Below are 72,089 nucleotides of genomic sequence, written 5' to 3'. Positions count from 1 at the left end.
AATAAATAAACAGTAATGGATTTGAACACATGCCGATTTTCTTAAGTAGATTTAGAAAATCATAAACATATGAAACCAAGAAATGTTTCCAATAAAGAGTACATTAAAAAGTTATATAAGTGAGGATTTCTTAATGATACATACTTAATTAGATAAACAAGATATAAAATAAAGCAAAAAATGCTCTTGAAATGTTCAATAGCAGGAGGAATCAAATCGTCTATATAAAAAGAGAAATCAGAAACAATCCAAGAGAAGGTTAAAATTATTATTAATATTAAATTAAGGTTATTATCATTCAAATAAACTGTTCATGTTTTCTGTGTAAGTTCTGCTTTCTTCCCCCTCTCCTCTGATGAAACTGGCTAACATCTCCATTGTACTCTCTGTACCCAGAACCTTTAGCCTAGCTTCAGAAATTATTTATTAGGCAGACATTTATATACCTATCTCTCAAAAAATTTAGTGTAGTCTTCCAAGGATTGAATCAAATCACATTTGCCTGTTTTCCAATACCTAGCAGAAATGACCACAACTTGACTAGTCAAAGGAATCCTCTGGGTTGTTTTCATGCTTAAAAATGCATATTTGAAACGGATGCTGACCTTCTCTGAATCTCTGTGAAGGGGGTTCAGGAATCTGTGTTTTAGTAAGCATCCTAGATAATTCTTATGTTCAGATTAATTGGGATTGATATCTTAGTATATAATACACATTTAGTGAAATATTATGCAACGCAAATTTGAGACAAGTATATTAATACTTGTCTCAATTCCGGGACCACGGATTCTTACTTCACCTGAGCATCAGCTGAAGAGGTATCGAGATGGATCGGCTTTTAGGTGAATTATAGTTTACCTCCCTGCTTTTGGGAGAAGTCATTTTGGTGGGAGAGGGCTGCCCTGCCATTTAAAATGGCTGCCTGAGGTAGTGTCTGGTGTCTATCGTCTCAGGGAGCAGAGAGATGATATATGCTTTGGGGCAACTTTTGGTGGGCTTGATGCCTCTGGGTTACATCTCTCTCTTGTTCACCAATCCTTCCTGAATGGAGTGAGTACAGAGGCTGCACCACATTCTGGCCCCCAGCTTCTGGAGTAGCATTTGGGATGGGAACGACGCTGCACTCTGATGTCGTTTGGTCCCATTCGGCAATGTATAGTAGAAAAGACAGTGATGGTGAGCCTACCTCTGAGTACATCTGAATATTTAAGGGCCTCCAAGGAAAGAGAATTCCCCACTTTGCTCCTTGAAAGGAGCAGCCTCAGTCCTACCTTCCCCCTCTTTTGTTTCGGTCAAACTACTACATTTCCTTCATTTTGCTCACTTCATTTTGGTGCATTTCCTTTATGACAGAATTCCATCCCAAAGTACTTTTTTTTTAAATTTTTTTATTTTATTATTTGTTTTAATTTCTTTTCAGCGTAATAGTAGTCATTGTTTTTGCACCACACCCAGTGCTCCATGCAATCCGTGCCCTCCCTAATACCCACCACCTGGTTCCCCCAACCTGCCACCCCCCGCCCCTTCAAAACCCTCAGGTTGTTTTTCAGAGTCCATAGTCTCTCATGGTTCACCTCCCCTTCCAATTTCCCTCAACTCCCTTCTCCTCTCCATCTTCCTGTGTCCTCCATGTTATTTGTTATGCTCCACAAATAAGTGAAACCATATGATAATTGACTCTCTCTGGTTGACTTATTTCACTCAGCATAATCTCTTCCACTCCCATCCATGTTGCTACAAAAGTTGGGTATTCATCTTTTCTGAGATACCACCTTACACCAGTTAGAATGGCCAAAATTAGCAAGACAGGAAACAACGTGTGTTGGAGAGGATGTGGAGAAAGGGGAACCCTCTTACACTGTTGGTGGGAATGCAAGTTGGTGCAGCCACTTTGGAGAACAGTGTGGAGATTCCTCAAGAAATTAAAAATAGAGCTTCCCTATGACCCTGCAATTGCACTACTGGGCATTTACCCCAAAGATACAGATGTAGTGAAAAGAAGGGCCCTCTGTACCCCAATGCTTATAGCAGCAATGGCCACGGTCGCCAAAGTACTTTTTTAGTTTATAAATTCTCCTACACTTTATAACATTTCAAGCTAATGTAACTCACTCTCACCTTTTTGTAAAACAAACAAAGAACAAAACAAAACAACAATAACAAAAAGAAAAGATAATAAAAATAAAGCACAGTGAAGTTTAGTGGCTTTCCAAGACCACATGCTTCTGAAGTGTCAATAGAGAGGAAGGTTGGGATGTACCCCCCTCCTCAGTCAGCTTCTTGCCCTTTGCTGAAATGGTCTGGACAACTAGAGAGGGATCAGAATCCTGACTTGGTGAGTTATTCGGGGAGTAACTTTCCTATGTAATAATTCGCCATCTGTTACTAAGACTGCAGCAAATTGAAACTTGTAGATTTTTTTTTTAATTTTTTTTTAATTTATTATTTGACAGAGATCACAAGTAGGCAGAGAGAGAGGAGGAAGCAGGCTCCCTGCTGAGCAGAGAGCCCGATGCGGGGCTCGATCCCAGGATCCCGGGATCACGACCTGAGCCGAAGGCAGAGGCTTTAACCCACTGAGCCACCTAGGTGCCCCGAAACTTGTAGATTTTTAAGCATTAATCTTGATTAATTTCTTAACTAAGGGACTGGAAAATAGACATTTGGATTAAATAAGACGCTACTGAAGGACAAGAAAATTACCTGTTTTGGTAAAAGTTCAGGAGGATATTGAACTAAAGAATTAGTTCTTTAATGCCTAACGTGTAATAACCAGCCCCATGTCTTTTTGTTTGTTTGTTTGTTTGTTTCACACTGTCAGGTGGCTTTATAGTTCCTATGAGTCACATGAATATCTTCTTTTTTTTTTTTTTACTAAGATGCCTTTTATTATTTTTTTTTTTGTTAAACCTCAGGGCAGAAAAAACATGCTTTCTTCAGAAAACACTTTCTTCCCCTATCAGCTTTATTATTCAACCTTTAAGGGATTATCCTGTTTTTATTTTACTTGAATGAAGAACATTACATATCAGAGTCCAGCGACTAGGAAATTTTATGTTTCAACTGTTCTTTTTTACTAAAAATCCAATATTAGGTTAGTGTTTATGTAAGAATATTTTAATTTGCCAATTGTTAATTGACTATCTTCAGTACTTAAGATCATGATTTCTGAGGTACTTTCTTCACCACCAGAATTCTGTGCACTTCCAGCCAAGATTAGCACAAGTGCATTAGTAAAAGAATGCCTTTCCCAAGTACATATTCCTGTAATTGTTGTCACTTCCACCCACTCTGCTCATCTCAGGATTAAATCAAGTTCAGATTGTGCTTCTCAACCCTCTCAGATACCATGCATCATTCTGTGGAAAAATATTTATAAAAGGAGTTAAATCAAATATTCGCACACACCCCAGTCATTACAAGTGATTAATTTTCTTTTCTCGACTCCATTAAGGGCCTTCACTGATATTCTTACCAGAGGCTGAGGTCTCTAATTTATTTCCCCCCCCCCCTCCCTGAAACCCCCTCCTTTTAATGGTCCCGGGTCGTGCTGGGATACTCATTAGTTTCCTGCTAGCTGTTCTGCCAAGCCGCCTCTGAGGCCTCAGCGTCACCTCAGAAATCATTAACGTAACCGGCGCTGCAATCTCCACCTGCCAAGTGTAATCATTTAGAGAATGAAACCTGCTCCTCCATAAATGAGCATTTGGGGGGAGAGAGAAGTAGGGAGGGAAAGCCCATGGGCTGGAGATATTTTCTCCAAACAAACGAAATCTCAATAACAGAGATGAGGAGCCAGATGTTTGCAAGCATCCCGGTCATGTTTGGGGAACAGAAACGGTGTGGCATTGAGGCAGGATGACTGACTTCTGGCCAGAGAAGGAGACACAATGATGATGTATTGAAGGGAAATGATGTCTAATCACATTTGTGATTTTTGAGAGCTGCGTTTTGCTCACACAAGGTGGTGGAATTTCTTTGCAGATGCCTTCTGAGAATGGGATGATGCTGTTTCTAGCAAGGATATGGAAAACCCATTTGCCCTTCAATCAGAGAAGAATGCCTATGCATTTATTGATATGTAGTTAATAGGATTTGGGTGGAAGATACAACTGCTGGCATTGTTCCTTATGTCATCATTCAAAGTTATGTTTTATGCACTCTGGACGGCAGACTCCATGTTTGGATTAGTGATCCTAAAATGTAGTTCTTCTCACAGAAAAAAAAAAGGGTGGGGATAGAGTCCACTAACACAGGATTACTGCCTTGTTGGACGCATAGAAAATGTAAATCTTAAAAATACATATATAAATCTTGCATGGGAAAAAATGCAGAAACTCTGCATAGAGGGGTTCCTATGGATGAAAACTCTGTCTCCCTCCCCCGACTGCAGACATCAGGAGCATTTTATCTGCTTTGTGGGTTTGCTCACTACAGAGCCTGCTTTACTTCTGCTTCTCATGGCAGCAGCATCGAGGGGCCCAGCATGGAGGGGCTAAGGATGCTCTGTGTTTGTCCAAAGCCAGGTAGGATGAAGCAGCAATGCATAGTTGTTAAAAATACAGACTATGTGATCCCATAGACCTAAGCTGAGGTTTTAGTCACCAGTGGTATGATCATAGGCATGTTGCCTTCACCTCTTCAAACCTGGATTTCTTTATTCATAAAATTTGGCTGATTACACTGTCTCAGTAATAGTATTGTGGTTGAATATTGTGAATTCATGTAGAGTACTTAGCACCAGCCCTTGGCATACACAAAGCAATCAATGAATAGTAACCGAAGTTGGCTACTTAATTTTCCAGGCCCAGTGCAAATAAAAATGTGAATTCCCTTGCTCAAACATGTCATGGTGTTTGTCATTTGCTGTTTAACCTCATGCTCTCTCAGGCACAAGGATACTCACTCAGCAAAATCCTATAGGTGCATGAGGGTTCTGTCTATGACCCAGAAGCAAAGCAAGTCTCACCACCTCCCAGGGTATCCCCTCCTGCCAGCTAACACATTGAATCTTCTCTTCCCAGAAGCCTGCTGTGCCAATCCATGGCAGGCCTCAAGAGCTTGCATTTCTGCATTGGGATGAGCATGGGGGATAGGTGGAAGAGTGGGCAAGAAGCACGTCCCAGGTTAGCCATCCATTGAATATAATATGGCTCCACCCGCCGGCCATGGAGAAGGTCACCCCCACACCCTGGCCTGAAACATGGTATGGGGTATATACATTTTTCCTTGAGCCTCCTCAAGATCCCTCTCAACCTCTTTCCAGGAGTGAAGTGGCAGGAGCAGAAAGGGGGAGGCTGTTTGGTTCTTGGGAACCCATGAGGCAGGCTGTTGGGATCTGGCCTGGAGAGGTGGGGTCAGCAGGATGAAGCAGGATGAAGCAGGATGAAGAATCACATTTGAGGCTCCAAGTCCCAGCACATGCCTCCTTGTCCCCTTGGACTTCACTTTATAAAGCACTGCTCAAAGATAAAATTGTTAAGGTTTTTAAGACATCTGTCACAGAACATTTAATCATTAAACATTAAAACATTAAAGGCCCTGAGAGCTAGGCTTCATGCACTGGTCACACACAACTGCTTTGACCACCACCCCTACTACTAGCTTCCTATCTTTCTTCACCAATAAAAGGCCAGATGAACCTGGGTATTGCACGTACCCATTCAGCTACTGGAACCACTGTCAGTAAAATGAGGGTTAGATGGAATCTAAGTTCTCATTTTTTCTTTGTTCCATTATTTTGTTTTTTTCCCAGGTTTACTGAACTATATTTGGCATACGGTGTGTAAGTTTGATTTGTACACTGTGGTGTGTACAATATGTACACATGTGTACAACATGATGATCTGATATATGTATGTATTATAGAATGACCGCCACAGTAAGGTTAGTTAACACATCCATTACCTCACACACTTTCCATTTTTATGTGTGTGGTGAGAACAATTGATATCTACTCTCAGCAAATTTTAAGTATACAAGATACAATATAATATTAACTACAGTCTCTGTGCTGCACATTAGATCCCCAGAATTTACTCATCTTATAATTGAAAGTTTGTATTTTTCTGATGGGCATTTTTCCATTTCCCTCACTCTCCAACCCCCAGGAGACACCAATCTATTCTGGTTTCTATAAGTTCAACTTTTCTAGATTCCACATATAAGTCAGCTCTTTGTCTTTCTGTGTCTGATTTATTTCACTTAGCAGAATGCCCTCAAATATGCAAATAACAGGTATTCCTTCTTTTTTTTTGCATCTGGATACAATTCCATTGTGTAATATACTGGGTTTTCATTATCTGTCTGTTGATGAGCACTTATGCTGTTTTCATGTCATAGTCACTGTGAATAATTCTGCAATGAACATGGGCATACGAATGTCTTCAAGATACCAGTTTTATTTCTTTCAGATATGCACCCAGAAATGGGATTTCTGGATCACATGGTAGTTCTATTTTTACTTTCTTAAGGAACTCCCATATTGTTTTCCATAGTGGCTGCACCAATTTTCATTTCCACCAACAGTGTATAAGAGGTCCAATTACTCCACATCCTCTCCAGCGTTTGTTACCTCCAGCAGAAGTGAGGTGATTCGGAGGTGGTGGTTTTGATTTTAAGAGGTCATCTTGAGGTGCCTGAGTGGCTCAGTCAGTTAAGTGTCGAATTCTTGATTTCAGCTCAGGTTGTGATCTCAAGGTTGTGAGATCGAACCCCATATCAGGCTTCATGCTAAGCACAGATTCTCTTAAGATTCTCCTAAATATGACTTATTTATTGAGAGAGAGAGGAAGAGAGAGGAAGCAGGATGAGGGGCACAAGGAGAGGGAAAAGGGGGGTGTGTGTACACACACACACACACACACACACACACATATACCTTTTTTAAGGGCAGGGGCCATCCTGTAGTATTTTTATAAACCTCGTAGTATGTTGTCCACAAAGGTATTCAGCAATTACATGCTGATTTATATTCAATCATAAGCTCTATTTCTGTGACAAGATCACAAATTCCTTGAGGAAGAAGCCATGTCTTAAATACCAGTTCAGGGAGGCAGCTTTATAATAACATAAAAATGGACCCTGAACCTGACCAATAGAGTTTACACCCTCGGTCTATCATCTGCTTGTTATATTATTTGGAAACAAAAACCTTCTGAGGTCCTCGGCTTCACATCTGTCAATCATGAATAAAATGCCTATGAAATAGAGCTGTTTAGGGCTTTAATATGATCATGCATATGAGGTACGTTATGTCATCAGATGAGTGTGTCATAAATGGCAGGTGTCTTATTTAAAGTGGTCACCATATGCAAATTGGCTTTATTTGAGTTAACTAACAACACAAACCTTAATATTATTGTCTCCATTATTCTATCTGTATAACCGACATAGACACTGTTCCTGTGCAAACGACTTATATGGGACCTGATCAAAGGGACTTCCCCAGTAACCTCACCGTGATGTTCCTCAAAACCATTTGGGGTTTAGCTCAGTATCGGGTTCTAAAAATGTTGTATGTCCCATTTGTGTCAAACAGCAGGAAAGGCAGAGCATTCATGTGTAGGAAGGATTGGCGTTGATACGATGAATGGTCAGCCAGCTGTGTCTGCATACCCATTCACCTGCTTTCTTACTTACTTTCCATTCTCTTTGACACACTTTTGGAAATATTATTTTTCTTTTTAGTGTTTTATTTATTTTAGTTTTTTTTTTAAACAAGCAGGGGGAAAAATATATATATATATAGAGAGAGAGACTAAACAAAAAACAGGCTCCTAATTATAAGGAACACACCCTGAAGATCTTTAGAAATCCTTACCTTTGCAGGTCACAGGGTACTATTATGCTGGTTCTCCATGGAATTCTCTTGGTCAAGGAAGAGCCAAGCCAGTAAGTGAAAGACTGCTTTCTCTGACTTCTTTTCTTCTCTTCTCATTTCTGATCAGATGCTGGCTACTTAGCAAAACAGTTATTCCCGTAGTGACATACATGACAGCAACAAAATGAACTTGTCTTGTGATGATGGATGTTGAAGCTAGATCATGATTTCCAGGTCTGCAATCAATGGTGTCTATGGAGTTCCTCTCTCACTACTCAGGCACTACTGTGTTCAGGCCACCAGAGCAGTGTGAAGTATGTCTGAAGAGCTTTATCTTAGCCTTATCAGGCCCGTCCTTTATTGTCTGGCTTTGCTCACAAGGGAAGTAGCTTGACAGCATGTTTCTTTGCAATTACATATTCATTTGTCTGTCTCTGTCATTGCATAGTAAGTGAATGGAAGTCAAGCCCTATCTATACACTTCTTTATTTATTACATTATCACGGATTGATTCAGTCCCTGGCACAGGACATTTAGGAAGGAAGAGATGAAAGGAAGGAGGGAAGAATGAAAGAGACTTTTATGAAGTTTTCAGTAATTTTTAAGGAGATTCAACTGTCATTCATATGAAGCAGTTGGACTTTGTCTAAACTGGAGTAGGTTTGAATACTTTCTCTATGTGTTGTAATAAATATGCCTTGATGCATATGAAAAAAAATATCACACAAAAAATGACCATACCGTGGTTCCAGATATCTTCTACAAATTATGACACAGCAGTGTGTGTAGATGTATTTCATCGTTTTGTACATAATCCAGGTCAAAACACTGTGTTGAAGGTATATTTGATATATAAAGCACGGTTAAAGATCACTAGGAAATTTTATTTGTTGCAGAATACCTACTTGTGGAAAATCAACTATAGCATAAATTGCTGTGTTTTACTCTTCTTCAAGTAACTTGGTAGTTAGCAAGAAAAAAAAAATACTGAGCTGGGAGAGGTACAAGAATCTGGGCTGAGCAGAAAAGGAAGATACAAAGTTAATAAAAAGAAATTTAATTGTAAGGGACTCTATCAACTATCAGTAAATAATGTTCAATGAAACAGTAAGATTTTTTTTTGTCTCTAAGAAAGGAGCAATGAGAGCTTGGATTCTTATCTCTCAGGTACGTTCCTTTTGACCACACATGCATGACACTGTGGAGTGTGTGTGTGTGTGTGTGTGTGTGTGTGTCTGTGTGTGTGTGTGTGTGTGTGATAGAAGCTATACAACCCAACTGATTAGCTTTAAAATTTCCTGGATCTTGGTATGGGCAAGTTCCAAATGACAGGAATCACTCTAAGCTGTCAATGAGCACCTCTTAATGCGAGGATATGACACAATAGCAAGAAATACGGTGCATTAAATGATGGAATGATTATCTTCTTATGAGCATTGTACATGCTGCCAGCCTCTGAGGCAGGATCCAGTGGATGGCTTTTACATTTTGCTGAGTCTGCAGGCCACCTGTGGCAGTGCGGTTATGTGGTTATGTTGTTCTTCAGTAGGCAATGACATCCTAGGTTGCCAGAAATGTGAGCATGGGAATCACATCAAAACGCTGAGACCACAAATTAGTGCCTCCTCTACATATTGTGAAAACTGCGAAGAGTAAATATCCTCACCTGCTTGCTGCTTGCTATTTTTCTGAGGGTGTTTTCTGCTGATAATTCTTTTTTCTTTTTTCTTTTTTTTTTTGTCCTGGGAGGGAAATAAATAGAGCTCCAAGAATTCGCCTCTCTCTTTTCCCTAGAATAAGACAGTGAAGAGAGCTGATATTCTGTTACTACTAAGCAGAACCCACCATGGTTAGTAGAAAGACATTCCAACTTAGTAAACATTAAAACAGGAAGTGGCATGTTGCTAAAATGCATGTTAGAATTGAAATGCTTTGGTAATACTGAATCTAGACAAGAATGTGAGATCTGAAAATAAGGGAGGGTTAACATCTTCGGGGTGAGCTGTGCGTAGGACAATGCTAATAGAACACAAAGGAATTCTAAAACTTTCTAAAAGAAAATGGGAAAATACTGCCCTGTTCAGTTTTGGATATGATGAGAAACAAACCGTTTTATCACAGACATTGGTAACTCTTTCTTTCCCTCTTTCCTTTTTCCCTTCCTTGCTTCAGGCGATCCATCATGAAATATTTATCTAATATCTATTATTCACTAGTCACTTTGTTAGGTCGTTAGGACACAAATATTAATAAATCAAGAATCCTTACCCTTGAGCATCTTCAGAGTCTACGTGCTAGATATTGTGAAATCACTGTTTTCTTTTTTCTCCGGCGTTCTTGGCTTTATGACTGAAGTGATCAAGAGGAAAGTTTTTTGTATTATTTTGTTACTCATTCATACAATCAACATTGAGTTTGGGAAAGGATCCGAAGAAAATAATTAGATCAGCCTGAGCTGACCATAAGAGTATGCTTATCTGAGAAACCTCCATTTAGAAGTTGTGTTTTTGCCTAAAGACAAGAGATGTCCTTAGTCCTTGCTCCTCTCTTCTGATCATTCATCTATTTCCAACATAAGCAGAGATACAACTGGTCAACCCTTTTAGAGAGACAGCTCTGCCATTCACAAGCAGAGGTACTTGGTAATCCATTTGAGAGGGGACATATCCTCAGGAATCTGACACTTCACAGCTATCGATTTTCTGTAAGCCTCAGTTTCCCCATGTTCAAATTGTTATGGCAATATTAATATCTGCTTTGCAGATTTATTTTGAGGATGATGTGTGTTAAATAGTGTCCACCAGATAAGAGAATAGTTATCTGAATACATTTCAAGAAAACTTTAATCTTCTCATTTAGAGTGTATTTTTACACCAATGATATAATCAATTAATGAATCCAAAGAGAACTATTTTAGAAGGAAAAAAAAAAATCTCTGTTGAGTCTAACTGTGTCACATCTAGGAAGGCACTCCTGAGAGTTATAACATACCTCAACAAACACTCACAATATCAATATCCCAGTAGAACTGACTGCATTTCATAAAAACCATCTCAATATATTTCTTAGAAGAAACTCTAAGATTCAAATTAAGAGACTGCAATGTAAAGAGAATACTTAGAAGTGGTTTTCACTCATGACATCTGGTCCCAGTTTTGAATACATAGTTGAATATATAGTTGGAGGAGGAGAAAGAGGAAATGATGCATATGTAATATGAATATTATTTTATTTAAAAACTGTATCTTTCTTCATTTACCTGGTCAGTTACTTGACATCTTTATTTCCCAGATTAGTCTTCTGGATATAAAGAGGAAATATTTAGGGGTGTCTGGGTGATTCTGTTGGTTAAGGATCTAACTCTTGGTTTCAGTTCAGGTCATGATCTCAGAGACCTGGGATAAGCCCCATCCCAGGGTGTGGGTGGTGTGCTGTAGGGGTGGGAGTCTGTGCTCAGTGGGGAGTCTACTTCTCTCCCTGTCTTTCCCCCCTTCCGCCCCTACTCCCACTAGTGCTCTCTCTCTCTCTCTTTCGCTCTCGCTCTCAAATAAATAAATAAATATTTTAAAAGAAATTTTAAAAATAAAGAGGAAATATTTAAGGAACTAGAATTAGGAATGCCTAAATAAACACAAATGGCTTTTTTTAAAGTCTGAAGATAACAAATAATAGATACTGTAAGCATCTTATGATTTTTTTTGAAATCTTTGTTTATGTAGGAAGAAGGTAGATTAATAGTATAATTGCAGGATAATGAATTTATATATAATCTTGTGAAAATTCACTTGGGATAAATGACCCTATGATTTGCAGTGAAATAAATCTAATTATTTACCAAAATGATAGAAAAATAATGAAGAAAGTCATAATTCAGAAAGAAGATAATGGAATCATGGAAAACAGGCAGCATGAGACTAAAGCTAATAAATCACGTTATATCAACTTCAGAATACTACCAAAATTAATAAGATAATACATACAAATAGAAGAGTGTTAATATTGTATGCAGTTTTTGCATTTAAGAAATCACTTTATGTTTTAGGAAAACATTTGAGGTTGTTCAAATACAGTCTAATTTAACATTTTTTTTTGGAAAAAGTGATTGGTTTCTATCTCATTGCTGACTAGTTTGTGTGGCACATATAGAAGTAGAATGGAAGAAAAATATGTTGATGAAAATAGACATACTGTAATGTATTCACATGTCGACATAGAACCACAACATCAATCACTTGGATTCCTTCTTGGTTACATTGTTCACAAGATGTGTGAGCATGATTAAGTCAAAGAGCTTTGCTGAACCTAACTGGGCTAAATGGTCTATGATGATTGCAGATAAGATCACCAGTCTTAACCTGATGTGAGGTTTGAAGACACTGAGAACATTAAGATACTTTCAACTCAATTTACCAATCATCTATAAATTTCTATTTGTGTTTTGGAGTCTTCCTCTTTAAAATCCCTTTGTTTCTGTTTTACAACAAGTCATGGTATCAGTTTTTCATTCTAACAAGATTAACTTCTAATTTATTTTATATCAACTTAATTTCAGTGTAATTCATACACCATAAAATTCACCCCTTCAAGTGTACACTTCAGTGATTTTTTAATACTTATGGATTTGTACAATCATCACCATTACCAAATTTTGAAACATTTTCACTCTCCTGTAAGGAAAGCCTGTATTACCAGTCATTCCTCATTTGTCTGCCTCGAGTCCCCAGCAAATATTCTTCTCTTCTCTTTCTTTATGGATTTGCCTATGATGGATAATCTACGTGAATGGAATCATAGAATCGTGGCCTTTTCTGATGGCTTCTTTCAGTTTGCCTAAAGTTTTCAAAGTTCGTCTATTTTGTAACATGTATCCTTTATTTCTTCTCATTGCTGAATAATATTCCATTGAATGGATATATCATATTTGATTTACTCATTTGTCAAGTTGATGCCCATTTAGGTTGTTTCCACTTCTTGGCTATAAAGAATAATTCTGCTATAAACATTAGTGTACACTTTCTTTGTTTTCATTCTCTTTGGCATGTACCTAGGAGTATAATTTTTGATCATACGGTAAATCTAGGTTTAACAGTTTTAAGACTGTCAAAATACTTTCCATAGTTGCTGCAACATTTTACAATCTCCACCTGCAAACCAGGTCTGAGTGTTCTTTCTAATTACTCCACATCCTCCACCCTACTTGTTACTGTCTAGCTATATTAGTAGGTGTGATGTGGTATCTCATTATAATTTTGATTTGCATATCCCTAATGGCTAATACCTTTGGTTATCTTTCCATGTGCTTATTGGCCATTCAATTATCTTCTTTGGAGATAGGTTGTCTTATTGTTGAGCCGGAAGTCTTCTTCATATATTCTGGAATTATTTCATGATACATATATGATTTGCAAAAATTCTCTTATTTTTATAAGTTCTCATTTCATTTTCTTGATGGCCTCTTTAGAAACACAAAAATTTAAAATTTTTATGGATTCTGATTCATCTAATTTTTTTGTTGTTTGCACTTTTGGTGTCATAGAAACCATTGCCTAAAACAATGTCAGGAAGATTTACTCTTATGCTTTCTTCTAAGAGTTTTAGCTTTTATATTTAGACTTATGATCTACTTTGAGTTAGTTTTTGTATATGGTTTTAAGTAAAGAGTACAACTTCATTCTATTATAGGTTACTATTAATTACTCTGGCAAAATTTGTTGAAAAGACTATTCTTTTCCTCATTGAATTGTCTCAGCACCTTCATCAAAAAATCGATTAACCACAAATGCAGGGTTTATGTATGCATTGTCAATTACAAGCCAATGATCTTTTTGCTTATTTTTATGCCAGTACCACACTGTATTGATTACTGTAGAACTGTAATAAGTTTTGAAGTCAGGAAGTTTGAATCATATAACTTTGTTCTTTTTTTTTTTCCAAGACTGTTTTGGTTATTCTGGACTTTATCATTTTTGTTTGAATTTTAAGATCACTTAGCAAATTTCTATTAAAAAAATCAATTGAGATTTTGAGAAGGATTGTATTGTATCTGTTGATCAATTTCAAGAGTCTTGCCATCTTAAGATAGTAAAACTTCCAGTCTATGAACATAGGGAGTCAGTTCTCTTTATTTCTTTAATTTCTTTCAGCAATGTTCTGTGCTTTTCAGTGTACAAGTCCTATACTTTTGTTGTTAAATGTATTCCTAAATATTTTAATATTTTGATATTATTATAAATGGAGTTGTTTTCTTGATTTCATTTTCTGATTGTAAAATTAATTTAATCTGAACACTGTCCTCAGTCCTAAAAATTGATGAAGTCATTATAAATATATAATTCATGATGTTCCCTGATTTAAATACAATAACTAAGTCTAATGTATTATTTATTACATAGCTGGCATTATTCTAAATATGTTACATATATTCATTAGCGTAATCTTTGTGCCACACTCTGAGGTACCATCTTACAAATGAGACATAAAGAGATCCTTATTAAAATAACAACAACCACAACACCAGCATACTCTGTTCTATCTTTCATATCACTTATAGTTCCACTGAATTTTTCTTCTGCTCCCTGCTTTGTCTTTGTTTACAGCGATGTCACTTCTTCATGTTAGTTTACATTGCAGTTTGTCTTTCATGTCTTATGAAGCTTGAATGTTGATTGGAACCCTTTGTCCATGTGTAGGACTTTGTAAATGGTGGACCTCGGTGTAGGGAGACCCTGGCTTTTCACAGGAAGCCTCTTTACCCCACACAAGATACTTATGTTTTGTTTTGTTTTATATTCACTTTTTAACTTTTTTTAATTTTTAAATTTTTAGAATTAATTAATTTATTATTATTATGTTCAATTAGCCAGCATAGCCTTTCCAAGAATAGACCCCTTACTCTTCTGTTGAAGGGTATGTGAACTGAATACAGGAATTGTGGGAACAGACTTGGATAAAGGGTTATGTGTTGCCATTGTGTCTTTGTTGGTAAATTTTCACTGAATTATTTCCTGTGTGAAACCTCTCCTTCACTTACTGTTTTGCTTGTGTCCCTGAATTAAAAGTTCTGGTGTTTTTGTTTGTTTATTTGTTCTTAGTGGATAAATGTATTCCCAGGGGAGGATGGCTGGCTGGAAGGGAAGAGAGACAAAGTGAGAATTACCTAGTAGAGTGCCTGTTTCTAATAGATTTTACGTCATCCTCTGTTGCGATATATCTTCCTCTTCTTGTAAAGTACTTGTATTTTAAAATTTTAAGCCTTCCTGATCTTACAACATAAGTCAATAGGTTATGATATGGAGCCCACTCTATTCAGGATCTTGTGTTTTAGCTTTTTCAGGTGTGTTGTCAGTTACCATACCTTGCAAAAATAAATTCACATTTCTCATTCATTGTGTTTCCCCTTCCATTCTTTGCATACTAGTGGGTTGATCTATTTTGCTGTCTTTCATTCTCATTTTAGTAGTGTTTGAAGAGATCTTAGGGGTCAATGTCCATAATTCATACACGAAAATCAACTACAAGTATCTCAGATATTTTTTACACACTTCTTTGTCTCCTGAAACCATCACAATGCTTGGCATGTAGTAGGTAATTAATAAATTATTGGTGAAACTAAGTGAATCTAATAAAACTGAATGGGAAATAGTTTGGAAAATATTTGCAACCAATATAACTAAACATTATACTTCAATAAAATTACTGGAGAATGACTTGTGAAAAAACATGTTTTTATTTATATAAATTAACTGCTAATATAGCCAAAATAAATAGAATAATACAGCCCCTGGAAGTAAAGACACTTAGTTAGCAAAATCTAGAACTCCGAGGCAGTGTTGACTAGATATTTACTGACTATTCTTGTTGCTTTCCTTTCCTTAACTTTGTTGCTTGAAGACCACAGCCCAGTTATCGAATAGTTTCAATGTCCTTTTGTATCTCAGTTGAGACATTGAGACTTATTTCTAAATGGAGTATAGAGTGAATCACTCACTATATGGTACAAATCTTGACCCATTAAAAAAAAAAAATCTACTTTTCCTTTTGAATGGATATCAATGTCCAGAAAAAAACACATGTTAAAGACTGTGGCTCCACAGTCAGACTTGGTCCCCCATGACATCACAAAAGAGAGCTCCCTCACCTCTGACCTCTGTGACAATTAGACATAGTAGAAATAAGAAGTTACATTATGTTATCGTGTAACACTAGAACTCGAAAGTTTGTTACTAGCATTACCCTAATAATAAAAAATCAATATAATGCCATTAGTATGTTATAAATGGGAAATAAATAGGAAATTTGTTTATTTATTTATTTTTTGTCATTATTTTTTTAATTGTGTGATGTTAGTCACCATATAGTACATCATTAGTTTTTGATGTACTGTTCCATGATTCATTGTTTATGCACCACACTCAGTGCTCCATGCAATACGTGCCCTCCTCAATACCCATCACCAGGCTCACCCATCCTCCCACCCCCCTCCCTTCTAAAACCATTGGTTTGTTTCCCAGAGTCCAGTCTCTCTTGGTTTGTCTCCCACTCTAATTTCTCCCCCTTCATTTTTCCCTTCCTTCTCCTGATGTCCCCCATGCCATTCCTTATGTCCCACAGATAAGTAAAACCATATGATAATTGACTTTCTCTGACTCATTTCACTTAGTGTAATCTCCAGTCCCATCCTTGTTGATGCAAAAGTTGGTATTCATCCTTTCTGATGGAGGCATAATATTCCAACGTGTATGTGGACCACATCTTCTTTATCCATTCATCTGTTGAAGGGCATCTTGGCTCATTCCACAGTTTGGCGACTGTGGCCATTGCTGCTATGAACATTGGGGTACAGATGGCCCTTCTTTTCACTACCTCTGCATCCTTGGGGTAAATACCGAGTAGTGCAATTGCAGGGCCATAGGGTGGCTCTATTTTCAATTTTTTTTAGGAACCCCCACACTGTTTTCCAAAGTGACTGCATCAATTTGCACTCCCACCAACTGTGTAAGAGGGATCCCCTTTGTCCACAACTTCTCCAACATTTGTTGTTTCTTGTCTTGTCGATTTTTGCCATTCTAACTGGTGTAAGGTAGTATCTCAGTGTAGTTTTGATTTGAATTTCCCTGTTGGCTAATGATGATGAACACTGTTTCATGTGTCTGTTAGCCATTTGTACATCTTCTTTAGAGAAGTGTCTGCTCATGTCTTCTGCCCATTTTTTTTTCCTTGATTATTTGGTTTTTGGAGGTTGAGTCTGAGAATTTCTTTATAGATCTTGGATATCAGTCCTTTGTCTGCAGTGTCATTTGCAAATATCTTCTCCCATTCTGTGTGTTGTTTCTTTGTTTTGTTGACTATTTCCTTTGCTGTGCAGAAGCTTTTTATCTTTTTTTTTTTCATCAAGTTGAACCTTTATTTATTTTTTCAGAATAGCTATGAATATAGATAAATCAGAAGCTTTTTATCTTGATGAAGTCCCAAAACTTCATTTTCACTTTTGTTTCCCTTGCCTTTGGAGATGTGTCTTGAAAGAAGTTGCTGTGGCCAATGTCAAAGAGATTACTGCCTGTGTTCTCCTTTAGGATTCTGATAGATTCCTGTTTCACATTGATTAAATTGGTTTAAAAATAAGTTAGTATAGAAGACATACAAATGACTGTTCACAAAGCCCATCCACCTTCTTCAGTAATTATTTCTACTAGAAAATCCTGAAAGCAACGCATTTTCATTAAACATTTAAGTGTTTTCTGTTTATTCTACTGTGGGTGTTGTTCTCATAATGTATATTTCCTAGCTTAAAAAAGACAAGGACATTACTTTGTGATTAAGTCTTTCCGTAAGAGGAAGGTCACATGTTATTGACCCAAAATCCAGACATAGACTTTAATTATTGTTTAATTGACTAAAATTGAAAAACATTAAAAAACTTCACATCAACATCTGAAATTTTCAGCTTCGGCCGACAATAAGATCTGACAAGTGTGCTGCCTGCCAGCATAGCCACAGGGAGCTAGAACCGATTGGCTTCTTCTCCTTAGATGCCGTGTCCTTTTTCCTTCCTCCTTAGGTGCAACCATTCTCCCAAAGTATGCATGCATCCTTCTTCTACTTGGCCTCATTTATGTTAACCTGTCTGGCCCCAAGAGGAATTTGGATCACAACCATTTTTGCAATGATACCAACCAACCAACCAACAAATAAACAAAATGGCACATTTAGTCATAAAACTAGATGTATTAAGTTTGTTTCCTGGCATTTGAATTTTATAATTGCCACACAGATTTATTATCATCACATAGAGCTTGCATCTGTGATTATCTTAGCTGAATGTCAGAAAGGTGGATTGCTATTATTATCTTACCTCTGTGCATTAGTTCATATTTTTTAAAAAAATCTGTTAGTTACATTTTGTCTCATCTACTTATTTGCTAGGGAGAAATATGAAACGGTGGTTGGGTTTCATCTTGAAATAGAAGGTAAATTTAAAAAGTATGAACTATTATCCATATGTGAGTCTACATAAACCTCATAAGAAGAATATATATATTATACATCAGACTTCCAAAGGTATTTAGAAGAAGTTGTCATCAACTCATACACGTGCTCAAATTTCCAAAATCCTTAATAACAATTTCAGATGTGAACTTGGGGAAATCAGTGTTCACTTAATTTTGCTTAGTATTAAAAATAGAAATGAATATTATTTATTTTATTTTTTCTGTTTGGCTGCCCAGGATCTGGAGAATTCTTCATTGTGCTTGTTAGAATGTGTTTAGTTTTAAGTAATAGAAAACTTGAGTTCAAAGGTCTAAACAAATATGGGTTTAATTTTCTTATATTACAAGGAGTCTGCATCTTGTTTTTGCTGGCATTGATTCAGTGCCTATATTATCAGTGCTCTATATTATCAGTGTTTGCATCTGTAATTTTCTTATCCTTGCTACAGTCAAAGCTGATTGCTATGACTCCAGGCTCCATGCCCACTATCAAAGCAGGGAAAGAGGGTGGGGAGGGAGATGACATCAGTTGAAACTATCTTTATTATCAAGAGAAGCAAAAACATCCCCAGAAATCCATCTACATAATTCAAAATATGTCTCATTGGTAAGAAAGATTTCAGATGGCCACTTCTAACTCAGAGAGAAGACTGAACTGAAAATATTTAGAGGAGATGGTCAAAGGGAAAGAGACAGGAATGAGTGTTCAGTTAGCCAACCATTTGTACATGCCCATAGGTTTATGGGTTATGACAGGGAAGTGCATACTGTATGGGTTATGACAAGGAAGCACATAATATTTCCTACTAAAGTAGAGTTACAAAGCATCAGATACTGACTTACATGGTCAATCTTGCTAAGCAGGTGTTCCCAATGTAGGCTCCTGGCTGGATCTTTGCTAAGGAGCCCAGATAGCAGGAACACTGACACTCTAGGACCAGCAGTGTCATTAATGCAGGAGCAATTTCAAGAGGCAGTAAGTTGATAATATCATTGCAAACTTTGGCAGCCCATAAGCAGCATCAGTACTAGACTGGTTAGTGGCATGGTGTCACTGTGGCCCTAGCTAATAGTCAGCTCACCTTATTCCTGTCCATTCCCATGTTTGACTCTGTAGACTTCTTGGATATTCTTTGAATTACCAGTACTTTTTCATTAAATCCCTTATTTGTTTCATGTATCCAAGAAGCTAAATTAGGAGTTGGCACAAGCAGTTGTTACAAACCAAAGACATTCACAGATATAAAGAGAATCTAGAGTTTGTTACCTGGAATTGGTTGAGGCTAAAGGCAATTTTTAAAAATCTAATAAGCATTAAAGGATGGATATCTGGCAGCCCATGACACGCAATAGGAAATGAAAACCTAATTATGTTATTATCAATGGTTACCTGGAAGAAGTGTCAATTGAAGACAATGTTCAGAAAGTCATTGGGTGTAAGAAATAAAATTCAAGACAGCAGAGTGAAGTGATTTACTCCAATGGGCTTTGAAAACAAATAGATTGATAAATTCAAATTATTTTGTTGTTTTTCAAATGCAAATAGAAAACCAGAAACTCTCTATAGTTTCTCTGAGAGAGTTCCTTCTGTCTTGGAATCACTAGAAGAAGAGCCAAAACCCAGACACAAAGTTTGCTTCTGTGGGTGCCAAATTGTATTAGTTGGATTCACAGCCTTTCAGAAAATTTAGGGCACTGATAAGGAAAGAATGGGCCTATAATCTTTAGAAAAGGGGCATATGTGAGAGATCTGAGGATCATGAGTCCCAAAACTCAGTCAAATCTTAAACTTTCTTTTACAATAGAAGTGACCACTCTTCTCAAGTCACTGAGGCTGTCCTCTGCCTTTCTGAAAGATCTTCAAAGTTTGGAGATGCAGATATTTAGTGACTCCTGGTTTAGAAAGGATGGTCAGGGACTTACAAGGAAGCTGTGTTGTTGATAGTATGAGATTTAGAAAAGAATTATGTACGTGGAGCTCTCAGAATTGACTCATAATTGGGTAGAAAAATGTGTCCTATAGGTTTCTTTCTTTACAAAGACGTCCCCACTTAAATGAAGGTTTTTAATAACCAAGGAAGACAAAATGACTTTTATAGCAATATCAGCTAGTACTTTTTCCAGTCATCCTAGAAATTCCTAAATTTGTTTATGAACAAATAATTAAGTTAACAATGATAGTAAAGATGTATAAATTATATTATAATGTACAAATTATAAAATTATAACAACATAATATTATAATGTAGAAATGAATAATGTAATATATGAATTATAACATATAATTCATATATAAATTATATTATATATTTAATTTGTTAAGTTATAAAATATGTAAAATCATATTTAGGCTCAGCTTTCAAATCCCATTGCAAAGGTCCCTTATCTAACGCCATTGCTGACTGATGTACTTTCTAGGAGCAATGCCCAAACTGAGAACCAATACGTCCATGTACACCAGAAAGACCAGACAATCACCTGCTGGCATTTGGCCTCCTTCTACCATGATGGAGGTAACAATTTATCCTTACTAGAAAAGCCATATTCTGGATTTGGTTTTGCTTTTTCCAGCTTAGAAGTAAAGATGCTTTAAAACAATAGTAATACACCACAATTATTAGTATGTTTGGGCTGTCATAACAATACACCATGGACTGAGTAGCTTAAACAACAGAAATTTATTTTCTCACAGTTCTCAAGGTTGGGAAGTCTGAGAACAAGTTTCAGCAGGGTTTAGCTTCTGGTGAGAACGGGCTTGCCAGCTGCCTCCTTGTTATGCCCTCACATGGCTGAGAGAAAGAGATCTTTGGTCTCTCTTCTTCTAATAGTGACACCAATCCTATCAAATTAAGACCACAACCTAATCATCACATTTAGCTTTGAAGAACCTATCTCTAGGGGCACCTGGTTGGCTCAGTCGGTTAAGCGTCTGCCTTCAGCTCAGGTCATGATCCCAGGGTCCTGGGATTGAGAATTGCATTGGGCTCCCTGCTCAGTGGGGAGTCTGCTTCTCCCTCTCCCTCTGCCTTCCTTGCTCCCCACTGCTACTCACTCTTCTCTCTCTCTCTCAAATAAATAAATAAAATATTTTAAAAAAATCTCTAAATACAGGCACATTAGGGATTCATGCTTCAACATCTAAATTTGGAGGGGGACAAAATTCAGTCCATGGCACCACACACCACTTTTGTTGACCTAAGAATTTTCTTTACCAATAAACAGAGAACATCATAAACACGGGAATGAATATATAAGAACAATGTACTGATTCCCATTGCTGTGGTAGGTCTTTTCATGTACCCATAACTCAGAAGCCGCTGACCACACAGAAGGATAGGATGTATTTTAATGTCTTTGTAATAGTGCCATTGTCAGAAGCCACCTCATGATAAAGATGATGTGCTCAGAACCACAACTGATTTATGATGCTATTTTTCCTGTAGCCACTATTCATAGACACAGGAACTAAGGGGGAAAGTGGGAGTGTCAACTTTTTCTATTACATATATTGATCTACTCACAAATCTTTCCCTCATGGCTCTAGACTTTTGTAGTTCAGAGGTTTTATTACACGAGGGAGAAAACTATCCCTCAGTGGACTTGGCAGGGTCCAATTCTACTAAATTGGAAGCTAAATTACTACTGGTCATTTGGGGCTCTTCCTGCCAACAGATGAACAGAATAGTGCTGTCTGATATGATTGATCCTGCCAATCAAACTGAGGTAGGATTGTTGCTATACAGTAGGGACAGGAAGGAACATAGATGCCACCAGGGTTACTGTATAAAATTTAAGAATGAGAACTATCTTGTTCAGTGTTAAAAGTTAAAAGTGTAAAAAGGAATTCTATAGCAACTCTATACAGATGGGGTCAACAAGAAATTTTTTTAAAAGTTTGAACCACCTCATTCTATAAAGAGCAACAATAGGCTGAGGTCCTGATTGAAAGCAAATGACAATAAATATGAACTGCTTATTTGAGGAGGTAGGTGGTAAATTCTAAATATGAGCTATGAACAGCTCTGGGAGTGAGGGTCATAAGGCATATCTTTCTCCGTGTGTGTGTGTGTGTGTGTGTGTGTGTTAGACTGATTTAGACTGAAATCACAATGTGTAACTAGATAAGATAATCAATCTAGAACCACCTCCCCCCATGTTAGGATTTTATAACACCCCTGCATTCCAAAAGGCAGAGTTTTATAGCAAAGCATTATGCTATTGCAAAACATTACAACTATTGGTCTAACTGAGGCATGTTCCCTGAGTTGTTGTTTCAAGGGGGTCAAAACTGAGTTCTTGGCATTTTCATTACCTAATTCCATTCTAGCCAATAGCATGAATGTAAGATTTGAGTAGAGACTCAGAAGAATTTATAGTATTGCTCAGAAACAAACCATTTCTCAAGGGAAATTAACCCAATTTATTGGCTTCTTGAGTATTAGTCTCTAGCCAATTGATAGAATTGATCATAGATAACTGTAGTAGTAAAATTCTCTAATTCTGGTGTATTGATAGCTTATTTATAAGTTTCTGATGTATGGATTACTTTGTTGGCTGTTCCAAGAAGTAGGCATACATGCATATGAACTTATTTGCTTAACTGGTGAGGAAACAAGTCCAAGAAGACTGCAATTACAATTAGAAAGCTTTTATTTTTTTTATTTTTTTATTTTTTTTAAAGATTTTATTTATTTATTTGACAGGCAGAGATCACAAGTAGGTGGAGAGGCAGGCAGAGAGAGAGGAGGAAGCAGGCTCCCTGCTGAGCAGAGAGCCCGATGCGGGGCTCGATCCCAGAACCCTGGGATCTCGACCTGAGCCGAAGGCAGAGGCTTTAACCCACTGAGCCACCCAGGCGCCCCTAGAAAGCTTTTAAATGGAGAACTTGAACTACAATATGTGGTTCAGAACCCATATCAGTCTTTTCACCATGTGACATTGATGGAGTTTATAGACCTACAGAAAAACAGTACAAGTGACCTTTATAAATAAACTTCTGCAACTCTGATTAACTTTGTTGCATGAAAGTTTTTCAAAGGTGTCCTTGAAGCATAGCATTAAGATTTTCATGATTTATGAAACAGCAGTGATTAAGTGTAATTTTTAACCACTTTGTTTTATATCCTGTCTCTCTTCCTGGGTGACTACAAAAGCCCTAGAAAGGGTTTACATTTGGGGCAAAGGGAAGATGTTGCTTTAACTTTACTCCTTCATAATGGCACAACAAATTTTTGATATTTCCCTAATTCAAAATACTTTATGTCATCCTGTTTTAGAAGTTATTTAAAAACACACCTAACAACTAATATTCTGGGGAAAATCTAGTTGGAGTTGCCACTTGGAGTCGCTTCAAGGATCGATCATGATAGTTTCCTAAAAAAAAACTTTGTATGGTTATTATGCACCCATATTAGTTCATATTTGTGGATACAAGAAGGTTCTGCTGATCTCTCCCCAATTTTTCATATGAAAATTCATGAAATGAAAGAAACCCTGTCCTTAACTCCGAGGAGCAAACTTCATATAAGTTCTGAGATCAGACAAGAGAATCTAGGTAAATACTGATGAAATAGTGAAACCAAAAAATATATATATACTTACACTGTAATATCATATAATACCCAAAATGAACAAGCTATGGGCATATTAATAAAGAACAAGTAGAATAAAAACTCATTAGCAAAAATGCTTCATCTTTCTTTGTAGAAACAGTTCATTTTCCATTTCAATTGACACAAATATAAAATGCTTTTATTTAACTGAGTGTCCATATTGATTTTGCTTTATGATCCATGCATCTTCTTCGTGACTTCATTCTCCTTACTAAGACCACAAATAAGTCAAAATCCATCCATTCTCTAGAGTAGTTTCAATTTTCATGATAGATCAACACAGTTTTTGACCAGAATACCAACAGTAATTCTCTTCTTTGTCTCTTTTGACAAGTAATTGTATCAGCTCTATAAAAAAAAAACCTCATTAATCCACATTGTTCTTTTCAAAACCAGAGGCTTAAGATTTTATGTTAGATGTTGACTGACCATGCATCTCAAATACCCTTTTATTATATTGAAAAGGTTCAAAGGATGTTACTCATAAATGAACTCCACACCTTGGAAAACAATGTGGTTAAAAAGATAGCATAGATGCCTGGGTGAGACCTGAATTAACTAGACATTTTGAGAGTGCTGAACGTTTCCATTTTCAGCACATCTAATTAACCTTGTGGGTATTACATTCCAGTCGATGCAGAGAAACTCATACACATGCATGAAAAAATCATTGCCACAATGAAATGGTGAGTGTTCCACACTTATACCCCTACAGGCACTTTTCTTTTTCTCAGAATTAAATCTGCATCAAGCTGCATATTGGAATCCACTTGAAACTTTTCCAATACTTGTTTCTCTTCCTTCATGTCTTTTCACTTTTAACTCCTAGTGAGAATGGAAAATGGATCCTGGGAAAAACCATGGAAGAAAAATTCTGACCATGTTCTCCATCACAAACATAAAGAAACCATTTTCAAACTTCATGGAACTTTGTTCTAATTAAGTTCAATCCCTTGCAGATTTATTCCTCCACTTCCAATTTAGGAAGAAACATCAAATTGTTAATTTTCCTGAGTAAAATCAGTGAAAGCTTTACTCAATCCATTATTTCCAACACAGAGTACAAATAACATCACCATATGTTTATATATAGGAAGCCCTGTTTGTAATCTGGTACTTCCTAAACTGACTCTTGAAAACATAAATGACCATTTGGAAAATTTCTCTCATGGCCCCTATATACCTTTTAAAGTCAAATTGACTTAATAAAATGATGCTCATGGTTATATCATAAATTCCAGATCACGAAGAAAGAATATATTCTTTTTTTTTATGTGTGAACAAGAGAAAGAAAGAGAGAGAAACAGAGGGGGAGAGAGAGGAAGAGGAAGCATGAGGAAAGGGAGGGGCAGAGTGAGAAGCAGGGAGCCATGGGGCTCAATCCCAGGACCCTGGGATCGTGACCTGAGCCGAAGGCAGAGGCTTTAACCCACTGAGCCACCTATGCGCCCTGAAATAATATATTCTAAAATTATATATAAAACTATTAGTTTAGCATCCAAATAACTCAAAGGAAATCCATTTCAAATAATAAAAAACAAGCAAAACAATAGATCAAGAAGTCACTTTGATGATTTTGACACTTAAATGACCAACTAAGAACAGCTGCATGATTAATTCAGTTGACTGTGTAAGAACTTGTCATTCAGATGATCAGAAAACTTAGTCACAAAATGCACCATGTATGGGGATGAACAGTCTCTGTCTACACCGACTAAATAGAATATGAGACAATTTCTTTGTGAAAAAAATACAGAGTTTGCACATACATGCAAGCAGAGGAGAGGACTTCAAGACTCGATTTGTTGTTCCTATGTTTGTTTATATATCGAGGTTTTGTTGTTCTTTTATTTTGCCTTTTTCTGGCAGTTTTGTTTTTGTTTAGCTGTCAGTAGGGACTTTTAACCACTTTGATGACTTACATTTTAGTCCAAAAGCTAACATCATTTTGTCCTCCTTTTTTCCCTCCAGTTGTCCATTAAAGATAGCCAGGATTGAATTTACCATATTAATATTTCTCAGAAACTGTGACTCATGCAAATACTTTCGAACAAAAACATAAAAACAGTAGGGGAGAAAAAAGAAGGGATTATGTAAACTGAAAGCAACCAAGAATTTTCCCCCATCATAATATGGAAAAAATACTTTTATCTCTTTAAATTTTAGACAAAAACTTTCTAAGAGGGAAGCGAGGTCTACTTAATCTCTTTCACAAATGTTTTTCTTTTCTCCTTTCCTCGCTTTTCTAAGATAGATCTAGTGTGCACATCAGAGAAGTAAACACTATATTCTGCAGATACCATATTACACACACAGCAATTTGTATGATAATTTTTTTCTTGATTGCAATTTACTCTTTAAATATGCAAATTGTATAATTACTGCCAAAAAAATATCCTCCATGTGTAACAACGAAAAAGAGATGCATAAAAATGCTATAAATTTTGCAGAATAATGGGTTTACAGATGAGAAAGGAGTGAACTATATTAGGTAAGTCCGTTATGGAAGAAAAACATACCAGGTTGAAAACGCTTGGAGTTAGAAATGTTTAGGTTGTTGATAACTGCCCAGAGCCCCAGCGCTCTCAAAAATTTCATAGAACGTAAAATGTTTCTTCCTATCTGATAAATTATCCAAACAATATTAGGTAGGTCAAAAGCAATGTTAGAAAAATCTAAAACTGAGCATTTAAACCTGTAGCTATCTGAAATATAAGAAGTACAGCAACATAAAAATTAGATCTATGTTCATAATCAATTGTACAAGTAGCTGAAAATAGAGACTCCAGTAAATATATACACATACTTCATATAAACATTCTCCATATATCTTTTTGTTTGACAGTTTTTTTATGACTAGATAAAAGAACAATGCATTCCTCTAAAGAGGAGTGTTGTCGTAAGCGCAGAAGTTAGTAACATAAGAGCTACACTTTTCTGAGCACCGGCTATTTGCCGCTCTGAGCTCAGCGAGTTATAAACATCAGATCCTTTACAGTTCCCAGTCGGTAGGCATGAATAGTGTCTCAGTATACAGATAAGAACCTGAGACACAAAGACGGTGATTAAGAGGTAAGTCATAAAGCCCAGATTTAACTGGTGGAACATGTACCCTTATCGTTGTACCTAATTCTTCCTCCTGGGAAATTATCAGACCCAGTTGCCAGTTGGCTTGCTGGGTTCATGGGCAAGTTAATTATTTGGTGTGTGCCTCAGTCACTCACATCTGTTAAATGGAAAAGTTAATTCACTTACTTGTCTAATTCACAGAGAAATTACGTAACATGATATGAGTGAACTTTGAAAATTGATGTATTATGTAAATTAAACTACAGAAAATTTTACAAATGATTGTTTATGATGCATGGAGTTTAAAAGATTAAGCAGATATGTATAATGAAAAAATATCAACTTCAAAATCAAACACGTGTAATCAAACCCTGAATTTATCCTTTAATAGCTAGAATATCACCAGAAAGATCCTTAAACATGATGAGACTAATTTTTCTACTCCATAGAATGAGGATAGTGAGTATTACAAATTTTTGGAAAGAACTTGAATAATGCATGGAAAACAATTTGATATGTAGTAGGTGCTAAACAAATCATATCTATTATTTTTTTATAAATCAGAAAAATATACCTGAGCACCAAATCAGTACCTGAAATCTTGTATGCGTTCTCTCTTTGCATATTGTCTTTTCCTTTTAATGTAAACCTGATTGAAAAAGAATCCTAAATTTTTACTCATAAACGTAATTCTTTCCCCTTGCTAGTATCAGATGTAACTGGATTAACCATATTAGAGAAAGCCATTCTGGCTATGGCATATTCGTAACATGCCATCTTGAATCAAATTTATGTTGCATGTATAATTATATGTTAAAACATGACTTACTTGGTATCAGTTTCCTGTGAAGGACCAAGGGAATAGAAAGTACCCCTATGCGTGTATCACCAGACCTCCTATACTGGTCTTGTTAAGGAGCTAAGAACAAATCAGTTCTGTGACACTTTGATGACCATCACATCTAGCCTAATTTATCAGAGAGTTCAAAAAAGGAGCAGAGGATTAAAAGGATAATTCTTTGGCAAGAGATGGACTGTGAGTGTCACACCTCTTTTGTGGCAGTGGTGAGCAAGGTTACTCCCATTTTGTGTCTAATGAGAAAGGCTTTAAAGCAACCACGCAAAGAAGTTGTCGTATGTCCTCTACAGATGTGGGCACAGAAGACTGGTGTTGGAGTGACACCCAAGGTTAAATAAGGTCCAGAGGTCTGCCTGATGACATACACACCTGAAGTTTGTCAGGCCAAAGGATGATGAGTGCTTCCTGTGGACTAGATGGGGGCACGTGTGTAACAACCAGTCTGGGCGTGTCTTGGATTTTGTTCAAGAAGTTCACCTTGTGAGTGAAGGAAAACTCACAGAATAGCTGTGGCCATCTTCATCCTGGTATATATTAAGGCCAACAAACAGAATCTACAAAAGTGCAGAGTCAAGAGAATGAGCAAGGGGGGATGCTTCTGTTGTCTGTTTAGCCTCTGGTCTTCTGGTATTTTATGGTAGCATAAGCGTTATTACTACCTAAGCCAATTTTGGCCAAGCGTTTTGTTTCTTGTAGCCAAAAGCGTCATAACCACTACAATAGCTAATCTACAGGACTGGTTGTGAGAATTACTAAAAATTTATAAAATACCATTAATAAGGTATCTTTGAACATAGCTGATGGGCAATGGATAAATAGCATCATTTTTCTTAAGGTTTTTGATAGAAAGGAGGGAGAAAAAACTGAAAAGGATGTAAATAAAGTAAAATTTCTCAAGGAAGATAAAATATGTATGCAGAAGTATGTAATAAACATTATAATGTGTTACATACTACATAAAACTGTGAGTTTTGAGAGGACGGAGAGATTATTTCCAGCTGAGGACATATGCAAAGACATTAATTCAGAAAACACTTGCTCTCTGGCTTCTCTGAGGCAAGTTTCTGTTCACAGACGTGTTTGGCCATGTATTAACCAGAGTTCAATCAAAGAAGCAGAACACTATGAATTACATAGAGGAAGGAATTTGTTATGGAGATTAGATTTTACACAGTCATGGGAAAGACCTATAATGGGGAGATCTATGCAAGGCTGTTGGCTCTGCATCTGGTCTTGGATCTGAAGCTGTTATAGATCAGCCAGGAGAGCATTTGGAGAGGAAAGTTGGACATGAAGTATGCTAAAATAAGGAAAACCTGGTATCCTTGTTGATTAATAGGAACACACAAGGATAAACTAAAATCTGTGTCTGTCTCTCTTTCCCCAACCCTTGTTGACACAAGTAGCTTTCCACTGTAGCAGCACCTTTGATAATAGACCAACACGGAGGCCTGGGCCTAGACTTAAAGAAACTTTAAAAGCTCCATTGTGAATTGGAAGCATGAGAAAGCTGGACACTGCCCCACATCAACAACATGAGCTCGCAGGTCAGAGGTGTCACATCAGACCACAATGAGGCTAAGTTTCAGAGAGCAAAAATGGCTACTATTTCACTTGTAACTTCTGAATCTCCAATTTCCAAAGTTCTCTTGTGGCCAAGCCTGACCCCAAACCACACATTCTGACCAATATAGTCACAGCTTAGCTAAATAGCAAAGACGCCATTATCAATACACTACTTTTTTATTAGAATGATTAGATAGCATTTAAATATTAGGAGGTTTCACATAAATGACCAAATATTTGAACTTCCCTTGAAAGAAAAGTGAACATGTAGGTATTGACAAACTGATTCTAAATTTACATGAAGAGGCAAAAGTCTCAGAAAAGCCAATATCATTCTGAAGGAGAAGAACAAAGTTGGAAGACTGACACTACCTGCCTTTAAGATTTACTGTGAAACCACAGTAATCAAGCCAGTGTGGTATTGGTGAAAGAATAGACAAATAGACCAAAGAAGCAGAATATAGAACCCAGAAATAGATCCACATAAATATAGTTAACTGACCTTTGACAAAGGAGCAAAGACAGCACAGTAAAACAAAGATAGTCTTTTCAACAAATGATGTTGGAACAACTAGCTATCCACAAAAAAATGAATAAAAAAAAATGAATCTAGACACAAACCTCACACCCTTCATAAAGACTAAGTCAAAATGGATCACAGTTAAATGTAAAACACAGAACTATAAAACTGCTAGAAGATATATAGAGAAAACGTAAATGACCTTGTGTATGTCAATGACTTTTTAGATTCAGTGCCAAAAGCATGAACCACAAAAGGAACAATTGATAAACTCGAGTTCATTAAAATTAAAAATGCTGGTTTTCTGAAAGACAATGTCATAGACTGAAAGAAAATATTTGCAAAGGGCATATATGATAAAGGACTGTCATGCACAATGTAGAAAGAACCCTTAAAACTCAACAATATGAAAACAAGCAATCCAATTAAAAAACAGGGCAAAGAACTTAACAGACACCCCACCAAAGAGGTATACAGATGACAAATAAGCACATGAAAAAATGCTCTACATACTATGTCATTAGGGGAGTACACATTAAAACAGCAATGAGATAGTACTACATACCAATCAGAATGGCCAAAATTTGGAACACTGATAATATTAACCATTGATGAGGACTTGGAGCAGGAGGAACTTTCATTCACTGCTAGTGGAAATGTAAAATTATATAACCATGATGGCAGAGAGTTTGGCTATTTCTTTCAGAACTAAGCATATTCACATGTAATCCAGCAATCACACTCCTTAGTATTTACCTAAATGAGTTGAAAACTTATGTCTTCACAAAAACCTGCTATAAGCAGATGTTTATAGCAGTTTTATTCATAATTGCCAAAACTTGGAAGCAACTAAGATACCCTTCAGTATGTGAATGGATGAATGAACTGTGATACATCCAGACAATGGAATATTATTCAGTGGTAAGAAGAAATAACTTATCAAGCTATAAAAAAGCAAAGAGGAATCTTCAATCCATATTAATAAGTGAAAGATCTGTAAAGGCTACATACCGTATAATTCCAAATATCAGGCAATCTAGAAAATGCAACACTATGGAGATGGTATGAAGATCAGTGTTAGCTAGGGGTTATGGGTTGGGGAGGGGTCAATAATCAGAGCTCAGAGGATTTTTAGGGCAGTGAAAACATTCTGTATAACACCATAATGATGGATACATATCATTATACATTTGTCCAAACTTACAGAATGCCCAACACCAAGAATGAATCGGAATTGATACTATGGACTTTGGATGATAATGATGTATCAGTGGAGGTTCATCAATTACATCAAATATATAACTGGTGAAGGATGTCAATAATGGAGAAGTCTATGCATGTATGAGGAGGGGTATATGGGAAATCTCTGTACCTTCCTCTCAATTTTCTGTGAACTCAAAACTGCCAAAAATTAAATCCTAATAAAAAAAAAAAAAAAAGAAAGAAAAAAATCAGTCTGGCATTCGTCCATGATAGCAGGTGACTAGAACTTGGGAGGAGCAGTCTCCTATGCTTTCCTGGTTGCCATTGTCTCCATGATTTCCCATCAGCCTCCATCACCAAACCCATATTTGTTGTCATTTAACATTGCTAGGGACCGAATGTTTGTGCGCCAACTCTAGTCCATATGTTGAAACCCTAATCTCCCATGTGATGGTATTTGAAGGTGGGGTCCCTGAAAAGTAACAATATTTAGGTGAGATCATGAAAGTATGCCCCCATGATGGAATTGGTGCCCTTATAAAAGAAGGTAGAGACCAGAGGTCTCTATGCCATGTGAGGACACCTCAAGAAAACAACTCTCTGAAGGGAAGAAGAAGGCTCTCTCCAGAACCCGACCATGCTGACAGTGATCTTGGACTTCTAGCTCCCAGAACTATAAAGAATAATTTCTGTTGGTTAAGCCACCCAGTCTGTGATATTTGTTATAACAACTAAAGCTAACTAAGATAACCATCACGCTGTTCTTTTCTTTTTTCTTTCTCTCCGCACTCCCCTCGCCGCCATGAAACCTGAAGTTTCATGTAAGTTTCATTTGGGACCTCCATATTCTGAATGAGGCTTTGGGTTGTGTGTCAGAAGATTTTGTGGTTGACATGGGAAGTGATAGGTATTTCAGGAAGTGTTATTGAAACACATATTCTTAAACTCATGAACAGTCTTCGGTTTGGCAATGTTCGAAGTGTGAAGGCAAGTTTGGTGCAATGTGGTTGTTTGAAAGTAGTTTGGGGCCAGATGGCAGAGGGTCTGGAATGCCAGTTTTATTTAGGAGACATCGGGAAACAATTGAAGCATTTTAAAGAGGTGAGGGAAATGCCTACAGCAATGGTATAGGAAAAACCAATCTAGAGATTGTGTAACAGTGAATTAGGTAGAAGCAGAGACAGACATGGGAACTATCTGTTGGGATGCAGCAATGTTTACTCTATTATCAGTCTTTGCATGAAAACACAATCTGGTTATTATTGTTGCTACTGAGTCATTGTTTCTGTCCCATTTAAACATGTCACAGAATTTGAAACTCTAGATTTATTTATCACTGTGGTTGATGGATAGGACTCCAAGTTTTCTTTTGTTTAAGGCAAACACATTCAAGCTGGTAATCAAGTTCATATCCAAGCTCCCCAGATGGTTTGGTTGCCAAGACCGTTCTGGAAATCTTGCAAGCACTCCTCTGTGGCATTTTAGCATTGCTGCTTTCAATCTTGGTTGGAAACCATAAAAATAATATTTCATCCATTGTGCTGTAGAAGTGGCACTTAGAGCTTCATACTTGAAAGAAGGGATACTATGGAAAACATCACATTCCTATGTAAAATGAGGCACGAGCTTGGGAAACAGCTAAATTATGATGACATAGAGGATAGCAAATAAATGATGTCATTACACTATCACCAAAAAATTATGAGGCTTCAGGTACATCCTTTGAGTGGCTGATTGAGAGGGAAGATTATTCAAACTAGTGAGCCGGGAAAGACACTTCAGTTTCTTCCTAAGCAAACCCATGATTTTCTTGCTCTGAATTATAAATGGAGTTGGTGTCTTTCAACAGAAACCCCCAAATCACAGTAAACCAAGGGGATATGACCCTATTGACTGCATTTCAGAAACCAGAATTTGAGAATTCAAAAGCAACCATAGTGAATAACCCCCAAATCTCTAATGAATTCAAAATGCCCAACTGCTAAAAATAGATTAAGAAGTAAACAGACAAAAATTTGGTGTAAATTAAATATTACTGAGACCTTCTGCTCTTGGATGGAAGAGCTTGACAACTATTGAGCATAACTACCAGTCTGACTTCTAATCTGGTATAAATATCATGCTATCCCTCTAGGGCACATATACTTGGCTTGATTTTATTGAGAGAACTTCAGGGTTAAGGGACAGAGCTACAGCTAAAAGGTAAATCGATGTGATTAAAATGAGAATGCATTGGTTCTTAATCAATTAATAAAAGAAGGGCTCACTTTAGGTAAGCTTTCTCCTTAGAAGTCTTGAAATTTGCTACTGCCAACTTCGGCACTTCCAAGCCCTTATTGCATTTTGGACAATAGGACCTGCTAGACTTTATCTCCCTCCAGAAAGAAAACTATCTCGAGGCATGACAAAGACCTTATCTTACAATTTCCTTTATTTCACTTTTGTGTAAGTCAACTTACTCATACAAGAGTCTCTTCTATAGCTTTCTGGTTCTAAGTCTATTTGCTTTTTTCTATCCTCACACCTGGTTTGAGCCACAAATCATGGCCAATTAGTGGTTTATAATCAGAGTATATGAGTCATCTCAGGCTGCTGTAATAAAATATCACAGGATGCAAGGCTTTAACAACAGAAATTTGTTATCTCATGGTTCTGGAGGCTGGGAATTCCAATATCAAGGTACCAGTCAATCAGTTTGGTTCCTGGTGAGAACTTTCTTCCTGGTTTGCAGATGGCCACCTTCTCACTGTCCTCACATGGCAAAGAGAGAGAAAAAGAGAGAGAGAGAGATGACAGATCTTTCTTTTCTCACCAATCCATCAATCTTACTGGATTATGACCTACCTCCCTTAACCTTATTTACCTCCTAAAAGCTCCATCTCTAAATAAAGTTACATTGAGGGTTAGGACTTTATCATATATATTTTATGTGCACACAATTCAGTACATAGCACACAATAAATTACTTAACTTTCAAGCCTTAATGTCCTCGTGTGGAACATTGGGATAACACCTTCTTTAAATGGCTGTTGTCCAGAAGAAATGAGATAGTATTTTAACAGTATCAGAGTTGCACAGTAAATATAAGCTTCCCCGTACATTAAATCACCCAGGTATCCATATTGGTTCTGGACCTGCACGTGTCCACATCCCTGCCTCTACCTTCCTGCTGGGCTTGCATCTTGGCCAATGTCACCAGACCCCTAACGGACAGGATTAGAACCTCTGAATGCCTACCCAAGTCCCTTGCTTGTGCCTCGAAATGTTTACTTGTTTACTTGTTTTTCTATACACTCTCAAAAATCCCAATTTAGATGGAGCACGTAGATACAGATATGAGCTATATAGATATTGATAAATGGATAAAATCCCTGATTTCAATTATGCAGAGTTTGTAACTTTCTTCACCTATCTTGAAGCCTCTTCAAACAGATTTCAGAAGGACTGATCAAAAATATTTTAAAAGAAAGATCAAAAAGATTTAATACCGGGACTCTTTCTACTTGTCTGGCCCTCTCTTGCTTTTTATTTCCATTCTATTACCTGCTGCTTTTACCAGACCTCTAGATCAGTGGTTTTCTACTGGCAACGTAAGAAAAAATGGCATCAATTGTTCTAAGGATGCTTTTGAGCAATTCCAAATATAATGCTTTATTTGTGAAGAAACTAAGCCCAGTGTATAAACATAAAACTACTTTATATTTCCAAAAATTGCTATACACTGTGCACTGTTGATCTTTTCACCTCTCCTACTGAGACAATTGTGATGCCTGATATAGCAACTGCTTTCCAGTTTTTAAGGCATGTGTGGTCTTGTCTCATTCTCACAAAACCCCATATGGGCAGTGAAGCACAGAAAGATAGGTGACGTGCCCAAAGTCACCCTGCTAAACAGTGGGGGAGCCAGAATTCGTACTCAAGCAGAATGTCTTCATAGACCACACTATACCATGGTGCAATATCACCTTGAAGTGGACAGAATAGTGGAATCAGCCAGTATCCGTGGGATTGTCCATAACTGTGTCTGCCTGGGATGACATGCTGCCACTCACGTGTCTTGTCAGCCCCCGAACAATGAATGGCAGCTCTTTTATATCCTTGTTGTAAAGAAGATCACATCTGGTAGAAAAGGACTCTGAGAGCACGGTAACGATCAGTCATGTTTCTGTTCAATGAATTAAATCTGACCAGAAGCAGTGGATTATAAAATCCCCTCCCCAAATCCTGTACCTTTCTGTTCTTTTAGAATATAATTTGTGTCCAAGAAAAGAGTCCTAAAATAATGGCTCCAACCTGAAACTGCAGAGAAGGACTTCATGTCTGTGTTCAGACTTTAAACGTGCATGATATAAACAAAATACAGGGTCGGCCCATTACATTTGCATTCATACAGGAAAATAAGGAATTCTCTTTCTCTTAGACCTTAGACAGATTGGCCACTACAAAGGAAAAGACTGCTTTTAGATGTTATTTAAGGGGAAAAAAAAAACAAAACAGTATGGAGATTTGAACTTAGCTTTAAGCACCCAGGTAGTATTTAAGTCATTAATATAATGTAAATGTCCACCACTACATGAAAGTCAAAGAAAATCAGTGAAATATGGTAGACATATGGGTACTGGAATCTGAATTTTCTTATTTCGGAAATAGAGATTCATCTCATGGGATTCTTATGAAAAACAATGAAATATCTCTAAATCATCACCTCAGAGAGAGCTAGCATAGTGTAGATTGAGCACAGGGACTTGGGAGCTGGACTTTTTTCAACCTTATCTACTCTACCACTCTGGATTTAAAAAATGGAGTTGATGAGAAGAGTGCCTACCACATCAGATTATTATGAGGATTTAATGAGTAACTAATTATAAAGTGATGGGAACAGGGCTCAGATCAGAGTAAGTACTATGTAAAATTTTGAAAAATAAATAGTATGTTAACTGTTAATGGTTCAATATTTACTTTTTCTAATTCCAGAACCAGCATCCCATTTTGGCTTTGGGGAATATCCCACCACCTGTCTTTGAATACAGTCTTACTGATGGAGTCAATTCAGGTGCTACAACCAAACCCGACGGGGGCTACAGGTGGTGGTGGTAAACTGAACCAGGCTAACCAGACACTATCTCCCTGGAATTTGACTCATAAGCAGAAACCATACAGACTCTGTATTGTCATGTATTCATCTCAACTCCTGCACCCTACAGATAACTTTCATGAATTCCTCCCTTTAAGATTTTTCAGGGTTGCCCCAGTGTCTGCCCAGTCTGGGACCTTATCCATCAATTCTAGATACAGCTTCTTTCAAAAAACGAGCCCCTAAAAAAATAAATTCAAATAAACAAAACAAACAAACAAACTGTCCCTATCTTTTTTTTTTCTTTTTAAAATCTGTATCTATGACTTTAATCAAATATTCCCAAATGTTCACAATGGGTACCCAAATATATTTTATTAGTTATTAGAATCAGAGTGATCATTTTAAACTGGTTTTCTTAAAGACTTTGTTTGAGAGAGAGAGAGAGAGAGCACAAACAGGAGGAGCAACAGAGGCAGAGGGAGAAGCGGACTCCCCGTTGAGCAGGGAGCCGGATGTGGGGCTCGATCCTAGGACCATGACCTGACAGAAGGCAGATGCTTAACCAATTGAGCCATCCAGGCACCCCTCTAAATTGTTCTTTTATATTGAAATTAGTCTTTTAGTTGCACAAAAAAATAGTTATATCAGTGTGACCCTCCTTCTCCCCAATCAGTTTCTGTGTTCATTTAAACTCTGACGGAGTTATTTAGTTCCTTACCATCTTGGTTCCCATCTGTGCCAAGCAGAGAAGCTATATAACTCTCATCTGGCAAGGGTTGGCAGTGTGTATGACTGGAAAGGGAAGTCTCCTCAGTGATGAATTCTAGCTGTGAGACCTAAGAGACTATTTGCCTGGCCCATGAAAGGCCCAGAGTTCAGCTCCTCATTTCCAAAAGTATCAGAGGTGCATTGTACTAAATAAAAATTCAGAGATGGGAAAGAAGCAGTGTCATTGGTAATCATGAATGCTTGGTGTTGCTACCATGCCCCTCCTCTCACTGTTAAAATATGGAGGGAAATACAACAGAAAACAAAATATAATATGTCTGAATAATTTGAGAATGGCTAATTGGACATTGAAAAATATTCATATACAACAAAATACATTTCTAATTGCTATCATTCGAGACCCTAATACAAAATAAATAACTTCATACTGAGATGTTAGAGATCATGTGGTGAGCAATTTGAAGGGGAAAAAAAAAGACTTTTTTTTCTGGACCAGTTAAATCATTTATCAAAAATTATAAACAAATCTATAGAGACAGAAAGTACATTAGTGGTTGCCTAGGGCTGAGAGATGGTGGTGTGGAAAGTGATTGCTAATGGGTACAAGGCTGCTTTGGGAGATGATGAAAATGTTCTAAAATTAGATTATGGTGATGGCTGCAAAACTGTAAATATAATAACAATCTGTGAATTCTGCACTTTAAACAGGTAGACTCTATAGTATGCAAATTATACCCCAGTAAGTCATTTTAAAATGATTGAATCCCCACCTTCTAAGTTATTGGAAATCTCTACCTAGCCTGAGTGAAAGTTAGCAGATTTGGATTAAGGGTGTCCAGGTTAAGGCAGAAGACCTAAAAATCAATAAAATGCACCCAAGTCAAAATCCACATTCAGATCGCCTGGGTCAGTACCAGATAGCTCATGGAAACCAGGGTCTGTATTGCAAATGAGAAATGGGGCTGTGTTAGGAAGGAGATGGATGTAAACCAAGCAGGAGTAAGTTCGGTTCAACATGTCACTCTTATTGATTAGGCATCATGGTCTAGTGAACATTTCCTCAATGAGAGATAGTCTATCTGTATTTTCTACCTGCCTGGTGTTGAGTCAAATGGCACCCTGCAGTTAGAGTACCCAGTATTCTTTAGGACAGCTTTCATAGTTTTCTTATTTCCTTATCTCAGTCTTCATAAGTACTCTCAGGCTGCTGCCAGCTGCTAGCTCTCTCTCTTAGAGAGTGTGGATACACAGGCCACACACCTATCTGGCCCTGTGGAATTCCAGGTATCGGACTAAGTCAATGGATGGGTGAAGCTAACAGGTTAGGTTCTCACTACATGTCTAAGTGTGCATGAATAGTAGCTCTCACTGTGAAGGACAAAGTCCTGCAGATTATTTGCAAAGCATGTATTTGCACACTGAAAGGAACCTAAGCTAGAAAAAATGAGAATTTCAGGGCACCTGGGTGGCTCAGTGGATTAAGCTTCTGCCTTCAGCTCAGGTCATGATCTCTGGATCCTGGGATAGAGCCCCACATTGGGCTCTCTGCTCAGCGGGGAACGTGCTTCCCTCTCTCCCTCTGCCTGCCTCTCTGCCTACTTGTGATCTCTCTGTCAAATAAATAAACAAAAATCTTTAAATAAGAAAAAAGAAAGAAAGAAAAAGAATGAAAATTTCAAAAAGTGATATTCGAGAAGAAAATAGTTGAAATCCAAATGTTTAATTTTCCTACATGATTTGTCAATTCTTCTTCTACACACTAGGTTTTTTTATTTGGTTGTTTGTTTCTCTGTTCATTTCTTTGTTTTCAGAGCTTAAGGGAGATTCAAACACAGTCCACTCAGAAGTGCTCGCCCATTTTTTTTTTTTTTCCTGTTAGAACACTTGGGGTTGATGGCATTAACACAACTCACATTTGATGGGACAGGAGCAGGTACACTGTAGGGTATAGGCAGTCCCATCTTTTCCTTTCAAGGAAGCATGCCAGGTGGCAGAATGATGAGAATTATATTTTAGAAATACTCCAAACAAACATAACAGTGAAATATGAATCATTAACAAAAATTAACTTCTCTCAGTAATAATTAATTTGAAATATCCCTCATAGCTGATTGTTGCATGCACAAATCACACAAAGATGTCATGAAAGCACTTCAGAGAGCCTCCAAAAGAGTTTCCCTTCCTAGCTTTATATGTGAGGAGAAAGAGAATACAGGATTTGGGGCACTTTGCTCAAGCATTATCAATCTAAATTACAGTTGATTTTTTCTAAGATTAAGGATGTTTTCCATTATATAGTCTCCACCCCTTTAAACCAGTGTGTCTCCAAATTGAATGTGCATATGAAATCCTGATCAACTTGTCAAAATCCAGAATCTCGCTTTGAGTTGTAAGGTTCTACCTGTATTTGAAAGCAGCTCTGTAATTTGCAAAGCAGTTTACAAAGGTAATAGCATTTGTTACCATGACCTATGAAAACAGAAAATTATAAGTGCAGTCTTAAAAACAGGAATGTGGTATGATTTGCATCATACACTAAGTGTTAGATCAAGAATTCAAACTGGATCTATGAGTCTAAATCTTATGTCCTTTCCCTCAATCCCATTTTTCCTTGGTAGAAATACATGGTCTGTGAATGTTTCTTTCTGAGACACAAAAGGGGGCTGTAACTTTTCCAAATGTCATCTTATTTCATTGACTTATTTTTTCATTCTTTGTCTTTCATAGATTTTTCTTGACATGTTTTCTGTGTGTAAATATGACCCCATTGTAACTTTTACTATTCATCTCTGCCATGAACCCTTTCAAGATGAAGTTGTATTTCTTCCTCTAGGTTATTTACATATTTTTCCACTGGTTTCAAATCTCTTCTACAGTTGGTACTTTAGCCATGGTACATTAAACATATTATAGTCCCATACTTTATTTGTCTACTAATTTGTCTTTTAATCATATTTGCTGTTTGCCTAGAACTTGCCTGAACTTCTTAACTCCATTTTTGTATCAACGTAATTAAAAGGAATGCAATCACTGTCCAAGTTTCCTGACTCTGAATCTATACAGAAAACCATTTCTTTGCTCTTTTCAAGGACTTTTATGAAATAGATTATCAAAGGGTTCCAAATGAAAGTTTTGGTTACTTGTTTATTTTGAAATGAAGAACTCACAGGAGGAAGAGAGGGAGTACACATTTGAAAGGATGATTTAGTGGAATCATAACTTGCAACATTTAGTTGCGTATTATTTTATTGGGATCATGGAAAAATATAAAAGACATACTACAGCTAATTTTCCTATGTAGAGTTCTTAAAAATTTATAGCATCTATAAAATACTTTCTTATTATTTGTAATAAAAATATTTAGCCATCTATTAAGAATAAATCACAATTCTCTATTATGAATGATATTTCATCTTTCTGTTATATGACTAAAAGACCACTGGGTGGAATAATCATCATTCAAGAAAACGCAGGGCTGAATGACAACAATTCTAATTTGGGAACCATGTTTTCTTTCTGCTTACATTTTCTGAAATGATATGAAACAAAATCCGCACCACCCATTCTGCTTATATAAGCTGATTCAGACCTATGTCCTTGATTTCTCCATATATAGAAGGAAGGAAGAACCCCATGAAGGAGAAAAGTATAAATGTCCCAGAGAGATGATCCACTCTATGGCTTTCTGGTAGGTCATACCACCACCACATCACTGTTTGTAAATAGTTGCCATGTTGGAGACCAACCTTAACTATCCCACAGTAGGCAGGGCTGATAGGATCAAAATGTCTGATTCCAGGACTATTTGTACTAAATGCTGGGGAAAGAGCAGATGACTGCAATGTAGAGCTGCTCAGAGCAGTTGCAGAGAGGATATATCTTTGTTTTAAATTGCCTACTCTTAGAATTAAGATACGATCCTAAGATCACTTACTACTGCTAAGGATTCGTCCCAGGATCTGGGTGTCTGTCTACAAGAGAATTTACATTCCTTCTAGTCTTAACTAATTTCTTTACTTTCCTGGAGACATAAGAAGGACCCCATCATTTACCCTACAAGAAATCCCTTCAAGAAGAGGGAATCTTGATCCTACCTAGACCGGTGATCCCTAACCCTGGTTGCATGTTAAAATAGATGAAGAATTTTTTTTTAAAAAACTGCAAATGTCCATGTCCCAGTGCTGGGCCCATTAAACAGGATCATCTACAGAAGGAGCTCTCAAGCTTTAAAAGTTCTCAAATGATTTCAGTGTGTACCAATTTTGGAGGCTACCTTGGAGATGACCTGATTAAAAATAAAAATAAATATAGGTAAAAAATAAAAATAAATAAAAATAAATTGGCAACAGAGTTAGGATGATTCCTTTCTAATCAAAGGAGAATTATTGCAAACAAATTTTAAAGAGGATACACATTGAATGACTCTTTAGTAAATTGCAACTGAAGAAGACATGGGTATACATTTCAGTAAGGTAGGGCAACAGAAATCAAATTTAAAACCCCAGGGGGAGGAAATCACCAGGGTCAGTGCAAGTTTGTAGCCAGGGAGATTATGTCACATATTTACATTATTATTTAATTGTATGTTAAACAGGATTTGTAAAATGAACTACAAATCCAAATACCCCCACAGAGGCAGAGTGCTAAAAACTTTCATCTCAGGTTGACATGGATTAGAGATTTGAAAGCCCACTTCTCCTTTTACCATGTCAAATTATAAAAGGAAAAATAAAATGCTGATTCTAGTCTCTAATGAAAGGTAACTGTACAGTTATTGGAAACATACTTCCCCTGTTTAGAGGATCTTATTACAGCATGGAGCTAGGCCTGCGTCTTCCTACCTTAAGGTTTTGAGATTGCTGCTTACTTTCATCTGGTTTTCATTTGAAAAATCCCATCTGTGCTAAGCCTGAAAGAATTGTAAAAATACTAAAGTTACAAGCATTTAAGTAAGGTGAACAGAATTTCCTGGGTTTGCTTTGCTAAAATGATGTTTAAAGAAGATTTTGGTGATGTAGGCTGTGAGACCACTATACTATGGTATACGTGCTCCAACTAATTATGTGTCTGAGATGGGAGGCAAAGCAGAACTTCCACCCCAGAGGGGAAGGGAAACATGCTGGCAGCCTCATGCACTTACACTAAGTATGGACATTTTCAAAAGTGAATGTATTATACTTAAACTCATTATGCAAAACTTTGGATAATAGCATATTTATCTGCCATTTTATATTATAATCTAAACACTCGTGGCTACACACATAAAAGCTGAAAATAATGGAGTGGAGGAAAGAATGTTTCTATATTTCAAAAGAACTAAGAATCAAATCAAATTAAATAGGCCAGAATGTTCTCCTTTTATATATTACTCATAAAGGATTGAGTTTGCTATGAGAAAACAATGTGTAGCTTAGTCACTCTGGCATCAGGGAATGAAGTATGTCTCAGGGAAAGCAGGAGATAGGAGAGAAGTGGAAATGTCAATAAGTTAAATGTGAATGTTTTAAAAGCTATCTTGGCACTAAACATTATAGAAAGAAAAGAGAGGGTTTGGGGTCAACGTGGTATCTGGGCAAGTAGGACACGTATCATCCCCACACTACCCCCTCCCCTGCCCGAGTATACTATTTATATTAATGGAAATAATTCAGGCCAAATATTTGCCAAGATGACTTAGATATTTCTAAGGTGCTCATTCCAGAGTTCAAAGGAGGCACTAAGCAACCATCTGGCCTTTGCCCAACTTTGGATGATCATTCACTGAGTGTTTCGATGAAGTTCAGACCTGCAATTGGTCCAAGAAACATTATGGGTTTAGGGGATTTTAATCTAGCTATTTCAATCCTTTGCAAGCTCTGTACCTATAACTGGTTGCTCCCAGACACCTTTGTGTAAGTCCAATTCAAATTTTGAAAGAGACAAAACATGATCTCTAATGCTTGCCTGGTTGTAAAGGGTAAAATTTATTAAAGTTTCTCACCTCAAAGATTCATGAAGGAAAATGGGTCTTTCATTGCTTCTGTGAAGGGTTATTCTGGAAATTTAAACACACCCACACACACACACACACACACAAACTGCAGGAAAAGAGTAGACAGAGTCACATAAGGAAGTGGTGTCTGTTAACTGGGGGTCTGTCCATTAAGATGGGCATGAGTATATATGAGTATATATATATATATATATATTTTATCATTCAGAAGTGAGATAATGATTGAAATTTCCCTTCTGTGGCTGTTCCCTCTCACTGGTCACAAGCTAGTTATGTCACAGTCACCAGGTAAAGTTCCCTGAACTCTGAATCTGGTAGATTATATATGCATATTCCGCCATTATATTTTCATGATGGTATTTACATTTAAAATAAAACTTGTGGGGCACCTGGGTGGCTCAGTGGGTTAAAGCCTCTGCCTTTAGCTTGTGTCATGATCCCAGGGTCCTGGGATCGAGCCCCACCTCAGGCTGTCCGCTCAGCAGGGAGCCTGCTTCCCTTCCTCTCACTGCCTGCCTCTCTGCCTACTTGTGATCTGTCTGTCAAATAAATAAATAAATAAAATCTTTTAAAAAATAAAATTAAATTAAAAAAAACTTGTGATGCTTTCTGGTTACTTAATGGTCAGTTTCTCCCTTAGTACTATAAGATCCAAGAGAGCAGACATAGTATCTTATTTGATTCTCCACAAGTAAGCATAAATAAATATTTTGAGATTTATTTAAATCTCAAATAAAGGGGCGTCTGGGTGGCTCAGTCATGAAGTGTCTGCCTTTGGCTCAGGTCATGATCCCAGGGTCCTGGGATCTAGCCCCACATTGGGCTTTCTGCTCTGTGGGGAGCCTGCTTCTCCTTCTCACACTCCCCCTACTTGTAATCCCTCTCTCACTGTCTCTCCCTCGGGTTTATTAAATCCTTAAGATTTAATAAAATCTTAAAAATAAATAAATAAATAAATCTCAAGTAAATCAGGATATGAATGAATATTTAAATTTCTTAAATTAGGCGGACATATAATTGATTATACCTATTTGCCAGAGCTTTGAGATCCTCATATACCCAGCATCATGTTTAGAGTTTTCTTTTTTCTTTTTTTTTTTTTTTTCATTTGACAAACAGAGATCACAAGTAGGCAGAGAGGCAGGCAGAGAGAGAGGGGACAGCAGGCTCCCCGCCAAGCAGAGAGCCCGATGCGGGGCTCGATCCCAGAACCCTGGGACCATGACCTGAGCCGAAGGCAGAGGCTTTAACCCACTGAGCCACACAGGTGCCCCATGTTTAGAGTTTTCGTTCTTTTCATTGTCTTATATACATTATTTTAGATTGGGCTTCAATAATTTAAAAAAAATAGATCATTTTTAGACAGTAGAGAAGCCTAGAATGATACGTCATAATCACCCAAAGTGTATGGTTTACATTAAGATTCATTCTTGGTGATGTACATTTGACAGGTTTTGAAAAATGTACAATGATACGGATCCATCAGTATGGTATCATACAGAATAGTTGTACTGCCCTAAAAATTCTCCGTTATCCATCCATTCATCCCTCCTCCCCCATAACTCTTGGCAACTACTTATCTCCTTATTTTGTCATAGTTTTGCTTTTTCCAGATACCATATACCTGGAATTATACAATATGCGGTCTTTGCAGATTGAGTTCTTTCACTTAATGAAATGCATTAATGTTTCCTCTATGTCTGTTCATGGCTTGCTAGCTCATTTCTTTTCAGTGATGAATAATAATAATTAGTATTATTATAATTATAATAATTATTTAAAATAATAATAATAATTATTATTCCATTGGCTGGGCAGAAACTGGCTTTCCAGTGGTTGTATTATTTCGCATTCCCACTAGGAGTGAATGAGACCTCCTTTTGCTCTTCATCTTTAACAGCACTTTGTGTTGTCAGGGTCTGGGATTTTGTCCATTCTAAGAACAGTATAGTAGTATCTCCTTATTTCAATTTGCATTTCCCCATTTCCCTACTGACATATGATGTTGAACCTCCTTTCAGAGGGTCATTTGCTACCCGTCTCCCTTTTCTGGTGAGGTGTCCAGGCCTTTTGCTCATTTTTTTTTTATCAAATTCTCCATTTTATGATTATTAAATTATTTTTTAATGTGGAAAATTTACCTGAGTTTTTCCAACATTTTTACCAAATTTGTAATCAATAAGATGTTCAAACAGTTCTCAGAGATATTGATAAGTGGCTCTAGTGTTTAATTTCCAGTTTAAATGCATAGACTCCATACCTATTACTTTATCTAAACTCACTTTTTATTGCCAAACATTGTTTAAATGGCAAAGTGAATATAGATTCTAATGGTGAGCATCCTGAACTTCGATACACTGAAGAAAGCAAGGTTTTCAGAAAGTGAACACGTAGAGCAGTAAAAAAATGTTATAGAGTACTTTAAAATTTACTTTTGTAAAAATTAAATAAATAGTAGTATGGATTTAATTCTAAAAGCCAGACCCAAAAAAATGTGCAATAAAATTGAATGCTACAGAGGCCACATTTCCCCGCTTTATGCCCAGATTATAATTTCCCAAGAAATATCCAGATAAAGAAAACTCTGACAATATTTGATACCTGTATTTAGTCATACTCTATGATTTATAAATGTTATTTCAGGTAATTTTAATGAAGGGGGAGAGAGAAAGAGAGAGAACTTCCCTTACAATTGGCCACTTCACATTTTTAGCCTTTTAGGTTTCCAAATACTGTTCCCACAGGGTAAGCAAAGCATTCTTGCCATGACTCACTTTCTGTACAACAGCTTGTTAGAGAACGAAAATGGAATTCCCAATTAGAAATATATACATAATGTTCAACTCATGTCCAGCTCCGCAAATGGAAGGGACAGAAAATAGCAAATGTATTCCATTTACATAAAACAAACACGCTTTCCTCTATAGGAAGCATCTATTAAAGCAGGACTCTGCCCAACCAATTTGAGTTTCATGCAAATACAAATAAGCCAAGAATCAGAGATTTCTGGTACCTAATCCTGGCTTTCACAATATGGAATTAAGTGTTTTAAGAGAAGGAAAAGAAAATCAAATTTTATTGTTAATAAGAATTGCTTGTACTACCTGAAGCTTAGGAAATTCTTTGAATATTAAAACAAGATTTATTAGCTGATACTGGGAATATTAACACATTCAAGGAAGAGTTTAAAAAGATATTCATCAGGGCCTGGGTGGCTCAGTCAGTTAAGCGCCTGCCTTCAGATCCAGCCCCCTGTGGGGCTGCCTGCTCAGTGGGGAGTCTGCTTCTCCCCCTCCCTTGCCCCTCCCCTGCCGGTTCTTTTTCTCACTCTCTCCTGAATAAATGGATAAAATCTTCACAAAAGGTAAAAGATATTGATCATCCCATCACAATTTGTGTATTGTTGCAAATTTACAGCCATCCTTTTCTTAGAGCCCATAAAACCCATACTAAGTATCAAACTTGATAAAAGAAATGATTCCACCTTGTGAATAAGACTACAGTTCCTCAGTCCCTCGGCTCTACTCCTCCCTGCTGATACTCCTCCGACAAGCTCTTTCATGAACTACCTAAAGACCCAGCTGATTTTTTTCTGCAATCTCTTTGGAAGGAGATGTTTGCCTTGCCTGTCAATCAATGATTATTTTGTTGAGTGCTCAGTAAGTTGGGTACTTGTCCTCAAGGGGCTTATAACTGGTGATTGGATGTCTTGATTAATTTAAGAGCTATTTAAAGTAGGGACTCTGTGTGCCAGTTCCTACACGGAGAGGCTCTTCATCTCCTCAGTATTCCTATGTGATGGGTGTTTTTATTGCCATTTTACAGATGGGGAAATAAAAACTCAGAGCTCAGGCTCTCATTTAGTAATGTTGGGATGTAAGCCCAAACTGCCATGCTCCAAAAGCCAGTGTGATTAATTTTACATATTTTCCTATGTTGGCTTCCCTAAAATTTCTGAGAGAGGCTTTCTCCTCACCTTTGCTCTTTATATGACCTAAAATAGCTTTATTTGCATTTGACATCCTTTACACTGGTGACAGTCATCTTATTACATTTTTAGGCCATAATGACTTCAGAGGAAACTGGAAAAAAATGAGGAAAATTATCAAATATTTAAAAATGCTCAATATGTAGATAAGATAAATTTCTACATGGTCAATATGCTGAGAACCTTAATTTTTTATAATGAAAAACTCACTCTGGGGCAAATAAGTGCCCTTAACATTAGCAACAGCAGTAACAGAATTCATTTACAGCGTCTTTACCCTACTTACAGCGTTTGCTATGAAGGGTTATAGTAAAATGATGTTTGGTCTCACAGAATTAAAAATAAAGCATTTGTGGAAATGGCAGTATTACATTTTGGTAGATTAGGTTTAATCAAATCACTGAATATATGATGGACAACAAGCTGAGTAGAAATGTGCTATAGAAATAAAGATGCGGGGCACCTGGGTGGCTCAGTGGGTTAAGCCTCTGCCTTTGGCTCAGGTCAAGATCTCAGGGTCCTGAGATCGAGCCCCACATCAGGGCTTTCTGCTCAGCAGGGAGCCTGCTTTCCTCTCTCTCTCTCTCTCTCTCTGCCTGCCTCTCTGCCTACTTGTGATCTCTGTCAAATGAATAAATAAAATCTTTAAAAAAAAAAAAAGAAATAAAGATGCTAAGTAAGCATCCTATGTGGTAGTGATCATTGTGGGTTCTTGGATAATAGCCCTGCCAGCCCAATGACTGGAGGGACCTGTGCCTACAAGTGTGGCTCAATCAATTAGTTATGCTTTATTAAAGAAAGGACTGATTACTGTATTGACATTTTATTATTATTTATTTTACTCATTTGCTTATTATTCACTTAATTTATTATTTTGATGATTATTAATATTCCACATCTTCTTTCTCTTTCATTTTTAGATAGTACTTATTGAAAAAGTAAGCAACCTAGCTAGTCAATGAACATTGACTGAACATTATTTAATTATTTGACACATACTTTCATAGCACTTACTATGCCCCAAGGATTGTTCCAAGTTCTTCATAGACAGGAATTATTTATTCCTCTTAACTTCCTTAGTTGCCGTCGTCTCCTTCTTTTTTTTTTAAATAAGATTTTACTTATTTATTTGTCAGAAACAGAATGAGCACAATCAGGGGGAGCAGCAGACAGAGGGAGAAAGGGGGTCCCTGCCGAACAGGGACCCCAGTATAGGACTTGATCCCAGGACCCCGGGATCATGACCTGAGCTGAAGATAAAAGCTCAATGGACTGAGCTACCCAGGTGTCCATTAGTCATCGTCGTCGTCTTCTTCTTCTTCTTTTTCTTCTTCTTTTAAGATTTTATTTATTTATTTGAGAGAAAGAAGAGAGAGAGAACAAGCGGCGGGGGTAAGAGGGAGGAGTAGAGAGAGAAGGAGAAGTAGACTCCATGATGAGCAGGGAGCTTGACATGGGGCTGGATCCCAGGCCCCCAGGATCATGATCTGAGCTGAAGGCTGATGCTTAACTGACTGAGCCACCCAGCTTCCCCCACTTCCTTAACCTTCTTCACAATAGGTACACTAGTATCCCACTTTACAATTAAGGAAACTGAGGCAGAACAAAGCTAAAAAACTTAGCCATTGTCAATTAGCAAACAGCAGATACTTGGCTCTAGGAGTCATGTTATTAACTGTGATATTATATGCCTCCCACTTTAAAAGAAAAAGAAAATATTTCCTAGCAACACTGAAGAACATTTGCAAGAAAAATAATTTGTTGGATCAGATGTGAAATATAGATGTTTTTAAAAATGTAATGACCTAAGGGTCAGACCCAGTTGGTCAGATAAATGAAAATGAAAAAATGTGCCCTCCCTCTTAGTCACACAAATGTTCATATCCAGGCATGTTTAGGGGAAAAAATTCATTTGAAGATGATATTGAATTTTATTTTTTATTTTGAAAGTATATGTGTGCATTTGCAAAACTCATTATCTATGTGCCACCCACTTCTGTATGGTATTTATTGCCGCCAGTTTCAGCAGAGGAAAGCCTTGGTTGGTGAGCTATCTGTAGAATTGTCTCTGTTCCCTGTTCTTCCAGTAGCAACATGGGCTGTAATAAACACTTGCAGAAGACATGCTGACATGGTATGCCATTTCCTGCCCGCCCTCATTCTGAACGCAGGGGTGGAGTTCTTGGAAATTGCTTTGCAAATCAGGGGAGAAATGCACGGCACAGGAAAAGGATCCTCGTTTCCATACTATACTAGAAGGCCATGACAGAATGTTCACAGTCAGATGTGCCCTGTGAAGAGTTTGGTCATGCTTGACTAAACCCCTATGTTTATTTTGAGACTCTTGAATATGAAAAATCCGTATTTATTTGTGTTATCAAATTAGCCAAAATTCATGATTTCCACAGCTTTCCAGTTGAATCTGTCTACACAGATCATGTAATCGGCACACAAGTCGGATCAGTTATCATTAGCCCACTCTTCTCTTTGGGACTCCCAACTCTGCGGTTAATTTCCTCAACCATTAAGAGGAATCGGTGTCTGAGAATGTCATCTTGTTTTATTTACACAAATAGGCATGCTCCTTACAAGAATTTCCATAACATTTGAAAGGGAAAATTACTATTTTCTCACCCAATATTACTGTCAAAGATTATCTTCAGAAGGTTGGGTTTCTAGGATGAGGGTTTTAAATAATATATAGCACATGTGCATACCATAAACAAAAATATATTTGAAGTACATGAATCGTATGTTAGGCTTTTTTTTTTAATTGTATTCTTTCTTTTTGAAGTGGGAACAAGGAAAATAAGCCATGTTTCAATCTGAGAGAGTTAAATGTCTCTTAGTTGCAGAAAACAAACAATTTGGCTGATCATGTTTAATCAAATTATTCATGTGTGAGGGCTGGCATATTTTCTTTGTGGGAGCGACAAGCTGAGTGGAAATGTGCTGTCATCGTAAAGCCTCTGTGTGTGAACATACTCCGTGTGGTCATTTTATTGTCTTCTATTTGCTAACTGGGGAAGGCAATCAGACATTTTAAAGTATTGGTCACCTACTAATTTCAGACCTTTTCTTGTTATTCTCTAATGCTTTCCTCTCCTCACTTGAGAGTGATAGAGGTCAGGCCAGATTTCTTATGTGAATGTGAAGCAAAAATCTGTTCTTAAATATACCCTTTAAAGACATTCCAGTGGTAAGCATAATCACACTGTGGTAAAAATTCCCTTTCTCGACAGTTTCTAATTTAATAGCAATTGGCATGCCCACTTTCTCTTTCCTTCTATCCCTCCACAGCGTCCTGGTTCTTTTCAAACTGGTTTGCCACAGAGAGAGATACAAAAATTTGGGGCTCAAATGACAACGGAGGAGGATGGTGGAAAAGTGCTCAGCTGTGTAATCTCTGAATGTTGTAATAGGAATCAGATGAGCAAGTGACATCACTATGGTTCAGTCACTGCTTTGGCAAAAATCTGGTCTCAATTTTTCAGTTGCCTAGAAGCAAACATAATATTTAAGCAAAATGGGTTATAATATCAGTGTGAGTTGGTATCATGTAAGTCAGTCATTTTATCACTTTAAATATCAAAAAACAGCCATGTACATTAAGGAGACATTGGGATTTAGAGCAGGGAACAGGACCTTGGGGACATCAAAATAAATAGAGAAGAGTTAATGTCCCCATTACTCACGTGTTTTGAAGGGTCATGGGGATAGCTAGTCCCCCCTATAGCACGATAGCAGTTTACTATGTGCCTTGAAAATGGGGTTGGAGAAGGGAGTGGGGCATATTATTTTTCTTTACCAGTATCCCTAATGAATTGCAAAGAATTTCTCCTCTTCTCCTCTCTTCTTCCTCTGTATATAATCCATTTCTTGGGCCAGTCTTAAGGGTTTTCATATATTGTTGAGCTACTGAAAGTCTAATCTAGTTGAATTCCATACTTACATCTCCAGCCTGCCTGTTCTTGCATAATACCAGCTCTGTCTGGCCTAGACTGGTATCCACTGTGGGATGGAGGTAACATTCTTCTTGCAGAAATGCTCCATATTTATAAGTGATATTCACGGTGCCACCCTCACTAGATATGAGGCAGTTAGCATCCCCTTCCCTGTAGGGATCAGAGGGAAAGCCCTAGCACTCTTCAATTCAATGTTCTCAAATCTGAAGAGCCTTTGTTTTCCTAACTTTATAAAGTTGGGGGGGTGGTCAGAGCTGGAGTGGGGGTTAAGGCACAGACATTATTCTTATCCAGCCCTGAGGAAGGTGTGTGGTCTTTACTTTGGATGTGTTCCTCTTTAGAATATGGACTACTTTGTGTCCACTTCTCTTGGGCTTTAGTCCTCGAAAGGGATTTTTAAAAATTATGTGATGTTACCTTAGCACCATGTGCAATGGTTACTTTACAAGAGGAATAATTTTCAATAATGGAACAATTAAAAATACTATTAAATTTTGCATTTTGAGTTGTGACCAAATGCTGGATTCTTCTTCACTCTATCATTCCTACCACCCCTCTTGAGTTCCTTCCTGACCTAGATACACTCCAAGATAAAGAGAAGAATAATTCATTTTATTATTATCTGTTTGAATTGTTTCCACATCCCCCTTGAGAACCCAGGACAGTTCAAACCTAAAGAAATCCCACTTTACCCACTTGGCAGCCGGAATACCGGACTCAGTGGGTATTTATCAAATACCCTGTCGTAGAAATAACGAGAACACTGAAGAATTCAGGCATGTCAGTTCTTGATCACTTGCTTGATGTGACTGAGATGACCATAGTAAAAAGGAATATAGATGAATGAAAATAGAGATATATTTTCCTCCAAAGAGTTAGTCTTTGTAAAAGATATTATGTTTATTATGGAACATTTTATTTAGATAAGTACTATTCATCTTCCGATTTCATGGATTTGAAATTTGACAAATCGATGCACACAGTGGCTCATTCCAGGGCCCAAAATCTGAGTGGTTGAGGGAACCAAATCCAAAACATGGGCTTTTGGATTTCCAGCCTAGAAAGCCTGGGCTGTATGAGCTGTGCTTAAAGGGGGCATCTTGTTCACCTTCGGTGTGCCTCCCTGCCTAAGATCAAATTCCTTTATCCTAAAGAGATCTGGCACATTTGAGAACCTCAAATTGCAGGAAATAATTGAGGATGGCTTATTGTGATCGTTTGTATCATATGCAAACCTTAGGAGGTTGGTGAGCTCTGTGGGATAACACCGCTATGTCCTAGCCACGGAAATTATCTGTATGAATGGTTAGTTGACTGTGTCACTCCAAACCTCAAATATGTATAATGCTACTTTCATTCAAGTCATATGTGCTTAGAGTTCTTCAACACAGCATAAAGTTACTGTGAAAGCAACAGCTATGCATAAATTCCACGCTCCCTCCAGTGCCACACTCACTATTCTTCACCTGTAGATGCAGATTCCTCTGAAGATATCACCTTGGGCTTTCCCTGTCTTGTTTGTAAGAAGCAATACTGAGATGAACCATGTCTCAAAACACAGAAGTAAGTTCTGACAGGACACATATTTATCTTCTGCCAGGACTATTTAAAGGATTTTTAAAACTTGGCTTCTGAAAAGAGCAGCTGAATTACAACATGTAATAGAGCTGTAATGATTTCTGAATGAGGGGAAAAAATGCCTTTAAAGGCATGGAACTATGTTCACATACGCGAACGTGTTTATTCAGGCACATTCGTGCACGTGCCGGTAAATGGCGATTTTTCTTCCTTTCTTTATAGTGCAGGAATAGAATTTGGCCAAAACCTTAAAAACACCATTTTCTTTGGTTCCAAACTTTTTTATTTCAAAACATGGACAGCATAATGCTGTCTGGTAAGGATAAATTGGAATACTATTTTTTTCTCTATCTCCTTTGTTACTAAATTTCCCCATATTCTATCTCCCTCTTAGTTAAAATAAATAAGTCCTATATTTTTTTGCATTTTCATCAGATGTCACACTGTGACAAGCAACGTGCTGCACCTGACAGGGAACTGTATCCATTTTTTATTAGTTCCAGGCCTCCCGGTCACTGAAATCCTAAGGAAGAAGTCGCTCTGCACTGATGAAGCCAGCGTTCTTTCCAGAGTCGAACAAATTGTCTTTCTCGCCGGTGCTGATTCCTTCAACACTCTCTGGAACTCGTCAAGGACGAGGAGGGTCAAGAATAGCTCTCCCATTTTAAGCTACATGACAAAACAGCAGAAAGTGTCCCATGTCAGCAAGACGGCATGAAGTTTATTCCTGTCATTGGTGCAATCAAATCAAATCTGTTCACCAGAAGTCAGATGTATTAGCGCCACTCTTTTTTTATAATTCAAGAATTAGAGAGCCATCTACTGGCCTAATCTTCCTAAGTGGTTTTCTAAACAGCTAGGGGACTGTCATGAAGAAGCGAATCATACAGACCAAAACTTGAAGCCGCACGAAAAGTGTATACCTTTCCCATTATATTTGGGGAAAAGAAGTAAATGTTTTCTCCTTCTGAGACTAAAGAAGAAAATAGATGTATGATTTCTATGGGAAAGATTAGGTAAAATGGAGACTGTATTATGTAAGTAAAATAAAATGATAATGAATATTAATTAACCAGTTAGTTAATCAGCAAGGAGTTATGAAAAATGTGCTATATGTTTAGGGTTTCTTTTATGGATAATTACAACATATGCTAATTTTTGTTGGATAATTTATATGCTAATTTGAAATAAAAGAAAACAAAAACAGGACACTGAATGCATGATACAGCATTCTGGCATCAAAGCAAATATACAGGACTTACAGGTACAACACCTGAGTCTAGGGCACCTAGGTGGCTCAGTCGGTTAAGTGTCTGGCTTTGGCTCAGGTCATGATCTTGGGGTCCTGAGATCCAGTCCCATGTCAGGCTCCCTGTGGGGAGTCTGCTTCTCCTTCTCCCTCTGCCCCTCCCCCTGCTCATGCTCGCTCTCTCTGTCTCTCAAATAAATAAAATCTAAAAAAAGAAAAGAAAAGAACACCTGAGTCTAAATGTTGCCTATCCCACTTGGAAACCTGATTAACTTGGGGCAGCTTGTTCAGCCTTAGATGTTCTGACTGAAAATTGAGGAAGATAATATATGCCTCATAATTTATTATAATAATATGCTCAAATTAAAAGAAAAAGTTACATACCTGCATGGTATAAATGCTGGAATCATAAAGTCTAAGTGCATGAAATCCTGAGATCTCAACACTTTAAAAGGAGTAGTAAAGACCAGAGTACTTATGGGTAGTGTTGTAAAGAGGGCCTGGATAATGCGTCCATAGGTGAAAGGGATTTGGGTGGGCATTTTATAAAGTATTTAAGTAATCTAAACATAGAACACATAAGTCTGAGGGGGGAAAAATATTAAGATTACATGATTTCCCCATGACTGGTAGCAGTTTAATTTATAGTGAAGTGTTTGAAGGATGGAAGGGAATACGGACTAAGTTGAAATTTAATCTCTGGCTAGCTGAACATAGGTTTTAAAAAATCAGTGAGGGAGAGAGTAGAAAATGAAGTATGGAATAAAATGAACAGAAGATGATAAAGTTTCCAAGAGCATTAAGCTGAAAAGGGAGACCTCATAAAATAGAAGTGAAAACTTTGAATCAATCAAGTTGGCTTGGAAAGCAGGAAGTAAAAATAATCATGTTAATGATTAAAATCTCTGGGATATCTAGAGATTGGTGTCAGCATTAGGACTGTAAGGGCCAGGGGCGGGGGTACTTGAAGACGCATGGCAGTGGAATGCAGGGACCTCTAGAAGAACACTGTTACCTTCATTCAAAGCCCACTGAAGATCAGGAATTTGGAACCCACCTAGGCAAAAGGTCTGAGAATCCTGGGAAGAGTCTTTGCAAAGGAATTCTAAGGCCCACTTTGCTTCAAGTATAAGTGCAGGTATGAATGTTTCTTCTTTGCATGACTTCATTAAAAAAAAAAAAATCATGTTTCTTTAGAATGTAATAATAAAAAAGCCTGAAACCATTATTTTCCTTGTCAGTTCGCATAATGATAGTGAGAAATACAGCTATTGTTAGTTTTTAGGCAAGGAAGGTAAATTAATACTGGGCCACCTGGTGTATTTTCCAAAGCATTCCATATATTTAGTACCAATTAAAGAGCAGATTTGCCCCTTCAATACTTTTTTTTATTTTAAAAAAAAAAGTCATTAACACTAACAGAATTAAGGGGAAATGCTTAGAATGCTTAAATTCTTACATCTTATTTTCTGGATAAAATATTTAACCATCCACAGTCTATATTTGTGATACAGAATTCAAACATAGACTCCATTTTTTCTCACACATACCATCTTTAAAAGTCTGATTTACAGGCTACCTCCTTCCTGGCACTGGAAAAGTCTGAAGGTGAAACTCACAAGCTCTTAAAGCACAGTGTGCTTAAAGGAGCATCTCCACCTATAATGAACTAAAGCTTATGAGTATGTGTCTCTTAGTTTGTTTCCATTCCTTTCTTAGTTGCACTGCAAAATATCATTTTTGCACTTGAACATTTATTTCATCTCCCAAATGAAAATCCCATCTCTTTCCCTCTGAAGCCCCAGAGGTTTTACTAGATTCCTCTTTATGATATTCATAGCTCCCTTGCATTTTAATTAGTGTTGTCCTTAATAGATTCTAGCATGGGGGCGCCTGTGTGGCTCAGAGGGTTAAGCATCTGCCTTCGGCTCAGGTCATGATCCCGGGGTCCTGGGATCGAGCCCTGCATCAGGGTCCCTGCTCAGCCAGAAGCCTGCTTCTCCCTCTCCCACTCCCACTGCTTCTATTCCTTCTCTCACTGTGACTCTCTCTGTCAGAAAATAAAATAAAATAAAATCTTAAAAAAAAAAAATTCTGAATTATACTCTCCTCAGAATCGAGTCCTAAAAGTTGTGTTTTAAAAACCCTTCAGTGATTCTTATGCAAACATTCTACAGTTCTTATCTGAAACCACTGGCTAATCCAGAAATATATGAAATTAGCTGTATCTTCAGATCTGAATTTAAATTAGTTTGAGATATTTATGCCTTCTATCTTCTAACCTAGCCAACTAGAATTCCTTATAACGGTTTAGGGTTCAAGCCCAATTTAATGTTTTGTTTCCCTTCCTTTGTCTTGTTTTGTATGTTTCTGCCTCCAAGTCCATTTGGAGTGGAATACATTTTTGCAAGCAGGATCCTGGACACTGTGTTAGAATTCAGGACATCCTGGCATAATCTAAATTCCCCAATCCCACCCCAGGTTTTCCATTACTTCTAACACTTACAACGTCATCCTGGCATTAGTAAGGTGAATTCAAGGTGAACTGAATTAAAAGTTAAGGTTAGAATTTGGGAAGAAGCCATCAAATCATTAAGGCACACTTTTTAACAGAGATAAATTGAGTACAAAACCATAATTCAAGCCATATTTTATAGCCTTGGAAATCTTTGGAGGGCTGTGGCTAAGCGTGCGGATTTTCACATCAAACATTGAAGTTCAAAGCACATGTTCCATTTGTTTGCAATTATGTTGATGCTTTTTCATCTCTCGGAGACTCAGTTTCTTCATCTGTCAAATGGTGATAATTAGGCTGTTCACATCCTACAGTTGCCATGAGGAGCACATGGCCTAATCCATGTAATGTTCTTAGCACAGTGTTCAGAAAATAAGTACTAACACCTGCTAGTTAACACTACTTTTACTATATCATTATCATCCTACTGCAGATTTAATACAGGCATACCTCAGAGATATTGTGAGTTTGGTTTCAGACTGCAACAATAAAGTGAAATTGTAATAAAGCCAGTCAATGAGTGTTTGGTTTCCCAGTGCATTTATAGTTATGCTTACACTATACTATAGTCTATTAAGTGTGCAATAGCATTACATTTGAAAAATGTACATACCTTAATGCCAAATAGTTTATTGCTAAAAAATGCTAACCATCATCTGAGCTTTTCACAAGTCGTAATCACTGATGGCAGATAATCATACAGATATAATAATGATAATGAAAAAAGGGTTTGAGATATGGCAAGATTTGCTGAACTGTGACAGAGACATGAAGTGAGAAAATGGTGTTGGAAACATGGTGCCTGCAGACTAGCTCAATGCAAGGTTGCCACAAACCCTCAATGGGTAAAATAATGGAATATCTGCGAAGTGTAGTAAAGTGAAGCGCAATATGATGAGATGTGTCTACAACAGATACCCTGAAACAACTGGAGAATTCAAGCTGGTTTTCATAGTTTTGTTCATTCTTAGTACTCTTGGTCACATTATCTCCAGTACTGTAAAGTCCGAGATGAAATTCACCACAAGCAGATGCACTTAGTACTTGGACTATTAGTATTCCAGTGAACTAAACTCTTGAGCATGATTCCCTCATGTGTCCCTTTTTTGTCCCTTTTTTGCTTCTACTTCTTTCCCATGCTCACTGCAGAGTATCTCTCGCACGTGAAATTCATAGACAGAGGATTGCCAGAAGCAGCCTGGAGAAGTTTTGATTATAACCCTGGTAACTCTCTTTGGGATCATGGGAAAGTTTGATCTCCCTCCTTATTCCATCTTCAATGCAGAAAAAAAAAAAAGAAAATCTGTCCCAAACTTCAGCATTCTGACAGAAATATATCTGTGTGGAATTCAGTAATTACAAATGGTGAAGGGGATGGCACGCAGAGATAAACTGATGAAAAGCCAAACTTTCAAGAAAAAAAAAAAAAAGATTAAATATGTGTGTAATGACCCAGACTTTTGCCTCTACCATTTGGCTAGTTTTCATCTTGGACTTGTTCATCGTAGTTGATTGAATACATTGATCTCTTAACTGTGAGAGGTGGGTGAATCCTGTATATCTCAGACAATCCCTGGTCTCTGTGTATTTCTTCACTGCTGCAACATGCTCAGGGCAGGGGGCGGGGGTGTTTTCTGTGCATATTTATGCCTTTGAAAATGATCTCGGTATGAGCTGTTAAATGTCACTGGATTTGGTCAATATTCCATGTGAAGTGGTAAGTACAGCTCAGCTAAGTCACCTGACAAGTCCCTGCAGTTAAGGCTTTAATTTATAACACCTTCCAGAACAAAGGAATAAAACTCAAGTACCACTTAAACTCACATTATATGATATGTCTCTGTGTCTCAATTCCTCCAGGGGCTGAAGCTGTTGATCCAGTCGGACAACGGAAGAGAGTCTTACATTTTCATTAATGGGGTATCCTACAAATTTCCTTTCTCACACCGTGGCACAAGGAGTCTTTTTCCTATTTAACCTCAGCACTAATTTAAATAGATAATTATTTTTAAGATTTTATTTATTTGTTTGTCAGAGAGAGAGAGAGAACACAAGCAGGGGAAGCGGCAGGCAGAAGGAGAAGCAGGCTCTCTGATGAGAAAGGAGCCCTAGGTCGTAAGACTCAATCCCAGGACCCTGGGATCATGAACTGAGCTGAAAGCAGACGATTAACCAACTGAGCCACCTAGGTAACCCTTTAAACAGATATTTCCGCATTTACCACAGTCATGAAATTTCCATTGTGCATTCATTTTTTAGTTTAAAATATAAAACCAGGGACTCCTGGGTGGCTCAGTTGGTTAAGCGGCTGCCTTCGGCTCAGGTCATGATCCCAGAGTCCTGGGATCGAGTCCCGCATCAGGCTCCTTGCTCAGCAGGGAGCCTGCTTCTCCCTCTGCCTCTGCCTGCCTCTCTGTCTGCCTGTGCTCACTCTCTCTGACAAATAAATAAATAAAATATTTAAAAAAAAATAAAAATAATAAAAAATAAAATAAAATATAAAGCCATTTTTTCCAGACATGAAGTAAACCTCTCAGAATTGAACAGTCAATATTCTTAGATATACAATAGTTGATGAGAGTGAAGGTTCAGTGGTCTGCCCAGTACAGCTGGCAGGATATAAGTGACATAAAAAACAGGCATTCTGCAAGTTAGTATTTTAGTATGGCTTTTGGATGTATCTGATGTGACTGACAGAAATTGTTGACATTGTACCATATCTTGCAGAAGATTGTTTTGGATTGAAATAACAGGATGATCTATTAGCTTCACGAACTTAGAAGCCCAACTATCTCGAGGTTGGCGAAGTTCTCCTTCATAAGTCTTTTAATTGGACTTTCTGCCTCTCTCCTCTCCTTCCAGAAATCTGAGGATTCTAATACGGGTACATCTCATAAACTTTGTTGCTGCTCTCTCTTTTTCAGTCTTTGTGTCTTTATTGTCCTCTGACTGGATTGTTTCCAAGTTCCTGTTGTCTAATTCACTGAATTCGACTTCAGTCTGGTTATTCTGCCATTGATAATTACTACTGCATTTTTTATATCATTCAGTGAAATCTTCAGTTCCAGCATTTACATTTGGTTCTTTGCTATGAATTCTATCTCTTTGTGATACCTCTCATTTTGTTCATGGTTGTTTTCCTGATTATGTTGTATTGTCTTTCTGTGTTACCTTGTAGCTCCTTGGCTTTCCTTAAAATAGCTATTTTGAATTCTTCATCAGGTAATCACAAATACCCATGTCTTTGGGTTTGGTGATTGGAGGATTATTATGTTCTTCTGGTGATGTCATGTTTCCTTGATTTTTCATGTTCTTTGGAATTTCGCACTGCTATGTTTGCATTTGAAGTAGTGGTCATTTCTCCCAACCTTTACTATTTACCTTCAGGTGGTACCTGTACTTGTGGACAGATGCTGAATTTTAAATGTTTAAGGACAAAATGAGATATGTCTGATGTGCCATGATGTCTCGATATCACTCCAGACAACGTCTTTCTTAAACACTTCTTAATATTTTATTCATCATGGGTGTTTGCATTCGTTTTGTGTTTTTTTTTAAATTTACGATAAAATATTATTTATCTCAGTTATTGAGTTTTTTGATCTCCTTTTAAATTGTATGTTGTAGAGGAAGACCTATTTCCCTCACCCTATTCTTGGCCCTGCTTTCCTGATTATTCACTATGCAAATAGAAGTCACCTTCTCTCTTTTATTTTGTACAAAATTATATTATTACACATGTCATACAATAATGTTTACACATCTTTAAGCACTGCCTCTGCACAGTTAATACTCAAAAATTTTAAAGTAGGTAATATTGTTTTCCCAGTCCACGTATGTAACCCTGATATTTGGAGATGATATGGAATTATCCAAAGCTACATGTTAGTGAGTGGTAGACCAGGGATGTAAAGTCTAGTCTGACTTGCCTGTATCCTTAGTTTGTGTCAGCCCCTGAAGGAAGAAGATGATCTAGAACTGACTGGTTCTGTTACAGTAGAGAAGGATAATTGTAAATGTTGTAAGTCCTCCATCAGCCAATGGAAAATGAATTATCTCATTTGAAGAATTAAGACTTCTTACAGAGAAACTTAAGGTCAGCTGGCTGAAGCTAATTTTCTCCCACGGCCATGCCCACAGTTTTGGGCTCTTCTTATACTCCATATTCCCTAGAAATGCCACTTTCTCTTCGGTACTCAACACGCATTTAATAGCAATCAATATGCACTTTCAACTGTCACTGACAGGGGAAGGTGAAGTCTTATTTCCTAATATTTCAGAGTAACTTGCTCCTGCAAAACTATTAGGTCTGTATGACTTGTTGGTTCACCAGGCTTCAAATAAAGTTATTTCAATAGATAATGAAAGTCTTCTAAGCTCACAAGACAAGGGAAACCTTAATTAAAATCAATGAAGAAAAAAAATCTGTAAAAACAATTAAGCACTGAAGTTGACTCCTTTTAATTTGGGGTCTGAAGGTCTTCCTGGGAAATTACTGAATCACGGGGATGATTTAATTTGGCTGCCTCAAATTAAGTTTTGGTGGGTTAGAAATGGTCTCTCAAATATAGTATAATGTATAATCCTGAGAAGCATTATAGGGACGGTAAAAATCCAAAGAACAAATAAAACATTTCAGGAGTCAATTAGATGGTGGAATCTGCTGTCTTCTGGAATAGATTCTTTCAGTTGAAATATTTTATGGCCTGTGTATTCCAGGAAAATTAGTTGGAGCCATTTTCTCTGAGAAGTAAATGGAGGTTTAAATAGAAATTTTATTCGAGGAAGGATCTATGTTTCAGTCTCAGATTTTTTTTTCCTGGAATTTCATTTAATGACATAAATAAATCAATAAACAAAACAGAATCATGATTGCATAATTTCTTCATAAACTGTTACATAAAGTGGGCAAAATCATGAATGGTAATGGAAATAGTTGTCTTGTTACTCATTTGAATAGGTATTTGTTGTTTCTATGGCCCGGTATTAGTTGAATTTCCTTTGGAAAACACCTCTTAGCTTCTTTTGTTCTACACGTTTTTTAGTTTTGTGGTGTCCACTCATCCCCAGCTCCACTGGATACACATGATTCAAGTCAAAGAAAATTTGCTGAGGTCAGAGATGGCCATGTGATTCAATTCAATCCAAAAATGAACAAAGAAAACAAAAGTGAGAACTAAGGCTTTATGTTTAAATGATTGAAGTATTAGAATCTCTCTCTCTCTCTTTTCATGGACTTGAACCAAGTCTGCATAATATACTTTAGATTTGATTTTCTCTTGTCTGCCAATAGTGAAGTAAATATCTCTGAGGAAATTCATTATCTCTTGCCTGACTTTGAATCAGGTGATACCATTTCATGAATAAAATGTAGAACTTTGGGGCGCCTGTGTGGCTCAGTGGGTTAAAGCCTCTGCCTTCAGCTCAGGTCATGATCCCAGGGTCCTGGGATTGAGCCCCACATTGGGCTTTCTGCTCAGCAGGGAGCCTGCTTCCTCCTCTCTCTCTCTGCCTGCCTCTCTGCCTACTTGTAATCTCTGTCAAATAAATTTAAAAAAAAAAATCTTTAAAAAAAATTTATACCTTTGCTTAGGCAACATAAATCAGAATTAACTAATCCTCATTCTCTGAGAAAGCTTTCTTTGTATAAAATATATATATATATATATGTTGTGTATATATATTTATTACATAAAGATATTTGATCTATATAATTATATATATGTATGTATGTGTGTGTGTGTGTGTGTGTGTGTGTGTATATATCTTCTATAAAGATACTTGATCTATTTGGAGATTTTTCTCATTCACCTCATATTTGCATATGGGCAACCACTGAATAAACCTTTAAAAAAATCAGCCTTTAAATTTTATGAGGACTTTTCTCTTCTGAAAGTATGACTTAAGCCAATAGGACATCATAAAACAAGATAATAATCCGAGATTTCACAATTTATTATATAGGACTGATCTTACTATGGTCGATTGGCGGTAGTAATGGACAGATAAGGAAGGAATAGAGAAAGCTGCAGTTCCAAAGTGAATTCAGGGTAGTGATCGTTGACTAATGGTTGAAGAGTATTACATCGAAATGAAGAAAATTTAAATAATTTAAAATGTTATTATTTAAATCAATGTGGCTCAGTTTCTTTAATTTCTTATATTTATGGACTGTGGTCAAGGAAGTTACTATTGTGCCATCAGGGAAAATGGATTGTTTCTGATAATTAAATCCCTTCCTGAAATGTTTATGTAGGGGTAAAAAAGAGAGACAACCAAACTAATGATGTACAGTTGCATGAATTTTCACTTCCTTGGTTGAATCAGTCTTGCATGAACAAAGTCTTTAGGAAATCCATGCCCAAATACTTTGGTTAATGATGAACTCGCTCTGCAATTGTTTAGCTCCCTTTGGCTTTTCTTTCCCATCTGTAATGGGTGACACATCCCCCACTGAGTCGCTTTTGACTTTAAATTATGAAATGATGCCAAAGCTCTTTGCAAAAATAAAGTGTTCTGTATGTGATTCATAATCAAAATAATGATGTTAACCTCTACAGAGTCTCCTAAAAATAATTATGCTTCACAGACTCCAAATCAGTACAGCTGGCTTGAGTTTCATTTTTAAACCCACATTAAGTTAGAAGCATTTGATCAAGTAAACCTAGCTTAAAAGCAATAGACAAGCTCAAGAGGAGATGGAGTATCTAGCTAAGAAGAAACCAAATGGAAAGAGTCAGAATGTGGTTTTTGGCAATTTGTATCCATAAACATGGGTCTACTCCCCAAAGCAGGGAAGTAATTCCTTGTTTAAAACAAACAAAGCAAAACAAACAACAATGACAACAAACAAAGGAAGGGTTGATAAAGCCAGAATGAGTCCATAGCCTTTGAAAAAACAATGGAAACAGTTTGCGTTTATTGAAGGTACTGTCTGCATAAAAGACTAGCTAAGCTAATACATATTTTTCCAAATTATTTCGTATAACAACTTCAGAAATTGTACATTATTAAATCCCACATTTTACAGAAGAAGAAACTGAAATTTCAAGAGGTTAACTAGCTTTACCAGAATTATAAATTAGTTAATGACAAAGAGGTATTCATATAAAGCTTGGTTAGCTGCCAAAAACTATAATTTATAATAATAAGGACCATATACCCTATGTATTAGGTCATGTGCACCTAAAAATAACAATTTTGCTTACACTTAAGTGACATGAGCTACAACTTTATTTTTAAAGCAGTTCATAAACGAAACGTCTTCCTTTCATTCCTTCCTTCCTTCTTTCTCTTTCTCCCTTCCTTTCTTTTTTTGTCATCTCACTGACCAGTCTCAACTGTGGTAGAGACAAATGACAATCAGAGAAGATTTTTTCAAAAATCCTTCTATCTATACCAAAATGTGGTTGAAGATTGCAGCACAGTTCCAAAGAAACCCAAACACGTTCAGTGAGTACTTCAAACTATCTGTGACGGAACCCTGATGTAATTAGCTTCAGCAATAAAAATTGTTGAGCAGATTTACTGGATGATATAACTGGTAATTCCAAGGGCAGATGTAGCTTCAGGCACAGCTGGAACCAAGAACTAAAATGATCATAGAATCTTCCACTTTTTTCCCAACCACACAGACCCATTCCTCAGTTTGGCCTCCCAGTGTAGGTCTCATCCCTTTTGTGGGACAATCACTACCAACAGTTTCAGGACCATAGACCCAACCTAACAAGCATAGCGGAATGAAGTTTATTTTTCTTTCCAGCAACTGTGGATCAGTTTCAGGTAAGGAGTATGAGTGACTTATCTGGATCACATGCTCAAATCACAACCAATAAATGCCACCAGGATATAGGGTTCAGAGAGGTACAGTCCCATAAATAACTTTCCCTATTATAACTAATTGTGTGGAAGGCATACTGGGAAGACAAAGACAGATGTTCATTATAGAGGCCGCTGTTTTTGTGTACACCATATATAATATCTTATTTAGCCTTTATAAACCTCTGAAAGGTAACATATTATTATTTTAGAAAAATTGAAGTTCAGTGATCTTAAGTATTTGGTCTGTTGTAACATAATGAGTGTTATCTTCAACCCATGCTCGTGCTCTAAACCATGATGCTATGCCTCTAGGAATAGCTGATTTTACCTATCAAAGATGAAAAAAAAATTTGTTCTTTCTCCTGCCAAAACTATGAAGATTCAAAAGAACATGTTGGATACCTAGAAATTGAGAAAATCCTCCATTCCCTTTCAATTTGACCTCGGGTTTCTAGAACCTTCTGCTTAACCATACTTATCTGTAAAGAAATGGAATCTGACTCTGCTTAGAGCTTCACAAACTGTAACGAAAGCCTCCTTGCTACTTTGTTATTACGGAGGGGAATTTTTGCTGCTCAGCATTCTGATTCCTGCTTTCCTTCCCAACTTGATTGAGGCTGATTAAATTAGGCATACTGGCATGCAAGCTATTAAAAAAAGAAGCTCATTTATAGGAAGGCAGAGGTTAAAATAAGAGATATAGTATAGGCTCTTCTTCTATCCTTTTCTACCCCTCTTGGAACCAGACAGGGATAAAGACTTCACTCTGGTATAGATTTGCAACAAAATATGGAACCATCTGAAGTAGAAATAGTGAATGTAGAGAATGAGCCTCCTGGCTCTGAGTGGTTCTCCAATTATTTATCTTAGAAAAGCAGAGAACAGAAGGACAAGACTCTGTCCTCTGGAAGACTCTATTCTCATGGCCCCAGGCTGTTTGGCCCAGAGTTAGATGCGGTGGTGTCTCCCTTAATGCTTACTTGTCCACAGAAAAGACAGCAGTATTATTTGGTCAATTCGAAATCTCCTAATGGTTTTGCTCTGCTTTAAATGATCGCCTTTTAAATATTTTTGTTCTGTTATCTTTAAAAAATTCTCCTTTGGACTCTAGTACTCACTTCTTTTGGCTGATATGCGAAAGCTAGATGTAATTATTAGTGCAAGATATTGCTGGGGATCCTGGGGGGCTCAGTCGTTAAGCGTCTGCCTTCAGCTCAGGTCATGATCCTAGGGTCCAGGGATCAAATCCCTCATCGGGGTCTCTGCTGTGTGGGAAGCCTGCTTCTCCATCTCCCACTCCCCCAGCTTGTGTTCCCCCTCTTGCTGTGTCTCTTTCTGTCAAATAAATAAATAAAATCTTAAAAAAAAAAAAAAAAAGATATTGTAGGACATATATTAACCTCACTTCAATAACACTTCCCAAGCTTATATGTAAGTTCACATAACCAAAATCACAGTGTATTAAGTACAAAACGCCTGTGTAAGGTTGTACCAGGGCTATAGGCAAAAGATAATGTCCCTGATTTCTAAAGTTATTTTTACTCAGAACATTAAGTCAATTCAACGCAACCAACATTTATTAAGCACTAACTGAAAACTGTGCAGTATTTTAGGAGATCTGGGAACAAGTTGTGAAAGGTATAAGTGATTACCCAACTGCTGGGGGAGGCCCTTCATGCATCCTAAGCCAACTACGGCTTTGGAAAGGTGAATAACCATGTTCTTAATTGTGTGTCTAGGCCCTGAAATCCCCAAGGGCATTTCTCAAGTCCTGAAATTTATTTTTTTTTAAATATTTTATTTATTTATTTGACAGAGATCACGAGTAGTCAGAGGGGCAGGCAGAGAGAGAGGGGGAAGCAGGTTCCCTGCTGAGCACAGAGCCCGATGTGGGGCTCGATCCCAGGACCCTGAGATCATGACCTGAGCTGAAGGCAGAGGCTTAACCCACTGAGCCACCCAGGTGCCCCAAGTCCTGAAATTTAAATCTGAGATATTTAGAAGCACCACAACATCTTCCTTTTGTAAAAGTATTATTTTCTAGAGAAACTCAAGAGTATGGAGATTCTAGAAGGAGACCTCAAGATAGCGTGGGTATTTATAAGTCTCATTGTAGATTGGTATGGTAGGTGGTAATACCCAAATAGAGATGAAGTTCTAATTATACCATTAAATGACTGAGCATCTCATTGTCCAATGTTGGATTTGGTTTCCGTCACTTCTGAAGGTTATGGACCTTTGAAAAGTTGTAGTCGGTACCTGCTAATACTTAACGCATATCAGACCAAGGACCATGAGCTAGCAAAGAAGATGCTGAGAAATTGTTTTTACTAGTCCCTGGATCCAAGTATTAATTATAAAGTGATATCATCTTTTACTTAAGCTTTTCATAGTTAATCTCAGGGTTAAGGATACTATGTAAAAAAGATTAAATTGCCTATATGAAGATTACACAAGGATTAGGTGAGTATTAGCATTCTCAGCTCCTGTTCTCACCAAAATCTGAGTAAGACCTCTTACTATTCATCCTTGAAAGATCCCTTGCACTCAAATAAATTGTTGATTTTGACAAGCACAATGGCCTAGTCAAAAAGGTATTAACATACAGTAACTTTATGCCAACAGACAAATTAAATCTCCAAATTTAATGGCACATTAAAAAATAAGGAAGCAGTGTTTGCATAAGAGGACAACATCACTTTCTTCTTGGAACCAATTTAGAATATGACTTAGAGAGCATAAAAATCTTCTGGCAAAGTAGTTTATTCTTATTTTTCTTGTAAGATGTTATTTTTTATTACATCTTTTCATTTTATTATTCCCCATTTTGTTTTCAAGTCTGGTAGATTAAAATGTGATTCAAATATTAAACCAAGTAGAATATAAGTTGGCCCTCACTTGAGGAAAAAAATAAATGAAGACGGTACTCAGGAAAATTTGAGTATTTATGTAATTATTTGCTGAATTAACTTTCAAACAATTTAAAAAACCTAGGATGATATTGATGCTTCTCTCTCTCTCTCTTTTTCTCTCTTTTTATCTACCTATCATCTATCTATCTGTCATTTAACGTCTTCTATATATATATTTAAGTTTGCTCCAATTCCCATTGCCAGTTTGGAAAATCACTGACTCTTTTTCTGAAAAATGATGCAGATACTGAAATAGGAAGATAACAGGGAAATGCCATGGCAATTATCTCAGGTTTTCTCAGCAAAATAAAGCCTCCTATTGAAATCTTGCCTAGAGACACTCCCAGTCCCAGTCCCCATACTGCAGAAGTTTAGCCTACTTCAACCACAATAGGCTGTAAAGCCTCATTATGGAAAAGAGATTGAGAGAAATGAGTTTATTCTCACTGAATAAGAAAAGAAACCATAATGATCTAACCTCAGTTTATCAAGTTGCATCTGAGTTGAATGTTCAAGCAAACATCTTGCACATAAAGTAATAGATCCACATAAAAACCACAGATCCACAAAAAAACCTTGAAATTAAGACTTTAGTCAGTTTAAACAAAAAGAAATAGTAAATGCTCCACTCCAAGCCCTCTGAATAAGAAAGGGAGAGCTCTTGGGATGAGAGCTGATAAGACAGGATTTAGAGTGAAGAGGGAGATTAAGGAGAAAATAACTTTTGGAAGCAGTAGCAGTAGTGGGGATGACTTATTGGTTAGTCACTGTAGAGTAGGACTGGCATGCATCAGCTGCCTAACTGGCTACTTAACCGAGCAGAGCTGCTCACATATTACTGAGATGTTCCCCTATCCCCCAACCTCCATGTGGTCTTCTGTATCCAGAAGATGCTTACTAGTGTGTATTTATTGTGAATGGACTCAGTTTAAATTTATCAGTAGCCAATATATTGCATTCAAATTGGAGTGTAATTTCTGATGATACCTGCATTAAGATGCTCATAAGCATCGTTCTAATAGAAATAATAGGTTAACCCCATACTTCAGTGTTCTTGGAGCTTTCTCCTATATTGTTTCTTTGAATCCACCACCACCTTGTAAAATTGGCAAGGTAGATATATTTTATTCCATTACACAGAAGAACAAATGTGAGCTTTTAGGTCTTAAATAACTGCCCCAATTTACATAGCTAATAGAAGGTCTATATGTAGTTTTGTAATGGAAGAGAAAGTAGAATAGCACACATTGACAAATCTCTAAGTAGGAGCTTTAGTGATGGAAATCTACAGTTTGACCAGTCCTTGTCTAATGAAGGAAGCCCTGACAAAAATGGTTTTAACATACAGATAAAATATGCAATTTCAGGGTTTTATCATCATTGATTTATTCACTCTTTCATTTATTTTCAATGCTATTATAAATTACTGTGGAACTATCATCTTGTCTCATAATTAGAATATTTTCAATAGCTTAATGTTCTCTTCTCCCATATCATGCCCTGATGTTCTCATCTTCCCTAGAATTTGCCACACTGTTGAATTTTGTGTTTATCATATACATATATATCATGTATACATATATGTCTATCACATATATATGCCTAAACACAAAGATACCATATCTATATCTATCTATCTATATGAGGATATCCCATGTTTTTATATATACATATATACACTCAAATATATATTTAGCATACACACATACCTGCACACATAGACACACACATAAATAAATAAATAAAACATATAAAATCACACATCATACTTACCTCTTTAGATTGGCGAGGTGAGGTTATGTGAATATTCAGCTTTACCAGACAACTCTAAATTGTTTTCTTATTTTTTTATATTTTATTTTATTTTATTTTATTTTATTTTATTTTATTTCTTTTCAGTGTTCCAGAATTCATTGTTTATGCACCACACCCAGTGTTCCATGCAGTACATGCCCTCCATAATACCCACCACCAGGCTTACCCAACCCCCACCCCTTCCCCTCCAAAACCCTCAGTTTGTTTCTCAGACTCCACAGTCTTTCATGGTTTGTTTCCACCTCCAATTTCCCCCAAATCACTTCTGAAGCTGACATATACTTTCTTTTTTTTTTTTTTTTAGCGTTTTATTTTTTTTTTAAGTTTTTTTTTTATTTATTTGACAGAGATCACAAGTAGGCAGAAAGGCAGGCAGAGAGAGAGGGGAAGCAGGCTCCCTACTGAGCAGAGATCCCAATGCAGGGCTAGATCCCCGGACCCGGGATCATGACCTGAACCGAAGGCAGAGGCTTTAACCCACTGAGCCACGCAGGTGCCCCAACTGACATACACTTTCACCAAAAATGTATACAACAGTACTTTGACAATGGGGACTGTCAGACTTTTTAGCTTTTTCTAATCAAATGATTGAAAAATGGTTTTTTGTTATGTCCTTAATTTGCATTTTTCTGGTTATTAGTGAGATTGATGTTTATTCATATGTCTATTACTTACATACTCAGGTCTACTTCCATCAACCTTTCCTCAACGACAGGTAGGAATCCTTTGTTGATTAAAAGTGCAGCAAATATTTTCTCCCAGTTTTTAAGTTATTGTCTTTTGATGAACCAACCTATCTAATTTTGTTTAAGTCAAGGCTTTTAGTCTGTGTAGTTATGCTCTGGACTTTCTGTGTTTGCTTAAGAAATCCTTCCGTATCCTCAGGTGAGAAAGGTGTTCATCTATTATTTTTAGAAGTTTCAAAATTCGTCTTTTGGTATTTAAATGCTTAATCCATCTGGAGCTTGGTTTTGTGCATGATGTTAGCTAAAGGTCTGATTTTTAACATAGGCATAATAAATTTCTTATCTGCGTTTGTCGAACAACTCCTTTCTTTCTCAATAATTTGCTATGTTATCTCTTTCATGTAATAATTCTCATTATGTGAGTCAGCTTCTGAGCTCCCTATTCTTTACAGTTGGTCAATGTTTTCTTCCTTGCATAAACACCACATTGTCCTAATTACTGATACTTTGTCATGCCTTTGTATCTACCCCTCCTCAACCTGCTTTTTCAAAAGTATCTTGGATCTTCTTCCCAATTTGTAAGTCTGTACACGTTTTCTAAAACATTATTTTACTGTGAAATATACTTACAGAAAAGTGCATAAAATATAAATGTGCAACTATATAAAATATTATAATGCTCATACAAAGAAATAGAACATGCTTTTCTTTCCAGAGGTCCCCAAATTCCTCTTCTCCCTGAATGAAATCAATGTACTACTTTTAGTGATAATTGCTTACCTGTTGTGCTTTATACTTCTATTATCTAAGAATGGATGCATATCTTAGCAGTATAGTTTTAATTTTGACTGCTTTTAAATACTGTGTTAGTGGATAAATATAGTATTACATTCTGTTTGGCTTCTTTGGAAATAAATTATGTTTTTAAGATTCATTCATGTGGTGTCATATAGGTGTATTCATTCATTTTTATTTCTATATAGTGTTCCACTGTGTGAATATACACCACAATTAATTTGTCTTACGGTAATTTCTCTTGTTTCCAGTTTGGAGCTATTAAGAATAGCATCTCCATGAATCGTTTCAAATATCTTCTTAGATGTATGCATATACATTTCTGTGTGTGTATGTATAAACCGACAAGCCATTAAAAATATTATATGGAAATGCAAAGAACTAAAAATAGCTGAAATTCTCTGGAAGATGAAAACAATGATAAGAAAACATGTAATCTTACATAGATTATAATATTTTATAATATTATAATTATATGTATAATTATAAAGTATAAAAACTTTATACGGGTTATTACAACTATAATAGTATAGTATTGGAGCAAGGATAAACACATACACACAAATATAACCAACACTGACACTTAATTGAGAGAAAAGTGGCATTTCAGAATAACGAGGAGAAAGCAGTCTTTTCCATAAACTTTTGAGAGCAGTTTGATATCCATGGTCAGGAAGGGGGCAAAGATCATTAACCCTTACTTGATACCCAAAATATCAATTCCATATGGATTATGAACGCAATTACAAAGGATCACCAAATATACAGCATAAAAGCTATGTTCAAATTTAGAATATATTACAGAAAAAAATCCCTTCATGTTTTGAGATAGGAAAAGATTTCATAAATAATATGCGAAACACACTAATAGTGAAGAAAAAAATCAATGAATTTGATTATGTGTATATTTAAAGCTTCTGTTTATGAAATGGGAGAGAGAAAAAAGAGACCATCATTTAGAGAATAGGAAACCATAGAGCTGGAAAAGATATTTACTGTAAATTTAGTCAACATCTCTTTCATAAAGCAAATTATTAACTATTCCTGACATTGGAGCAGGAACATAGATTCATTCTTTCTGGAGACATGACACAGTTGGAAATCATTCTTTTATAGGTGAGGGATCCTATGATTGGAAACAGTGGTAAAATCTACCATAGTGGTCAAAAAGGATGTCTATTCTGTTGTTGTTGTTGTTGTTTTTAATTTTTCCCAGAATTGCCATCTGCTTATTAGATCATGCTTATTAATTATTGCTGAAATCTCTGTATCTTTTTTATCTGTCTCCTTGATGTAGCAGTAACCAAGAGAAGTTTGCCAGGAAGATAAAATGCATTCACTTGATAAAGTAGCCTCATATGAATGAAGCAAAAATTACTGGACCTATCGAGAAATAAAATAAATCCATCGTCATAATGGGACATTTTGAAACACATCACAGTCTAAAAAGAAACAAAATCTTACCTGCTCAATTGTTTATTTGAGAAATTTATTTTTGTGTAAGTTTTTGCAAGTAAGTTTTTCCTTTTTTAAAATAAGAAGGAGAGGAAGAATGAGAAGGAGAAGGAGATAATAGGAGAATAGTTTCTGAGCCTATTTTAAAGAGTTGAGTGGTCCAAACTATTTTCAGTGCAGTGACTTCAGCTAGGAAAGGCAAGTATTTAAATTCAAAAACAGATTTAAATGCTTACATTTAGAAGAGATTAATCATTCTTAAGTTATTGTTAACACAGGTATTATTTTGTTATTATTTTTTCACTGGTAGCAAATTTATATGCAAAGACATAGCTTCTCTCTAAAAGCCCAAGATTCAAGTATGTGTATGAGCC

This window comes from Martes martes (assembly GCF_963455335.1).
Source record: "Martes martes genome assembly, chromosome: 7".
Classification (NCBI taxonomy): Eukaryota; Metazoa; Chordata; class Mammalia; order Carnivora; family Mustelidae; genus Martes; species Martes martes.
Note: the sequence above shows the minus strand (reverse complement) of the source record.